At 42.7% G+C, this 72,089-nt stretch overlaps 1 protein-coding gene across 2 annotated transcripts; it reads right to left on the bottom strand.

The window, feature by feature from the left end:
- Positions 1 to 16,965: 16,965 nt before the first annotated feature.
- LOC116866164 (TBC1 domain family member 30) lies at positions 16,966 to 54,129 on the bottom strand. Of its 2 annotated transcripts, XM_032854904.1 has the most exons (13): positions 53,503 to 54,129; positions 50,041 to 50,102; positions 49,479 to 49,544; positions 47,594 to 47,719; positions 45,404 to 45,589; positions 39,551 to 39,719; positions 37,259 to 37,427; positions 33,199 to 33,304; positions 26,499 to 26,611; positions 24,851 to 24,990; positions 21,472 to 21,678; positions 21,247 to 21,306; positions 16,966 to 18,273 (listed from the first exon to the last, which is right to left on the bottom strand). In XM_032854904.1, exons 1-13 carry the CDS (start codon positions 53,669 to 53,671, stop codon positions 17,492 to 17,494), a joined length of 2,355 nt encoding a protein of 784 aa, XP_032710795.1. In that variant the 5' UTR covers positions 53,672 to 54,129; the 3' UTR covers positions 16,966 to 17,491. The 2 variants fall into 2 exon arrangements, with proteins under 2 accessions (XP_032710795.1, XP_032710796.1); XM_032854905.1 differs by lacking the exon at positions 21,247 to 21,306 and having other exon boundaries at positions 53,503 to 54,124.
- Between the last annotated feature and the right edge of the window lie 17,960 nt (positions 54,130 to 72,089).

Genomic DNA, 72,089 nt, shown 5'->3' on the forward strand with positions numbered 1-72,089 from the left:
CCAGGGTTCCTAGTGTTGGTACCAACAGAGCAGATCAAACCAGCAGACCCCAAGTCAGCCCCCTGGCAAAACTGGGAGGATTTCCGCGGACTAGCACATCAATGAAACTGGACATAAGCACACAGCTGCTGGTGAAAGGGGCAGGCAGACCCCTGACCCCAAACCTACCACAAACCCTCTGGCTCATAAACTCAGACTCGGTCCACACGGAAGGCCAGAGCCCAGCTGCTCTACTGGGTGGACCAAGCTTGGTTGTGACTAATAATATCCTTCCTGGAATCTGTCCATTTTTCTGGTTGATGGGATACAATTGTTTTCTGTTACAGTTTTTCTTGTTTTAGTTTTTGTTGTTGTTGTCGTTGTTGTGGAAAAGAGCCAATTCCAGGAAACTAAAACATTCGCCTAATGTAATTCCTTTCTCAGAAATTTTTTTGCGGGGCAGGGGGTGGGGGTGGGGGGGCTGGATGACTCAGGTGGTTAAGCGTTGGACTCTTAGTTCCCGCTTGTGTCATGATTTCAGGGTCGTGAGATCAAGCCTCATGTGTGTTCTGTGCTCAGCCTGGAGTCTGCATGACATTCTCGCCCTCTTCCTCCCTCTCAGCTTGTTCTAAGTTAAAAAATAGAATCTTAAAAAAAAAAAAAAAACTGTTTAATTCCAGTGAGTGAACATCTAGTGTAATAATAATTTCCGGAGCAGAATTTAACGATCTGTCACTTACATGTAACACCCAAGGCTCATCACAACAAGCGTCCTCCTTAATCCGCCTCCCCGTTTAACCCATCCCCCCACTGCCTCCCCTCCAGCACCCATCAGTTTGTTCTCTACATTTAAGAGTCTCTTATGGTTTGTGTCCCTGTTTTGTTTTGTTTTTTTAATTCTGGAAATCCAATAGTTGTGTGTGACTTAATCATTGTTATTTCTACATCATTACAGGTTGGATTGATTGGTGGTAATAGTTTTGGCAAGCTTTTACACAAATGTTGCTGAGTGAGACCCTCTTTTTTTTTTTAAGATATTATTTGAGAGAGAGTAAAAGAGATAGAGAGAGAGCACAAGCAAAGAGAGCAGCTTCCCTACTGAGCAAGGAGCCCGATATGGGATTCGATCACAGGGTCCTGAGCTGACCCAAAATGAAGGCAGATGCTTAACCCACTGAGCCACCCAGGTCCCCCTAAGTGAGACCCTCTTAATAGTGTTTTATTTATTCTTTATCAACCTTTCGAGCTACTTAAGTCTCATCTATGAGGTGACACCACAGTCACTATGTCCCTCTATGACACTCAAAACCACATACGAGGCAAACTTAGACAGTGGTTCATTTTTTGCAACCGGTGGAGACGGAGAGCCTCCAGAGAACATCTCAAAGACAGTTTTCAAAAGGAACATAGCATCAGGGCTCCTTGGAGCTGCTGGCTTTGGGGGAAGAGCTTGCATTTTTTTCTCTCCGCAAGGCTCTACAACACAGGGCATCCTTCCCCCACCACACTAGCTCTAGAAACTTGAAAAGTTACTGTGTCAGTCAAAACTCTAGGCTGCCGGCACCAACACCCCAACGAAAGCCGTTGTAGTAGAGCAGGCATTGGAGGGAAATGCTTGTTTCTTAGAAACACCTTGAGATGATTGCACTCAATTCAGGAGCCACGAAGATATAAACAGTATGACACATAGATTGTGGGCTAGGAATATTATAACATAGGAACCCTTTCTTACTCATTTAAACAGGATGCTGGGTGAAAGTCTTCCTACTCTTAGGTGAAGTATAATCTCCAGGCCTACCTCCATCCCTGCCTCTCTGCATGAGCTATATTGTGCCTGTCCTGTTTCTATCCTTCCCTACATCTCTACGTACACACCTGTATCCCAGTAACTGTGTGCTTGCTCCTCCCTCTGCCTAGAACATCTCTACCCAAACACCAGCAGGAAGACCTATGATGCAGTAGTGGTCCCTGACTCCCCTCTCTGGCCACATTCCTGTACCCCTCCCCCACCCTGGCAGCTCCTACACCAGGTACATTCCATGCATGCAGGGAGGAAAGGGAGACACACACACTTTACCAGAACATCGTTTTATGGCATGTAATAACTCTGAACTACAGTCGTCCTCAGTGACAGAGAGGGGGCCAGATAAGTAGTTTGCAAACTCTACTCCCCAGGACCCCAAGGCCTGCACAGAGCAGCTTGGGGGTGACCTCAGGCAACAAGAGGGGAATAAGCGGGTGCCTGGGTGGCTCAGTGGGTTAAAGCCTCTGCCTTCAGCTCGGGTCGTGATCTCAGGGTCCTGGGATTGAGTCCCGCATCAGGCTCTCTGCTCAGCGGGGAGCCTGCTTCCCCCTCTCTCTGCCTGCCTCTCTGCCTATTTGTGATCTCTCTCTGTCAAATAAATAAATAAAATCTTAAAAAAGAAGAAGAAGAAGAAGAAGAAGAAGAAGAAGAAGAAGAAGAAGAAGAAGAAGGAGAAGGAGAAGGAGAAGGAGGAGGAGGAGAAGGAGAAGAAGAAGAGGAGGAAGAAGAAGGGGAAGATCAACAAGAAATCCAGCCAGGACCAACTTCACGTACCAAGAACAGCGGAATTCCAGAGGAAGAGAAAGCAAAGCATGGAATTCATGGCTTTCTCCCCATGATTCTTTAGTCTGGCAATTAATTTAATTTTTTTTTCTTTTTTTCTTCTTCTAAATTTTTTTTAACTTTTACCCTTTCCTCTTTTAATGTTTTTTAACTAGTTTTTCTTAACAATAACTTTCATTAAAAAAATAATAATAATCTTTTTTGAACCTTCATTATTATAGTCATGTTTTTTCCTTCATTGTATCAATATTATTATTTGTATACACATAGGGTTTTTTCTTCTAAACAATTTGGGGTAAATGTCTTCTAATAGATCAAAATACACCCTAAATCTAGCTCTGGGCTTCTTCTAGTCTCCAGCCTGAGAAAATCTCTCCACTTTCTTTTTCTTTATTCTCCCAACCAACTTACTTTATCAACTCCTTTTTTAGAAATTTTTAAAAAAATTACTTTTTCATCTTTATAGGCATATTCCATCCCTTCATTGTGTTTACCCTTATATATGTTTTTCACTCTTTAAAATTTTGGAAGGTACTTTCTTCTAAGAGACCAAAATACTCCCAAAATTAAGTGGGTGACCCTGTTCTAGTCACCAGTCTAATATATATATTTTTTTCTTTTTTATTTTTTTATTTGTTTTCTTTTTTTTAATTTTTTTTTTCTGAACTTCTTTTTATCCCCTTTCTCCCCACCACCCCATGATTTGGGGTCTCTTCTGATTTGGTTAAAGCACATTTTCCTGGGGTCTTTGCCACCCTTTTAGTATTTTATTTGCTCCTTCATATATTCTTATCTGGACAAAATGACAAGGCGGAAAAACTCACCACAAAAAAAAAAAAAAAAAAAAAGAACAAGAGGCAATACTGAAGGCTAGGGACCTAATCAATACAGACATTGGTAATATGTCAGATCTAGAGTTCAGAATGATGATTCTCAAGGTTCTAGCCAGGCTCGAAAAAGGCATGGAAGATATTAGAGAAACCCTCTCTGGAGAGATAAAAGCCCTTTCTGGAGAAATAAAAGAACTAAAATCAAACCAGGCTGAAATCAAAAAAGCTATTAATGAGGTGCAATCAAAAAGGGAGGCTCTTACTGCTAGGACAAACGAGGCAGAAGAAAGAATTAGTGATATAGAAGACCAAATGACAGAGAATAAAGAAGCTGAGCAAAAGAGAGACAAATAAATACTGGACCACGAAGGGAGAATTTGAGAGATAAGTGACACCATAAGATGAAACAACATTAGAATAATTGAGATTCCAGAAGAAGAAGAAAGAGAGAGGGGAGCAGAAGGTATATTGGAGAGAATTATTGGAGAGAATTTCTCTAATATGGCAAAAGGAACAAGCATCAAAATCCAGGAGGTGCAGAGAACCCCCCTCAAAATCAATAAGAATAGGTCCACACCCCATCACCTGATAGTAAAATTTACAAGTCTTAGTGACAAAGAGAAAATCCTGAAAGCAGCCCAGGAAAAGTCTGTAACATACAATGGTAAAAATATTAGATTGGTAACGGACTTATCCACAGAGACCTGGCAGGCCAGAAAGAACTGGCAGGACATATTCAGAGCACTAAACAAGAAAAACATGCAGCCAAGAATACCATATCCAGCTAGGCTATCATTGAAAATAGAAGGAGAGATAAAAAGTTTCCAGGACAAACAAAAACTAAAAGAATTTGCAAACACCAAACCAGCTCTACAGGAAATATTGAAAGGGGTCCTCTAAGCAAAGAGAGACCCTTAAAGTAGTAGATCAGAAAGGAACAGACAGTATACAGTAACAGTCACATTACAGGCAATACAATGGCACTAAACTCATCTCTCTCAATAATTACCCTGAATGTTAATGGGCTAAATGCCCCAATCAAAAGACACAGGTGATCAGAATGGATAAAAAAACAAAACCCATCAATATGCTGCCTACAAGAAACTCATTTTAGACCTGAAGACACCTCCAGATTTAAAGTGAGGGGGTGGAAAACAATTTGCCATGCTAATGGACATCAGAAGAAGGCTGGGGTGGCAATCCTTATATCAGATCAATTAGATTTTAAGCCAAAGACTATAATAAGAGATGAGGAAGGACACTATATCATACTCAAAGGGTCTGTACAACAAGAAGATCTAACAATTTTAAATATCTTTGCCCCAAAATTTGGAAAGAACCCAAATACACGGAAGCTAAACAGCATCCTTCTAAAGAATGAATGGGTCAACCAGGAAATTAAAGAAGAATTGAAAAAATTCATGGAAACAAATGATAATGAAAACACAACGGTTCAAATTCTGTGGGACACAGCAAAGGCAGTCCTGAGAGGAAAATATAGAGCGGTACAAGCCTTTTTCTCAAGAAACAAGAAAGGTCTCAAATACACAACCTAACCCTACACCTAAAGGAGCTAGAGAAAGAACAACAAAGAAAGTCTAAACTCAGCAGGAGAAGAGAAATAATAAAGATCAGAGCAGAAATCAATGAAATAGAAGCCAAAAAAACAATAGAAAAAATCAACGAAACTAGGATCTGGTTCTTTGAAATAATTAATAAGATTGATAAATCCCTGGCCAGACTTATCAAAAAGAGAAGAGAAAGGACCCAAATAAATAAAATCATGAATGAAAGAGGAGAGATCACATCCAACACCAAAGAAATACAATTATAAGAACATATTATGAACAACTCTATGCCAACAAATTTGACAATCTGGAAGAAATGGATGCATTCCTAGAGACATATAAACTACCACAACTGAACCAGGAAGAAATAGAAAACCTGAACAGACCTATAACCAGTAAGGAGATTGAAACAGTCATCAAAAACAGAAACAAAAGCCCAGGGCCAGACGGCTTCCCAGGAGAATTCTACCAAACATTTAAAGAAGAATTCATACCTATTCTCCTGAAACTGTTCCAAGAAATAGAAATGGAAGGAAAACTTCCAAACTCATTTTATGAGGCCAGAATTACCTTGATCCCAAAACCAGACAAGGATCCCATCAAAAAAGAGAATTACAGACCAATATCCTTGATGAACACAGATGCGAAAATTCTCACCAAAATACTAGCCAATAGGATTCAATAGTACATTAAAAGGTTTACTCACCACGACAAAGTGGGATTTATTCCAGGGCTGCAAGGTTGGTTCAACATCCGCAAATCAATGTGATACAACACATTAATAAAAGAAAGAACAAGAACCATATGATACTCTCAATAGATGCTGAAAAAGCATTTGACAAAGTACAGCATACCTTCTTGATCAAAACTCTTCAAAGTGTAGGGATAGAGGGCACATACCTCAATATTATCAAAGCCATCTGTGAAAAACTCACTGCAAATATCATTCTCAATGGAGAAAAATTGAAAGCTTTTCCGCTAAGGTCAGGAACACGGCAGGGATGTCCATTATCACCACTGCTATTCAACATAGTACTAGAAGTCCTAGCCTCAGCAATCAGACAACAAAAAGAAATTAAATGCATCCAAATCGGCAAAGAAGAAGTCAAACTATCACTCTTTGCAGATGATATGTGGAAAACCCAAAAGGCTCCACTCCAAAACTGATAGAACTTGTACAGGAATTCAGTAAAGTATCAGGATATAAAATCAATGCACAGAAATCAGGTGCATTTCTCTACGCCAACAACAAGACAGAAGAAAGAGAAATTAAGGAGTCAATCCCGTTTACAGTTGCACCCAAAACCATAAGATACCTAGGAATAAACCTAACCAAAGAGGCAAAGAATCTATACTCAGAAAACTATAAAGTACTCATGAAAGAAATTGAGGAAGACATAAGGAAATGGAAAAATGTTCCATGTTCATGGATTGGAAGAATAAATATCGTGAAAATGTCTATGCTACTTAAAACAATCTATACGTTTCATGCAATCCCTATCAAAATCCCATCCTTTTTTTTTTTCAAAGAAATGGAACAAATAATCCTAAAATTTATATGGAACCAGGAAAGACTTCGAATAGCCAAAGGAATATTGAAAAAGAAAGCCAAAGTGGGTGGCATCACAAGTCCAGACTTCAAGCTCTATTATAAAGCTGTCATCATCCAGACAGTATGGTACTGGCACAAAAACAGACACATAGATCAATGGAACAGAATAGAGAGCCCAGAAATAGACCCTCAATTCTATGGTCAACTAATCTTCGACAAAGCAGGAAAGAATGTCCAATGGAAAAAAGACAGCCTCTTCAACAAATGGTGCTGGGAAAATTGGACAGCCACATGCAGAAAAATGAAATTGGACCATTTCCTTATACCGCATACGAAAATAGACTCCAAATGGATGAAGGACCTCAGTGTGAGAAAGGAATCCATCAAAATCCTTGAGGAGAACACAGGCAACAACCTCTTTGACCTCAGCCGCAGTAACTTCTTCCTGGGAACATCACCAAAGGCAAGGGAAGCAAGGGCAAAAATGAACTATTGGGATTTCATCGAGATCAAAAGCTTTTGCACAGCAAAGGAAACAGTTAACAAAACCAAAAGACAACTGACAGAATGGGAGAAGATATTTGCAAACGACATATCAGATAAAGGGCTAGTATCCAAAATCTATAAAGAGCTTAGCAAACTCAACACCCAAAAAACAAATAATCCAATCAAGAAATGGGCAGAGGACGTGAACAGACATTTCTGCAAAGAAGACATCCAGATGGCCAACAGACACATGAAAAAGTGCTCCACATCACTCGGCATCAGGGAAATACAAATCAAAACCACCATGAGATACCACCTCACACCAGTCAGAATGGCTAAAATTAACAAGTCAAGAAATGACAGATGCTGGCGAGGATGCGGAAAAAGGGGAACCCTCCTACACTGTTGGTGGGAAATGCAAGCTGGTGCAACCACTCTGGAAAACAGCATGGAGGTTCCTCAAAAAGTTGAAAATAGAGCTACCTTATGACCCAGCAATTGCATTACTGGGTATTTACCCTAAAGATACAAACATAGAGATTCAAAGGGGCATGTGCACCCAAATGTTTATAGTAGCAATGTCCACAATAGCCAAACTATGGAAAGAACCTAGATGTCCATCAACAGATGAATGGATAAAGAAGATGTGGTATATATATACAATGGAATACTATGCAGCCATCAAAAGAAATGAAATCTTGCCATTTGTGATGACGTGGATACAACTAGAGGGTATTATGCTTAGCAAAATAAGTCAATCAGAGAAAGACAACTATCATATGATCTCCCTGACATGAGGAAGTAGAGATGCAATGTGGGGGGTTTAGGGGATAGAAAAAGAATAAATGAAACAAGATGGGATTGGGAGGGAGACAAACCTTAAGTGACTCTTAATCTCACAAAACAAACTGAGGGTTGCTGGGGGGAGGGGTGTCGGGAGAGGGGAGTGGGGTTATGGACATTGGGGAGGGTATGTGCTATGGTGAGTGCTGTGAAGTGTGTAAACCTGGTGATTCACAGACCTGTACCCCTGGGGATAAAAATACATTATATGTTTATTAAAAAATAAATTTAAAAATTTTTTTAAAAAGAGGGGAATAAGCTGGAGGGATTTGACCCCTCTGCCCCAGGCTCAACTACAGCAGCTCTAGTACTGCTTGGATTTGGTTTGAAGACAGGGTTCTACTGCGGATCTGAAAGTCGAGAAATAAGCCCCAAAACACACAGGTATCAAGTAAGGGATAAATAAAAAAAGAGAAGATGGATTATTTAATAAATGATGTTTGGGCCACTGGGTAACCATTTGGGAAAATGATAAGATGGAACCTTAGTGCACGTCTTACACAAAAGTAAATTCCAGATGGATCAAAGATTTAAGCATGGAAAATGAAACCCATCAAAAGAAAAAAAGAGAATTTTCAAATAATTACAAAGATGTGGGGAAGGCCTTTCTAAATATCATATGAGACCTAGAAGCCATAAAAGACCGAATTTGAATAAATGTTTTTAAATCTATACACAGGTCAATAAATTAGCATAAAGTCAGAAGATAACCAGAAAAAAATGAGAATATTACAATATTACAAAGACATTTTTCTTAATGCATAAAGAACTTGTATCAATAAGAAAAAAAAAGACCAAATAGGAGCAAAGGCTATGAACAAAGGACATTCATATGATTTTTAAATATACGTTAACCTCATGCATATTTTTTTTAAAGATTTTATTTATTTATTTGACAGAGATCACAAGTAGGCAGAGAGGCAGACAGAGAGAGAGGAAGGGAAGCAGGCTCCCAGCTGAGCAGAGAGTCTGATGCGGGTCTCGATCCCAGGACCCTGAGATCATGACCTGAGTCAAGGCAGAGGCTTTAACCCACTGAGCCACCCAGGCGCCCCCTCATGCATATTTTTAAATGGACATTAATACCTGTCTAATCAGAAAAGATTAAAAAGTTTGATAAAATATTGAGTCATGTGAAGAATTTATAGAACATCTGTGGAGAGCAATTTAGCAAAATCTATCAAAATCTAACGTTTAGGGGTGCCTGGGTGGCTCAGTCGGTTAACCGTCTACCTTTGGCTCAGGTCATGATCCCAGGGTCCTGGGATAAAGCCCCACATGGGACTCCCTGCTCAGGGGGAGCCTACTTCTCCCTCTCCCTCTGTACTCCCACTGCTTGTGCTCTCTGTCAAATAAAATCTTTTTTAAAAATCTAAAATATACATTGTTGACAAGTAATCCCATATATAAGAATATATCCTGTAACTAAACTTGTTCATTTGTAATATAACAACATATATACAAGGACATGCAGATTCCATACACATGCAACAGGAAGCCAAAAAATTCTCTGGCAATGGACAAGAGAATGAATTCACTGTGCACAGACCTAGAGTAGGAATGGATGCAGCAGTAAAAAGAATGACATCAGTCTACCCACACTGTTAGGAAAGTCTTTCTGATACATTTAATGAAAAGAAGAGTCAGAATGATATTATGTTACTATTTATGAAAAGTTGTGTGTGTGCGAACATGTTTGAATATGCACAAAATAACTCTGGGAGGATGTGAATGAAAGTACTAACAGTGCTTTCCTGTAGGTGGAGAAACTGGATGGCTCAAGGATGAGGTACAGCAAGAGACCTAGTTTTTACTGCACCGTTTTTTGTACATTTTGAATTTTCACCATGTGCAAATGCTACCTGTTAAGAGTAAACATGCAATCATTTTGTAATTCTGTTGCTTAAAAAACATTGAAAACTACTAAGCTACATGATCTCTCCATCTGACATTTAATGATTTCATTATTCCAATACATTTTTATTAAATAATTCCATACTCATGCGATTTGTTTCCCTCTTGAAAAATGCACAACAAATTATAGTCCATAGTTCCACATGCAAAGTAGATTTTCAAGTTTTTCACTATTTGTTAGGTTCTGCTGCACAGACATTTGTGGAATTTATCATGGAACAGTTCCCTATAATCTGATTTTTCCCAGACCTCAGCACCTTTTTGGTCCAGGTGGGGTCCCTATAACAACAATGACTCAAATCACTCTTCTCACAGATATATTTTGAAACGATGTCTATGAAGTCTTCCCATCCCCTTAACACTGGGCAAGGCTTTCTTGAAATCCTCAGGGGGTGCCTCTTATGTGTTCCCAAAAAGGTATGGTCCCGGCATGTGCCCCCATGGCTCTGCCGAACACTACAGGTGCCCATGAGGACCACGCTCACGTTCAGCCCTGCAGCTTCCTAGCAGACCACACCTGAGACATGCTGGAACCTTCTCTGTGAGAGAGGTGAATAGCCACCTGATGAAGGCAGAGGGAACCTCTGTGATAGAAGTTCCACAAGGATGCAGCTTGGGCTCCCAAATTTTGTGGAACTTCATGAAAATACCTCTTTTGTGCTTTGCTTACCATCACTCTGCTCTCCACAGGACTCAGCCATGAATGCAGATGGGGCTGGAATAGTAGGCAAAATCAGCCAAAGACCGTTTCATACTCAGAATCACCTCTCCTTCTGTGACAAGGAAATACAAGACCAAAGACTCAAGAGCTTGAGGCAAGAACCCTCTTCATAAAATTGTAAGAATCATGCTCCCTGACTCTTCACCTCTTTACACTATTATTGTTTTTAAAATGGTATTTATTTATTTAACACAAAGAGAGAGAGCACACGCACACAAGCAGGGGGAGCAGCAGAGGGAGACGGAGTCCAACTTGGGGCTCGATCCCAGGACCCTGGGATCATGACCTGAGCTGAAGGCAGACACTTAACCCACTGAGCCACCCGGGTGCCCCTCTTTACACTGTTTTTATGCTAGGGAGGACAAAGCCAAAAATAACAGAGAACAGCCGAGGAGAGGCTGGCAGCACTATAAAGTAAGAAATAGTTATCATTTTTCACTGACGATAAAATGACTGGTTTGCCTATACTATCTGTAATCTTCATAACATCCCTCTTCCAAGTAAGAGATGTTTAATACGAACAGTAGAAAACCTGGCCAAACTGGGCTAAAAGCAACACTGGAATGTTTGCTGATGTAATAAAATGCCACAGAGAGACAGATTTAGTTTCAAGTATGGCCTGATCTAGGGGTGACTTGATAGAAAAATGGCCGGGTTTCTGTTTCTCACCTCTGCTTGCTCAGTGTTGCGTCTTCCCCAGCGGGCTCTGCCCTTGTGATTACAGGACTGTTTCCAGCAGCAACTCATGAGCTTTTCCCCTCTAGGTACAAATCCATTAGAAATGAGCAAGTCAGCTTCCCCAAGACTCGAAAACAAGAGCTCAGCAACTGAGTTTCTTCACCCACGTGGCTGTCCATAGGTCAGACACCACAGCCGGGAGGAAGGAGAATACTGAGGGGCTTAGCTCAGGCCCTGTGCTCCAGGGGTACCAACCTCACCAGAAGTCCTCAGACAGAAATGGAGGAGGGCCAGCTTGCCAAAAAAATCAGGGCATTACTGCCAAAGGAAGGTAGTTAATTGTAGGCAGCAGAAATAGCAGAGTCCATAACAAAACTTGTGAGGTTGAAATGATTATTCTCACTCTACAGATGGGGGACTCAAAAAGCCCAGCTGTTAGGTGATTGGCACAAAAATCACAGAATTTTGTGTGTGTCTGCACAGATTGGATTTGACCTCAATGCTGTGTGAGCGAAGACTAAAAGGATGAGTGGGTGTGTCCCAGGCGAACTAGAGCAAGGAGGGTGCTCTGGGCAGAGGTTTGTGGGTACACAGTTACGAGGATGTTGGAGGACAAGGACCTTTCAGGGAATTCCAAGTTGTTTGCAAAGTTGGCAGCACAGCAAAGAAGAGAGCACAATCTGGTGTCAGAGGGATCAGGACTCTGTTATTTACCAGTAGGTGACCGCAGGCAAGGACAGAACTACTCAGCTCACCTCATCATCTGTAATACAGGGACAATATGCTTCCTGGGGTTCTTGGGAGGAATAAGCAAGATAACATAATAATATGGAGCACCTAGCACATAGAAACTCAACAAATGGTAGATATTATTGCGCTGATGATGGGTTGTAGAAGGTGACAAATGGGAAAGATGGTAAGAAAATAGGCTCAAAAAATAACCATAGGCCAGATCACGCTAAGATGAGGATTTTAGATTTTATCCTCTAGAAAATGGGGAACAATGGAAGGATTCTGACCAGAGGGATGGCCAGATCAGTTTTTCATTTTAGAAGGATCACCGAGCAGCAACATATAATCACTGCGGTGGGGGGTGGGGTAAGTTCTAGTGAAGAGACCGTCAGAGTAGGTTAGATTGACCAGTGGTGGCCAAATCTAGCTCAGTGTCAAAATTACTTGGATTTTTGTTTGTTTTAATACAGATTTCTGGATTTCTCAGGGATGGGGAAACATCTGGGTTGAGGTACCAGTTAGTTTCCACCCAGCCCTGTTGGTCCCTTAGAGGGAATTGATTCACCTCCTTCCAAGAATCAGCACTGCCTAAAGGAAAACTTGAATTGTAGCAGGAATGCAAATATTGAGTAACACTGAACTCTCTGGTTTTCTTAACTCCAGGATTCTTGAGGCCCCTTGGGTGCAGAGTGGGGCAATCAGATAAGGATTGGCAGTGCCAGAAAAGGTGAAGAGGATGGGATGGAGCATGATTTTCAGGTCATCAGTGGGTCTCACCAGAGCTGAGCTCCAAGAAGGATGTAACTCAGGTTCGGGAGATGGCCAGCTGGGAACCTCTTGAGAGTTGATCCCACCCAACAGTCTCCCAGTCCCCACTCAGTCCCCATTTGACTGAGCACCACTGCCTGGTTCTTTCTGCCTGCTTTTCATCACCATCCAGTAAGGGCTTCCCATCCACAGCTGTATCCCACTGGCTGACTGTATCCAGACTTAGCTGACTTTAAACTTCTTCATGTGGGTAATAGAGAACAGTCATTTCAATGGGGCCACTCATGGGCCACTGCATTTCCATCTTATGGATGAGTCATAATTCACCCAACCAACCACTTCCCCCATTATCAAATGTTTACATTCTTTCCAAATTTCTACTAGTGAATTTGCTGCAATGAAAATTTGCACATAAACTTTTACTGCCATCACTTCCGGCTCTAAAATACCTAATACTCTTAGATGAAACCTGGTAATGGTTATTTTCTCAAGTTCAAGTTCAAATCTCAAACACCACTTTCTTCTCTGAGGAGGCAATTGGACATCATTTGAGAAAGTTCAATACAATTAACCATTGAAGAATGGGAGAGTTAGAGGCACAGTCAAAAATCCACATATAACTTCTGACTCCCCCAAAACTTGACTACTATTAGCCCACTGTTGACCAGCAGGTTTACCAATAACATAAAATCAATTAACACGTATTTTGTATGTTATATGCATTATATACTGTATTCTTACAATGAAGTAAACTAGAGAAAAGGTTAGGAAAATCGTTAAGAAAAAATGTATTTATGGTACTGTATTTATCAAGTAAGTCTACATATAAGTGGGCCTGAGGAGCTCAAACTCCTGTGGTTTAAGGTCAACTGTACCTACTGAGGACTTTTTGAAAAACTCTTAGCGAGCAAAGAATAAATGGTAATTTCTTTAACCTGATAAAAGATACCTACCAGAAATCTCAGCAAACATCTTACTTAATGGTTCCCTTAAAAGTCAGGAATGAGATATGAATGCCTATTATCACTGCTTCTATCAATACTGGATGTCCTAGAAAAAAAGATAAAAGAGAGACTGCTGCCTCATCCAAGGGTGGAGAGAAGCAGGCATTCTCATTCACAGCTTGTATGAGAAGGTCAGCCTTTAAGGGTAGCAATTTGACAATACAGGACTTAGAAACATTCATACTTTCTGACCCAGCACCACCACCTCAGTGCACAGACCCGGAGGAAACACTTAAGGCTGGTCACAAAGAGGTAAGTATAAGGTGCGCTGGCTCAAAGAACCACCTGTGAATGGGAACGACCTGTCTGACAAGGTACTGGTTATGTGAATTCTGGCATGAACATGGGATGGTGTACTAGTCACTGAAAATGCCACTGTGTAAGCGCATTTACTGGAAAGACAGCTTAATCTACCTATCTGCACACACACACACACACAAACAAGAACATACTGGAAAAGCCCATACCAGAATACTGATGATTCCTTATGCTCTGTTTTGCAAATTTTCTTAAAATACATACCACTTTTCTAATTAGGAAAAACACTGTATTTTAAATACTGCCTCAAATGATTGCTGTAGACAGCAAAAAAAAAAAAAAAAAAAAAAGAGGGGGGCTCAGAAAGAGTAAAGGGGAACTTCGTGAGGGGGTTAGGCTGCAGCTACACACTTGATCACAACTCTCCGTTCATCTAGAATCCATAAGACCAGGAAGCTAAATTGCATTCTTATTGTTTTGTTTTATTAAAACAAAGGAAAATGACAAATCTAAAGGTTAATTTTATACACACACGAACATTCACACACACATTCTTAAATAAACTCTCCATTTACTCATAGGAACCCGCTCTTCTGCCAAGTTCTCCAAAGGTCACAGGCCACCTTGTAACCCAGTGATCAGACTGGAGGAGATGGAGCTTACACGGCGGGTTCCCTGGAAGGTGTGACCATGGAGGGGAAAAGGCTGGAGAGGAAGGGGAATGTTAAGGGCATGACAGTATTCTACACATGCGCTCTGAGAGAAAACTGCACAACAGCTACAACAATGAGAATCTTTATGCACATATCTCTGTAATCAGTACAATTCTTCGGAACAACAGAGACCCAAAAAAGGAATACAATGTTTCAAACACTGACAGCCCAGAGGTCAACATTACAAACTAGGGTTAAATCATCTGGAGGCTTTTGTAAAAGGACTGAGATGTAGAAGCGTTGGAAAGTGTCGACTCCCTGCACAAGTGTTGACAGGGGACAGACGTAGCTAGAAATAAAGAAACTGCTACCCAGTAAGTACTTCTGGTGCTTGCATACAGCGTCTAGTCCACAGGGAAGGTAAAAGGTCCAGATTGGTCTTTGCACCTGCTGTGTGGTAGAGGCGACGCCACCGGTCTTCATTTTCAGAAGCAGGCACGGCTCCAAAATTGCCCGATTCACATCATGAGTACGTGGTACAAGGCATGCATGTTATCGGTACAGAGAGCGCTTCGACAGAAATCCCCCGGTTTTTAAAATCCTGACAAGGTCATTTTTACCTCAAAGGGCTATTACACTTTCATGTCTTTGTTCCTTCATTGGGGGTCAATACTTACTCCCAAGCCTGTGCCAGCTCATCCAACCCTTTCTTAGAAAGACCAGAGCCGGGAATACGCAGGGCACACGCTGGTAATGCCAAGATGCTTTACAGGCAGCAAGAGCGGCAGCCTAAGCAGCCTTCTCCCCAGACCCCACCCCCCGAACCCAGATCCTCAGGGGGCTGTGAGCTGCATCAAGAGAAGAAAGAACAATTCTCTACTGGAGTCAGACATCCCTCAAAGGGATGAGTCTGTTATGACTCATGCAGGTCGGGGGAGGAGATAAGAACCTAAGGTGGAATATTCTTGTCTGTAAAGTTTTAGCAGATGGAGGAAAATCATGTAATTTGCTTAACTTTGGAAAATGCAGTGGGTCTCGTCCCCCGAGGGTGGAATGCAAAGTAAGCCCAACATTCCACCTCCGCTCTTCCCAAGTCAGAGGTGGTGGGCAACGCTGCTTTTTAAGAAGCCGCATGCTAACTTCAGATGGCACGGAATTCAAGACCAGAACCACAATGACTTATTCGTCACATTTTCCATCTTTAGCTCCTTTGGGGGTAAAAATACCACAAAAGGAATAAAATGGCTTTCCTCGCTGTGTGTCCTTCTTATGTTTTGCTGTTCAAAAGAGCCCACACAACCACATTCTCTATTACAAAAATTAATACCTCTCCTAGTAAAAGCCCTCTCTAGAATTACAGCTTTGGTTTCAGAATTGGCAACCCAATTAGCTCAAATTAACATCAACTGCATCAACGATATGCCAGCCAGCACGGCCAAGGTCTTTCAAAGATGAGGGTAATGATGCCACATCTATTCTTCTAATGATAGTAAGAGGAGACCGAGGAGTGAGCCTTTGTTCAGAGGAATGACAGCTGCATGAAGCATTTTTAAAATGAACAACTTTAGGGAGTTAAAAGGTTAGTGCTGGTTTTGTGAAATGCCATCACAGGGCTCTAAAGCCTCTGGAGGGAGGTCTTCTGAGTCAGGAGGGAGCAGAATGAATGGCTTCCCGGTGGTGGTTTTCAGAACCTACATACCAATGCATCTTGTACAAGGAGCACTAAATCTGCCTCCGGAGACTTGAGGGAGTCACACCGAATACCAGGAGATTTCACCTTGCACGTCTGAACTGCTCCTTCACTCTGCTGTGGCTCAGAGTTCCCATCTGCATAGTGGAAAAACAGGTGTCGTCTCTGCCAGTGGGGACCGGCGGCCAGGTGGGGAAGAGAGAGAGCTAGAAAGCACGAGTGACTTCTCCAAAGAAAGGCAGGGTTCTAGCAGCAAAGAACTCAACAAAGCACTTCGATCAAAAAAGCACAAGATTCAAGTAACAGAACCACAGGCGCCTCGGCTGCAACCCACGAGGAGAGCTGGTAGGTGAGTGACTATGGGGCGGAAGACGCAGGACAAGCTCCGCAGAGCCCAGTACGTCCTCTCCGCACCAAGGACCTGAACTCTTCATCAGAGGACAGAAAGCTTCGTGGAGTCAGCCTGCTGTTCGGGCCGATGGCTGGATACCCATCCCATGCGTGTTCTCTGCATAAGATCTTCAAGTTGTTGGGCCAACCTCAATTTCAGCAGATACAGGTTTTCTTCATTTTGCGGGGAGAGAGAAAGAATGGCTATCTACATCCTTCTCCTGCACTTTAGCATAAGAATTTAAAAAAAAAAAATCTTGAGCCTGGCTGAAAGAAACTACTGAAGAAAAACTCTCTCTCTCTCTCACACACACACACACACACACACACACTCCCTCGGTGGGACCGGAAGAGGGAAATTGAGAAGTTTTTTTGCAACGAAGAAACTTACTTCCTTTTTACAGTTTCTATTCTAGCAAGTTAGCGTGTGCGTGCTCTGGGGTCGGAAACCCCCGGGGAACCAGAAGATTTGAGGGGAGGGTGGTCACAGGGACCCCTGCAGGTCCTCAGAACAGGAAGAAGGAAGAGGGGTTAACAGTCCAGATTCACAGTCTTGTCTAAACAAGTCACAATGAAAAATTGGGAAAACGTCACAATTTAAAACTACGATATTTATTCTGCCACAAGAATTCACTGGATCCGTGATTGGTAGGTGGGGAAGACGTACCCTTTCTAGCTCCCATTCTCAAAGTTCTAGTTCCCAGTTTCATGGCCCGGTGTTCATCTCTGAACCTATCTACTTGTTTTCACTGGGCAGTCAAAACGCTTTTGGAGCCATTCAGCTGGAATCTTTAGGCCGCCGGGAGAAGGTGAACGGAGATTCAGCTACCGAGGGCCATCACCGTTTCTTTGTACCACTGTTTCCACCCCCCGATTTGCTGAAGCTCCTGCTCATGTGAGGAAAGTGCACGGTGGGGGTTCTTTCGGTAGGACCATACAATCCCAAATTCCTGGCGGTGGCTGACTTCCGCAGCGGTTTAACGCTGGGGAAAGGGCTGAAGATGGGTGCTTTCGGGTGGCTGCCCTGGGGAGGCTTGCTGGGGGCTCTGTTTTCATCGTGGGCCTCAGACCGCTCTGGGAAGGGTGGTGGGCAGGGCTGGTGTGCCTTGGGCTCCAAGCCCGCAGCTGCATCCCTCTGGCTCAGTTCCAGGGCTTCTAACTTCACCTGGACCTCAGATACGTCGGCATCGGCCTCCCCAAACGCGGGCTCTGGGGACCGCCCTTCGATCGTCCGCCCTGTGCTGATTCCGGAGCAGCTGCCCTCCCTTCCAGCGGCTGCCCCACTGGAGGAGGCCTCAGCTGCCCCCAGGCCGCTAGTCTTGCATCCCTCATTCTGCTCCTCGATCAGTCCGACGGTGTCCCCGCAGCCCAGCTGACTCCTGGTCCTCGTCATGGTTTTTTTGTGGACTCGGATGTGAGTCCGCCACGGGGAATTGAGCTTTGTCTTCAGGTCTTCGTAAGGCACAGGAGACATCTTGCCTCCCATGTGACCGGGGATGTGGATGACGGCATTCTTGGCAGGTCTGTTTGACATTTTCATCTTCTTTCCTAAAAGAAGGTGGTTGATAACTGGAGAGTTGTTTACCTGAGACGGGAGAATGCTGGTCACTGGCCCTTTGTCTGAAAGAAATGGTGAAAGGTTGGATGAAACGTACCACAGAGAAACCAGCCATCACAGTCCAAGAATCACATAGAGCTTGTCCCCCAATCTCGCCCATGTATTTCCCAGATTTGGGCAAAGCCATGTGACTGAAGGTAACAAAAACTGAATTCAACCCTAGAGCCCTGGCATACCTATTCCCTCCTCTTCCAAGGGGAGGAGACAGGAGACTGAGAGTACACAAGAAGCAGACTCATTGGTCCCTTGTTGCTAATTCATGGGCAGATGCCCTGTTTCTTCCCAAGAGTTTTTGTTTCCGAGAAACAACCTCAGAGGTCTTGTATCTAAAAAATCTTAGAAGACTTTTTAAAAATAAGTCAAACACTATGACCATTTGGATGATCAGCTGTTAGCTTCCGAGAGGTAGGAAAAGAACACACACCACTTATTATGAAGTGAGAGACGGCAGAATGAGAGAAGCGATTAAGAAGGTGGTAAAAACACAGTGAAGTCATTGCTCCCTGACGCCTGGTCCTAAATACGAAAATCCATCCCTGTGTCCTCAGTGGACTTTGAAAGCAAACTGAAGACTGGAGAGCACCAAAAGCTGTATTCTCCTGGAGGGCACTGTCGATAGTATTATTGTCCTCCTCCTCCCGTGGCTAAGACCAAGCCTCTCTTTCAGATGATGCTCAAACACACATGGCCCCAGGGAGAAGGCCCCACCATCTTTGTGTGAACAACCTTTGTCCTGATGTCCATGTCATCTGCTGAACTCACTTCTATGCTTCTCAACTATTGTCATCTACCTCTGGTCACACTCCAGTCCTTACTGAAGATGCTGACAACTGTCTCCTCTTCACTCCATATCCTATTACCCACCCTCGGTCGCTTGACTGTTTCTCTGACTGACCCATCCACACGCTTCCTTCTACCACCCCAATTCCATCCTAAACCTCATCACTCAGATCTACCTTCCCTGAAAAATATTTAACTCTCCTATTCTTCTCTTTGACTCTTCTAGCTCTCTCTCAATATAGCCATTGATGGTACTGGGCCAAAGAGACTTTGGTTCTTTGATCTTTCAACTTCCCATAACCCCTCGTCTGTCTCTGGGTCACTCACACCCCTACCAGGCTAGATGCGTGGCTGATCACTGGGACTGGTGCCTTACCAATAACCAGACATTCCCAACATCCCCATGCCTTTATGCCTGGCAAATTCCTAACCCTGGAGCCACAAATCACATTATCTTTTCCAAAAGTGGGGTGGGAGGTGGAATCACACAGACATGTGGACTGAAAGCCCTTCAGATTCATTAACTTCCTATTTTATTAGGTCCTCAAAGACACTAAACAATCCTTTTCTTTCCTTCTTCCATTCCATCCCATGACCTTTATCCAAATCTTCCTTACTTTCTCTACTCTCCCACCTTAGTCCCCCAATTTCCTCCCAAGCAAATGACTTTTCCTCCAATTGCTCCACAAAAACAGAAGCTATCAGATCCAAAAGGCCCTAACTTCCTGTCCTCCCTAACCTGGGAGGATGGTACCTCAACCACCACTCAACCACCATGCTTACCACCTTCCTTTACATCTCAGGAGCTGAGGTCAGGTGCAGCCTCTCCTGCCCACACTGCTGATGCCACCTTATGCCATCGCCTCTAAAAGCTTGCTACTCAAAGCGGGATCCCCACCCAGCAGTACTGGCATCACCCAGGAGCTTGCTGGAAATGCATAATCTCAGCCCCACCCCAAACCTGCTGAAACAGACTCTTCTTTTTAACAGATTCCCAAGTGATTTATATGTACCCTTAAGTTTCAGAAGCAATGCTCTAGGACTTTGCCTTTGAGCAACAATCTCTCCCTAAAAAGAACCATGTAAACTGTGATCTAGAGGAGTCAGCCAACTTTTCCTGAAAAGGACCTGATTCTAGGTAATTTTAGACACTGCAGTGTATAAGCAGTCATAGACAATATGTAAATAAATGGGCATGCCTGTGTTCTAATAAAACTTTATTTACAGAAACAGGCAGCTAGCAGGATTTGGCCTGTGGAGCATAGTTTACTGACCCCTGACTAGAGCACAAGGCACTGGGCTGACCTAATAACCACCGAGAATACCAACTGTTCACCATCCCACCCAGAGATGTGTATGGTGCAGCTGAAAAAGGACAATACAAGAAATCAGAACACAGGGGTCTAGCCCTGGCCTGACCACCACCACAGCTACTAAGTCTGCGAAGCCTTCCTGAGACACCATCCCCTCATCTTTTAAAAGGACATAAGAATATCCATCCTTACCTTCCTCACAGATCTGCTTCAAGGACAAAATGAGGATACGCATGAGCCAATGCTTTGAAAATTAAAGTGCTACCTTTGTTTCCTTTGCGCCTTCTTTCTTAAGGATTCAGGCTGAAGTAAGACTCTTGGGGAAGCGGCCCACTCCTCCCGCACAAGTGTAAGTTAAGTTCAGTTTTTGTGCAAAATCAGTCACATGTTCGCACAATCCTCTTAGAAACATGGCAACTTCCTATTTTGATTAACACTGGGCAGGCATCATAATCATTAGGATTTCACTTGGAACAAGACAAACCACTTCCCAAATCAGCATGTATTAAATAATAAAGCAGACTGTTCCCTGGGATTTTTAGAATTTAAAAAAAAAAAAAGGCAGTTTGACAGTCCTTGGAAAAGAGCATTTCCAACTGTATTCCAATTACGTTCTTCTCAGCAGACCCCCAAGACACAGCTAACCCATCAGTGAGGCACAGGAATGGTTTTTTTTTTTCCTTTTTGTCTGACCATGACTATCAGTTATAGGACTACCTACATGACTGGTGAGTAGCTTCATGTACTAGCCCACAGAAGAATAGGTTCCAGAGGCAAGAGCTCCAAAATGTCTCAAGTCCAAGGACTGCTGGGCATCTGCAACATTTTCATCATTCGGCTACCCCTCTCCACAAGCACACAGAGTAAAGATGTGTTTACTACCATCAGCTGCCCGGTTCTTGGTACCTAAAATGAACCCGTGGCCTTTTTCTTTTGCAGAGCCTGATAAAATAAAAAATGAGATGCCAAATGTGCTGTCCGCTCGGGCGAGCCGTTTCTGTGGTTGCTGAGCCACCGCGAGTTGCCATGAGGAGGCCGTCCTCGGAGCACTCGTTCTTTCTTCCACAAGGTGACACAAACTTGATATCGTTCTGAGAACCACATTACCTGCCCGGATGTACACCTGGTGGACCTGCTGCTGCTGCTTCTTCTTAATCCGAGAATACTGCTGCTTCAGCGCGTTGATGTCCGTGGTCATGCGCTCCATCATCATGCTGTTGAAGGCCGCGTGGTACTCACTCCGACAGGAATTGATCGCTCCGGGACTCAGCTCCGCGATGTTGTTAGACCGCAGACTCTGCTCCTCATTCGGTTCTGCACTCCAGGGGAGAGGGATAAGGACACGGTGTCATGGGAGAGAAAGGGATTAATGAGCACAGGTGACACTATGCCCCGGGGTTCAAACCATCAATCAATCAATCAATTTGCTACAATTTGTCTGATAGGTGTTTTCCTTTGGCCCTGAAAATAGGTCTGCATTTTCTTATTAGCCTAACTGTGGATCCGAAACAAGCTGGGTGGGTTCACTGTTGGATTTTTATTACCACTTTGTTCATTACTTAGACCTAAGATTAACTGTTTCAACGTAAAAGTCACTGCCATTTCCCACAATTCCCTCAGGGAAAGGGAACTCCAGGTGTCTAAAGTCGGTTTAGAGATTTGCATGTAATTGTATGAGGACTTACAAGGAATTGATTATAGAGTTTAGTCAGTCATTAGAAGTGAGTTTTTCTTAAGTTAAAAATAGCAACACGTTCTATAAAATCATCAGAACTTCAGATCACTGCATCTCTAGCAACAAATTTTTTTTTCATGTAAAAAACATTTCCTGCTGTCTACTCTGTGTGTTTTATCCGATAGTGTTTCTCCTCCTCTGATACCTACAATTAGTAGATTCATCTGGGATTACATCTAAGAAGCAGAAATAAGCACGGTGTGAGGGAATACCCACATATTGCACAAGCTTTTCTAGCACAATATAGAAAAGTGGCCTGGGAACCAGCTTTTAAAAATTGATTAATTGGGGGGAGCGCCTGGGTGGCTCAGTGGGTTAAGCCGCTGCCTTCGACCCACGTCATGATCTCAGGGTCTTCGGATCGAGCCCCGCATCAGGCTCTCTGCTTGGCAGGGAATCTGCTTCCCCCTCTCTCTCTACCTGCCTCTCTGCCTACTTGTGATCTCTCTCTCTCTCTGTGAAATAAATAAATAAAATATTTTAAAAAAATGATTAATGGGGCACTTCAATTATGTTAACATCTACTAAAAGTGTTATCCAGATAAAGCCTAAATATCAGATAAGCTTACTTACTTTTTCACAGAAAACACTTTTTTAAGGAGAAAAAAATTAAAACGGGCCTGCTAATCTGAGCTTACTTAAAACTGACAAGAAAGGCTAATGAAAAAACTTAAGAGAAAGTGATCCTATCATCCTGAAGTACATTAGAGCTACCCAGAAAGAAAAACAGAAGGGAAAAGCCGGGGCGGGGGGGGCGGGGAGTGGTGTGGAGACATACAGCCAGACTACAGAAACGCAGATGCAAAAATTTTGGAGTTAAAATACATATTGATTTCCTGGCTACACACCAAAAGCTGAAATTCAGGTCACAGAGGGAAGGGGTGGAGGGCATAACAAAATCAATAACCCTTGCTGAGTTTAGGTGGTTTAAAAGCCATTTAAAGAGATGAGAGGAGAGGACATAGCAAAGACATACACGCAAAGTCACGCGAACCAAAACTATAAAGCAGGCTAAAACTCAAAACAAGCTAAGGCTTGAGGACCTTCAGATTACCATGAAACAACCACAGGCAAAAGAGAACAGCCAAACAAAAAGAAACCTTCTAAACACAAAGAACAAAAATGAGAAAATAGCCCCACGACTCTGAGAAGGCAGTAGGAAGCTAGCAGAGGGCAAAGAAAATGCAGAGGGCCTGCTAACTCTTGTCTCTGTCCTCTTTCGCAAGGAGTACAGTCTTCAAACTAGAAGACGTAGAACAAATGTCCTAAAGGAGGAACCGCCACCTGAGATAGGAAAGAACATATCGGGATGCACCACCCTCCACATGGCGGGAGGACCACCAACTGCTTCCTAAGAGTTCATTCCATCAATGGTGTCCAGACCACAGGAAGTCCATTCTCCACAAGGAAAACAACAAATGTAGCATAGCATCCAACTCAAAGGGAGACACCACCAAACCGCAGGGCATTAAAAGGTGAATATACAGAATATTAAAAGTTCTAGAAGTCGGGGCGCCTGGGTGGCTCAGTGGGTTAAAGCCCCTGCCTTCGGCTCAGGTCATGATCCCAGTGTCCTGGGATCGAGCCCCGCGTCGGGCTCTCTGCACGGCAGGGAGCCTGCTTCCTCCTCTCTCTCTGTCTGCCTCTCTGCCTGCTTGTGATCTCTGTCTGTCAAATAAATAAATAAAATCTTAAAAAAAAAAAAAAGGTCTAGAAGTCGTATCTTTTGAAAAACTCTGAACTTGGACGATAGGAAAGGGTTTGGGGGACACAATGGCTGTTCTCAAAGATCTGATGAAAAGTCCAACAGAAGAGGAAGTAGACTTGTTCTGTTTTGTTCAAAAGAACTATTAAAAGAACTGGTAGGTGGAGATTATCTCTTCACAACTAGAAGTCATGGGCTAAGCAGAGGATCCAGCAGAATGTCTTATGAGATAATGAGTTTTTAATCCCTCAGATTCAAGTAGAGGCTATCCTAATGTTTCAGAGGACATTTCTATAGTGGAAAAGAAGCCAGTCTGTATCAACTGAACTCAGATAGCATGTGGTACTAAGCATCTGTTCTATGCCAGGTTCTGAGCTAGGGAGCTGAGCATACCAAGTGGAATCAGATAAAGTGGGCGCAAAACCCCTCAGAAAGAAAAAGAAATATGTATGATGTATGCAACACCTCACAGAGAGATCCTACTAAGTGATAAAGTAGGGGTGCCCAGGTGGCTTAGACGGTTAAGTGACCAACTCTTAGATTCGGCTCCAGTGGTCATCTCAGGGTCATGAGATTGAGCCCTGCCTTGGGCTCCATGATCAGCACAGAGTCTGCTTGAGGATTCTGCCCCTCCCCTATGTGTGCACACTTTCTCTCTCTCCCTCTCTCAAAAATAAATAAATCTTGGGGCACATGGGTGGCTCAGTGGGTTAAGCCTCTGCCTTGGGCTCAGGTCATGATCTCAGGGTCCTGGGATCGAGCCCCATATCGGTCTCTCTGCTCTGCAGGGAGCTTGCTTCCCCCTCTCTCTCTGCCTGCCTCTCTGACTACCTGTGATCTGTCAAATAAATAAATAAAATCTTAAAAAAAAAATCTTTAAATAAATAAATAAATCTTAAATAAAAGATAAAGTAACACGGAAGACACTTTCAATAGACGGGTAATCAGGCCAGGAAACAGCAGGCATTTATCCGACACAATAATAATACATTTGCTACAGTGAACCAATACACAGAGATCGCCTACATAGACAGCCGCCTCTTTACCTTTGATCTGCTTTTGGTACTTCTGCAGTTCAGGTGCCAGGAGCCCACTGAAAGGCCCGAGACACCCCACAGCAGTAGCAATAGCATCTTCATCGTCTGGATCGTTCTCCTCATCGCTGTCTCTGACCTTCCCATGCCGTCTTGGAAAACAAAAAAGAAGAAAAATATTCAAGGAAAATAGTGGTATTTTTAAAAAATAAATGATACAGTCACATGGCTTAAATGACATATACATGAGTTTTATATAGAAGTGGACATACAACTTATCTATAAAAAGTCTCCCTCCCTTCCCTGTCCAACTTCAGCCCCTGCCCCACCTAATTCCCAAAGGTGACCCTTGTTACTAATTTCTGATGTGTTCTTCAGTTTTGTTACGCATACGTAAGCCAATATAACTATACAGTCTTATTGTTCTCTTTTTGAACAAATAGCATACTATCTACACTGTTGTGCACCTCACATCTATTTACCTAAAAATCTCTCTAGATTCACATGTAGAGCTTCCTCGCCCTGTTTTTATTGCTGCATTAGATTGAATGCATGTGGCTCATGTTACGGGACCAGGCCACACACCTGAATGGTCTACACTCACATACTGTCATTAAACAATGCCACTATAAATAACCCGATACATACTGGGTTTGGGCAGGTGTAAAAATATATTTGTGGAGTAAGTCATAAAGATAGAATTGCTGGGTCAAAGGAAATATGTACTAGTAATCTAGGGAAATACTGCCAAATTGCCTGCCACAAATCTTGTAATAATTAACCTCCAGCCAGCAATGTGCAAGAGTGTTTGCCTATAGCCTCATCAACAGGGTGCACGTCAGTCTTCTGAATTTTTATCAATCTGACAGATAAAAACAGAGTCTCAGTCTAGCTTTAAGCTATATTTCTCTTAATACCAGTGATGTCATTCCTCATGTAAACTACCTATGCCCATTCTCTCATCATTTTTCAATTGGGTGTTCATTTTCTTATTGATTTCTAGCTTTATATATGCAAGATATCAGTTACAAATATTTTTTCACAAACATTTTTTTGTGCCTGTTTATGGAGGTTTTTTTGGTTTGGTTCTGTTTTCAGTCATGCAGAAAATTATTTTTAAAAGTACTTAACTTTTTCCCTGGTGTTTTTGAATCCATGATTAAGGACTTCCCTTTCCAAAGAACTAAAGATATTTTTCCCACATTTTCTTCTGCTAATTTTATTATTTCATTTTTTCCATTTAAATAAAAAGTTTCACTATTGATTTGATATGCTAAGTTTTCAAACACTAAATTTCTATATATATATTTGTCAATGTCAGTCTTTACATTTCAAAATAGTTCATCTGTCTCTTCATGCACCTGTTCTACCCTACTTTAATTATTAAAATGTTTAATATTTGATACTGTTAAATAACTTTCTAAATATTCCTTTAGTTTATGCTTCAATCTTCTTCGGAAAGTACAGTTTTAAAAATCTCTCTCTTGAATGTCAATCAAAACCTTTGGGAAAGAGACATTCAAATTTTAAGCACCAAAATACTTTGGAAAAAAAATACATATATATATCTGGGGATTAACAAATACAAAGTTACAATAACACATTAAAGTACTAAGCCTCCCATCAAGAAAACAAGAAGGGGGGGATAAAAAGACCTTACCCAGAAACAGAGGTGGGTTTAACTGTGGCTGGGAATGGTGTAATGTTGTAAGTGTACTTTTCCCTCAACTCCGCCAACTGTGGGAAAGGGAATGGGGCCATAGAATAAACAGTCTGGAAAACAAAAGCAAAAATGCCAAGTCTGAAATGGTAGCCTTAGACAACTCTTATCAATCCTAGGAAGACATTAGAGTTTTATGATTTGGATGTGAAGAGGTCGATTCTGCACCTTACCCAGCAGGTGGAGAGATTCTATTCAATACCTGCTTTAGAGAAAGACAACAGTACTGATAAACGCAGGGGTGAGTTCTCAAATCAATCCGGCTGTGACTGGGCATTCCAAGTGGTGAACATGGGTGGCAGACGGGGGCAATCTGACCTCCTCCAGGCCCAATGACAAGTGGTTAATTCAGAAATTCACAGCTCCCTATTACTTTTTTCTTTTTAATGAGGGCCCAAAATCACGACCCCTAGATCAAGACCCAAGCTGAGTTCAAGAGTCAGATGCTTAACCAACTGAGCCACCCAGGAGCCCCCTATTACTTCTTTAATAAAGTACCCATCGATGATCTTCATACTAGTGCTTATTTTTCAAAGCTTTGTTTGATGATTTTATAGACATTTAATGTCAACCTTCTGGACAAAATTAAATCTAGTGGATGATCTTGTGATCAGCTGCCCACTTTCTCCAAAGATACCACCTTTTCAAATGCCCGTGAATGAGTTCTAGGTGAAAATTATTGGCTGTTATTTTTAAAGGAAAAAAAAAAAAAGAAATGAATAAAGTGACAGGGTGTAAAGCATAGCTGCCAAAAATCTATAAATAAAAATGGGAAAAGCACCTGTGCTTCCTCCAGGATTCCAAAATTATATATCACTCTATCAGCAGGAAGAAAGTGGTCCTGTTTGCTCTCTTAATTGTATTAAAATTTAATTGCTCCAAACATATTACTTCAACCCTTCAAGTACATATTCACCAAAAAACGTGTATTAATCACAGCTTCATTTCTCCCAGGAAGCCATTAACCGAAAACTAACAATGCTATATGTCAACCATACCTCGATAATTTAAAAAAAGAAACCCATACCATTTGGATTCAACTTTAAAAGATGACATTATTAATGCTAGGAATTTCAAAATTCCTTATAAATGAAGTAGGATGTCTCACTGAAGACAATTAATAGGGCAACCAGCTAAAGATTCACGTGTGTTTTATTTTTGCCAGTCTTTATAAAAAGTTATCAAAATATTCCCTTGTTCAGCCTCATGAAGGAAGCTTGATAAGTAAGGAATGGGAAGTCCATCCTGCCCCTACTTCATCCCATCCTACCCTAGGGTAATTGGCCCCGAGCTCCTAGAGATCTCCTTCAAGCTTCCACTCAGTTTCAGACACCTGAGCAAAAAGAAAACTGGCCCCACTGGTATTTTCATTCTCTATTTTTTATCTTTCTTTCTTTATCCTTTACTTTCAGTTAGTCCTACATAGAAGAAATCAGTGCTCCTGAGACAAACGTGTTTATACTACTTCTTCTCATATGTTCATTCACGTATTTGAAGGTCTCACATCTGAAGGCAAGTTTATGCCAAGAATGCACACAACACATCACCACAGCCCTCAGAGTACCCAAGAAGCTCTAGGTTCCCAACTTTGTAAATCAGAAATTTACAACAGATTCCAAGGAAGGTATGTTACAAGTCGCCTTACAGCCAAATATGGTACGCTAATAGGATCTTAGGGCTAGAAAGGAATGTAAACATAATTTCGCTAAACCTCCTTCTGCAACAGAGATTCCCTCTAGAACATCTCCTATAACAGATGGTCACAAAGGCACTGCTTATACACTCCCAGTTACGGGCACACATTGTTTTGCAGAGCAGACGGTTACAATTTTTGACAGCCCTCATTAATCAGACATGATCCTTCTTTTGGACATACATCCACATTCTTGTCATTTCCATGCCATCGTTGATGGCAAAAACCGAACATTCCAGGAGCAACTGGGTGGCTCAGCTGGTTGAGTGTCTGACTCTTGGTTTCAGCTCAGGTCATGAAATTGGTGTCCCAGGATCAAGCCCCATCTTGGGCTCTGTGCTCACAGGGAATTTGCTTGGGATTTTCTCTCTCCCTTTCTTTCTGCCTTACCCCCCTCTCCCCCATGTGCGTGTTCTCTCTTTCCCTCTCTCTCAAATAAATAAATCAATCTTTAAAAAAGGGGTGAACAGTCCAAGGGCAGATCCCACGAGATGGCACCGGAGCGCCCCCCAGAGGTAACAATCGTTACTGACGAGCACTTCCACGTAGGTTTTCCCTACAGACCCTTCTAACAAAAGCATGTAATTTTTCTCTCTGTTGCCCTCAAGGAAGTCATGAGAGACTTCGTCAAACGTCTTATTGAAATCCATATATACAATTTCACCGGCATCCTCCCAATCTCTTTTCCAGACACTATCCATTTTTTTAAAACCAGCCATTGCTAATAAAATTAAAAACTAAAAAAGAGCGATGTGATTTACAGAAGGAAAAAAACCAGCAGATTATTCTGTGTGTGGCACTGAGAACTGAAAGAACGGAAGAAGACCACCAGGGAGAATCCTTCCACGTCTTCAGCTCGAAAATAAAGACCTTATACACAGTCCACATTTTTCATCTGGAGCCATTTCAGGTTTGCTGGCAGATTTATGGCCCACCATAATTGGATCCCAGCCACTGAATTAGTTTTGGGTTGTTTTTTTTTTTTAAGAGTGAATACAGGAAAAAGAGTGCCTTGAAATGACATTCACCATTTCTCTCAGTAACACCCTATGATGCCAAAGAAAACCAACAAGTCAACTTATGATCCAAACTATGGACGTGCACTTAAACAGACATTTATATTTAGATACTGCTGGGAAAAAAAAATTTCTATGTCTTGTTTCATGACTGACATGCTTTGCAAAAAAAGCCTAAAAACATAAGTTGTACAAAATTAAGCTCAGTTCATCTCCACCCAGATGTTTTCCTCAGCAGAAGAAAAGCCACTAAAATGGCTTCTAATCAATCAAACCACAGCCTGCATTCTTCCCTCGAGGATTCTCTTAAAGCAGGGGAATGAGGTGGTTCTCTCTTCTCTAATTCCCAAGACTGGACATTTCTGTAGGACAAAGAGGGTGTATGTCAACATAGCTCTCCTTTGTTCTGGCAATGCTTAAGGGAAATGAAATGTGGCTTTATTTTTGTAAAGGGGAGTCCCGCTTTGAGAAAGACATAGTTTGACTAATGCGGAAGCTGTGTGCTGGGCAGTAGGGAAAAAGCACAGCCCAGGAGTGGAGGACTTGGCTCCCGACAGCCAAAGGAACTGGCCACATACTCACTCTCTGTCAAGTGAGAGGATTAGGGTAGTTGATCTTTAAGCTTCTTTTGTGTTTTTTGCAAGATTTTATTTACTTATTTGAGAGCGTGAGAGAAAGAGCGCAGGAGCAGAGAGGGCTGGGTGGGAGCTCTGTTCCCACCTTCCAGCCGTGAAGTAGTGGGAACACCTTGCATAGGTAAGGCATGGGCAGCCAGAATGGGCCTCCAACACAACCTGTCTCCAAACAAACCATTCTTCCTCCCCCCTATACTTATGCTCGCCTTCCTAAGCCAGAGACTTGTCGGTTGCCTTTGTTTCCCCATTTCTTCTTCCCTCTCTGCATATCCATCTTCTGAGGCCAAGTCCTATCAATTTCGCCTTCTAAGTATCGTCTCTGTTCCATCCTTGTTTCTACCCATCACTGCCTCTCACAAGCTCCTGCTGTCAGACTTGACCCCTCAAGTCCGCCCTTCACAATGCTGCCCCTGCCCATATCTGGCAGAAGTCACAACTCAGATCATTTTCCTTCTCTCCTTAGGACCTTTCAGGTCTTCTTTTTCCCTTTCCAAAGGCTCCACAGAAACCCTGGAATTCCAGCAAGCACAATATCACAACCACTGGCCTAAAAGGTCAAGTCCAATCCTTACCATGGGCTGTGGTCTTCCATACCCACCCCAAATGCCAAACTCCTCATCGTTTCCTTCACACACCACCAAGTTTTCCAGTGGCTATGACTTTGTGCATGCCACTCCCTCAACCATGAGTCCCCTTCCTGCTCTGCTCTGTACCACTGCCCTCAAGACACACATACACACACACATACACACACACACACTCACATATGCAGACACCCAGGTGGCAGTGTGGACAATCACTCTGGCAGCAAAATGCCAACTGTATTAGAGCTGAGGGAATCTAGAAGGAGGGCCACCATCTGTGAGTGTTGTTTAATCCAACAAACATTTATTGAAAAAGAGAAGGCAGGAAACTAATCAGACTCTTAACAGGTATTTGCTAAATGAAGTAATAAATTTATTGAGCAGCTCCAGTAAAAGGCAAAGTGCTAAGTGTTTATGAGCAAAGCACAATCCCTATCCTCAAGGAGCTTAAAAATATCACCTAGGAAAGAAGATGGTCCTCAGTCAAGGTCAAACGTGATGAATGCTCATGAGAGATGTACAAAGAAAATGCCACAGTGGTTCAAAGAAATGGGAGATGCTTTTCTTTGGGGGGGGTGGATGATTTTCATTGAGACTATCAGAGAATGTTCCACAAAGGAAATGGTATCTGAACTTTTCAGGAGGAGGCAGGCCTTGAACATGTGGAGGTAGAAGGGAAAGACTGAGCAGCGGGGGCACAGGGACAGAGGAGGCATATTCCCAGGGATTTCAGGGAGCACGGAAGACAGCTTGACTTGACTAGAGTAAGTCAAGGGTACAAAACACAAAAGCTGTGGCTGAAAAGATGCGTTAATGCCGGTCAAGAGTACTGATGCTAAAGCTGAGAAGTCCTGCTTCATTTTGTAGGCAGGACACGGAAGTAGCCACTGAAGTTTCACGAGTGAGGGAGAAGGGATGGTACCCCAACGTCCTGCCTTGGGCATATGATTCTGGCAGCTCTGTGGGACATGGAGGATCTCATACATGGAAAATGCCAAGCGTGGACCTCACACACAGAGCCGTGTTCAATAAAGGTACTTCCCTCTGAGAGAGAATGAGCAATGATGCAGCCATGGCCCCGGGATATGTGAGAAGAGTCGGGACCAGAGCATCGAGGTCAGCCTCAGACAGAGATTTTTCCTCCTCTGAGACAGGAAAAAAGGAAGAAGAGATAAGAATGCAAAGGAAAGTTGAAGTAAAAACTATAAATGTTCAGGGAAGTTCTGTTGGGTGGTCACCATTCTCAATGAGTCAGGCAGCTGTCTGCTAAACATCAGGGATTCTGAGAAGGAGCTGGAGATGCCAGGAAATGAATAAAGGAAGAGAAACTCCTCACTGCTCCAGCGCTAAGTCAGGGTCTGAGTCTTCGGTTTCCAATCTGTTGACGGGGCGCAGCACCCAAACATGACCTCATGCATGGAACCCAGCATACGAGTACAAACTGAAACCCAGAAAAAGGAGAGAGAAATCACAGAGAAAGAAGGAAATAAGGCCCAAGGACAACCTTGGATAAGACCCACGGTTGGTGGGTGGGCAGAAGGAACAACCAGAAAGAGAAGCAGCAGTCGGAAGCGTCAGAGGAAAATAAGGGTAAAATCATATTATAGAACCTAATGCAAGAGAGAATACTAACAATGTTGTTGTTATTTCTATACTATCAATTTTAATGCCTTTGTGAATATGATATTGAGATATAATAACATGCCAGAAAATAACAAAACCCTTCAAGTCTTTCATATTAAAACTTATGATTAATACATAGATCTCAGAGTCCCGGGATTAAGCCCCGCACCGGGCTTCCTGCTCCCTCTCCCTCTGCACTATAACCCCTGCCCCGCTACCACTGTGCTCTCTCTCAACTTCTCAAATAAACAAAATCTTTAAAAAAAAAACAACATAATGACATGAGTAGAAAATATGGATAAAACAAATAAACTAAAATGCTGATTAGAATAATCTCCTTTTTATCCAATAATCTCCTTTTTATCCTCAACAATTTCTTCCCCAAAATCATTATGTTGCCCCACAAGTCTCCTTTTAAAAGGTTAAAAATCAGATTCAGGGATGCCCAAGTGGCTCAGTCTGTTGAGCATCCTACTCTTGATTTCAGCCCAGGTCACGAGAGGTCATAATCTCAGGGTCCTGGGATCGAGCCCCACGGCAGGCTCTCTGTCCAATGGGGAGTCTATTTGAGGATGCCCTGCCTCTGCCCCTCCCCCTACTCACACACTCTCTTTCTCTCAAAGATAAATAAATCTTCTTTTTTTTAAAGATTTTATTTATTTATATGACAGAGAGAGAGATCACAAGTAGGCAGAGAGGCAGGCAGAGAGAGAGGGGGAAGCAGGCTCCCCGCTGAGCAGAGAGCCCGATGTGGGGCTCGATCCCAGGACCCTGAGATCATGACCTGAGCCAAAGGCAGAGGCTTAACCCACTGAGCCACACAGCCACCCAAGCACCCCTCAAAGATAAGTAAATCTAAAAAAAATCAGATTTGGAAGTTTTGGGGTTTTTTTTTTTTTTTTGGAGGTTGGACTCTTAAGCAACACAGCTTGAATGGAAGCATAACAAATACCCATTATTCATTCCTTCCTCTTGTGACAGATTTTGATCAAATTATATATAGACTCTTGGTCAAGCGAAAAACAATCTGAGGGCTAGCCAAACATATTTCCCTGGGTTCCTTGAGGTCGGGCCATGCTGCCCACTCACCTGCATGAGTTCATGGCTTTCCAGAAGGTCATTCTCTAGCATCTCCTGGGTAAGACGCCCCATGGTGCTGTAGAATTCATCTGCTGTCTCACAGCATTCTATCTGCCTAGATAAAGAAAGGAGAGCAGAAGAAAATGTTTAGGCCCCCCTGTTGTTATTTATCAGGTATATGCTGCAGGTGCAAAACAAGGTATTGCCTCTTGCCATCAAAGTTAGCAATCAACAAAAATCACAATCCTAGGCACTTGTCCATGGCTTGGACACAGTTTGCATGTCCTGGCTTGCAATTCTCTGCTATTTCCAAATTAACCCATTTGGGCTGATTTTTTTTTTTTTTTAATAAATCACAATCCTGGTAGACAGTCTACAAAAAAACAACAAAGATGGCTTAGAAGTACTTGTTACAGGATGAGCTCCTATCTCTCGTTTCTGCCCGCCAGCCTCACAGCCCCACCCACGGCATCTTGCTTATTTTCATGTGACACGTTCTACACAACACACCCACCATCCGTCAGAACTAATAATCACAAAATTGGGTCCCGAAGAACAATTACCCGCTGTAGGGAATCTGGGGCCACGATGGTGCTATCACCAATAGACTGAAACCAAACCACAGTAGAAGTGAAAGATGAAAAATACAAGAACAAGAACTTCCAACTTTTCTGCACCTTTCACCATCCCCTGGACGCTTTCACAGACAGAAATTTTTCTGTTCTTCTCTAGCTACTGTAGCCAGCTGGCCATTACACCGTGCTTCTTGCATTTGGTTCTACATGTAAATAAAGAAACCTGTCACCTGGCAACCTGTAAGGCAAGTTAGACTTTCATCCTTCTGGTGGGGGAGAAAAAAGGAAGAGTTTCAAGCAAAAAGCGCTGTGAGCAGCTCTTCCTGCCCGCGGGTCCTGGGGCCATGCTTTACTGCAACAACCTTTTTGGCACGGATAAATAAGCAAATAAATAAATATCAAAAAATAAAGCAAAAATACCATGCATGTGTTTTATCTACTACCACGTTTTCTGTACGTAGGATAATTATATTTGCCCCCCCAACCTATTAGATATACACTTTGACATACGCTAATGTCGGGGAATTTCCACGGGGCCATCCAGAAAACACCATGATGATGGAAAAACTGCAGGTGCTCAAGTGCGCTCTTCAGTCCCCTTGCTATCAAGTGAAATAGCCTGTTGAAGTGTTATTGCAAAACTCCAGAGTAGCGTGTGGGCATAATTGAAAAAGTGGTTAAGTGTACCCTGGAGGGTGAGGAAAGGAAATAATGCTTCAGAAGAGTTCTGAAAAATATACTCCAGGCTGACAAGGAAGAAAAAGCTTTCCAAAGACGTGGATGCGGGAGACGGCAGGCCCTTTCCAGGCTGTGGAAGGAGCTCCTTGCGACCAAAGGTGGCCAGGTGGCCTGCATGGCCAGAGGGTGACGGAGAGAGCGAGGGTACAGAGCTGCAGACAGCAGATGGCAATGGCGTCACGTGCCTGCTGAGGCTCTTCAGGGCAAGAGTCCCTAAAAGGCACTTCCAAGGGAGTGTGGGAACAGATGTGCCCTCGGCAAGGTCGGCTGGAGGTCACATGGCAAGTGTAGAGTATGATGGGAAGACCAGGGAGGAAACATGGCGCTAGGCCAGGATGACATGTGAGGGAGCAAGGCAACGCAGGGGGTCAGAGGAGAAAGGATACTTGAGAGACGCCAGGGAAGGTTGTGCTGAGGGTCCACAGCTTACGGATTCCCAAAGCACCCCGTGATGTAAGTGAAAAGAAGAAATGCCAAGTTGCAGGAGGAAGGGGAATGGAGAGGTCCCACGGAGCTGTAGTTCATGATTTTTCCAGCAAAAAGTTTGTGGGGAGGAATACAGGCGCTGGAGTCCGAAAGATCCAGGATTAAGTCCCAGCTCTGCGGCTGATGAGCTATGGGACCATGAGCTAGTTAATTCACCCTCTGGGTTAGCTTTTCCACTTGGAAAGGCAGGAGAAGAATCCTACCTACTTCCTGGGGTTATGCAGAGAACCAAATGAGACCAGGCGTTTAAGCTGCCTGATGTCATGACAGCACTGTGCTGGCTGCCTTCCCTTTCGTTTAATAAGTGGCATACTCAAAAAGATGTAGAAGTGCAGGGAGCAAAGACACTGAAACATTTAAAGTCCCACCAGTGTCATTCCTCTATTCCCTGAACTTCACAAACAATACCGGTTTATTGTCAGTAGACTCATGTTAGTAAAAGTACAGATTCTAGGGGCACGCGGCTGGCTCAGTTGGGGAGTAGAACATGTGACTCTGGATCTCAGGGTTGTGGGTTCGAGCCCCACATTAGTTGTAGAGATTATATAAAAATAAAATCTTAAAAAAAAAAAAAAAGTGCAGATCCTAGAGCCAGGATATCTGGGTTCAAAATCAGGCCCTACTACTTACTAAGTGACCTTGGGCAATTCACTTAACTTCTCTGTGGCTCAGTTCCCACATCTATAAGATGGGGGTGAGAATAGTACCTACCTCATAAAATAATGGTGAGCACTAAACGAGCTAGTTTCACCTCTACAGTGCTTCGAGCAACGCTGGTCCACACCATGACTCTCTGGGAAGACCAGACAAATTCTGGTCCTACACGTAATGGATGGGTGGAGGGGGGGAGTAAAACCAGAATCTCTTCTTTTCCTCCTGCCCCATAACTAAGCATGAGCACAAAGGTGACTTCAACAGACTCAGCCTCAGTAAAGTGCTACACTGTTTTAATTCCATAAACTAGTTACCCGGTAACTGGACTATCCCACCCACAGACACTGTCAAAGTTCAAGGAGCTTCGGGCATAGAGTAGGTTGGAAATGTAGGACTGCAGAAAGATCTAGATATCGAGGGAAAATGAAAAGATAAGTAATCAGCACTCCAAATCCCCAGCAGACTCATTTATTTGCCCAGCTGAGAAGCAGTATACCAAAAATCAAAAGCAAAGGAGATGGATATGTGCTGTTTCCAAACAGTTGTACAACATGATGATCTTTCTAAATCCCTGAATTGATAGTTGGTGGATCTTTCTTGCAAAAAGTGGGAAATACTGCAAGTCTCCCAGGAAACAACTTAACATAAATAAAAGACTGGTTAAAAGGTTTTTGAAACAAAACACTGGCAGTGATTTATTAGTTTTCTGACATGTTGTCTATGAGTACTCACTCAAGTCATTTAAAACTCTAGGAAACAAACATTAAAAACTTCTCTGCATCTTAACTCTAACAATTTCATCCTAATATCCCTTCCATTACCCAAAGTGTAGAATTTTAACATAATAGTCATAATATATTAGAGATGGGTGAAAATACCCTCCTTTTCACAGTCCCGCTACTGGTAACAAATACAATTAACATCTGTGTGATACTATGTTTGGTAGTAACAGATTTCATCACAGAATTAATTCCTGATGAAAAATAAGAAGTTCAATGTGTTCTACGTTTTTTTTTTTTTTTTTTTTAAGTAGGATCCACACGCAAAGTAGGGCTTGAACTCACGACCCTGCAATCAAGAGTCGCATGCTCTACTGACTGAGCCAGCCAGGTGTCCTCTGTGTGTTCTACTCTTGACTATGTACTAAGCACCAGAGAGACCCTATACATATTATTTCATTTAATTTTATTATGGCCCTGAAGGGCAGAACTAAATAAATACTAAGGACTTAAAAATCATTCAAATCGTGAATGTTAACCAACAAACACAGATACTCCTCTCCCAATCTTCCTCTTCCATCTCAGTTCCTCTCCCTCCCTCTCTTCCCAACTAGAGTCCAGGGAGAGGGTGCACAGTAAACCAGCCAGGACACTAGCACTGAAGTAGAGATCTAGAGACCTGAAAAAGCCTACCCCCTCTTCCCCAACATAGATTCTATTTGCCCCTCGATAATCAAGAATCAGCCAACTAAGATTTCAGAAGGCTAAAGCAATTCAACAAAGTTCCCAACTTTCTCTTTTGCTCCTACTTAAATATAGATGCTTTTCACATTAGAGCACAAAATTGCTTAAAGCCCCCCACACCACAGAACAAAACAGAATGGGGAAATCACTTACTCTCCTAATTTTGCCCAGATGGCCAACGACACTCTCAAGATGATTTCCGAACCTTCAAAGAAGACTGAATCCCAGATCTTTAAGACCGTATGGTTAGGGAGGCACGTAGCAAAGAGAGTCAGAAACCACTGCATCGTGAAGACATTCGTGAGTGGGGGCTCATAGCCACCTGAAATAAAACAAACATTCTGTGTTTCTTCAGAATTGATGCAAGATATAAAATTAGCCTTGTTCAATCATCCACAACCACCAAATATGTTACATTTCCTAACTGATTTCTTTAGATCTCTAAATTTTGGTTCTTTCCTCCCTTGGCTCCTTCCTTTTTTTTTGGAAGAACACAGGTGTGTTTGACAAAAAAAAACCTCAATAAGAGATTTTCACAAATTCTTTATGATACTTCAAAAATCCTTTTTCTAAAGATTTTATTTATTTAGTATATGACAGAGAAAGAGAGCACAAACGAGGGGAATGGTAGGCAGAAGAAGAGGGGGAAGCAGGCTCCCTGCTAAGCAGGGAGCCCAACGCAGGGCTCAATCTCAGGACCCTGGGATCATGACCTGAGCCAAAAGCAGATGCTTAACTGACTGAGCCACCCAGGTGCCCCGATATTTCAGAAATCTTAACCTAAAACTTAATTTGGCTCTACCTATTTTGGGGTGTTGAAAATTAAGGAGAATGCTCTCCTCACCAAAAACAGGATAAAAAGAAAGGATTTTAGCCTCTTAAAAGTATAATCCAATTTTCGAAACCTCATAAAGGCCACTTTTATTCAAGTGCTGCTGATAAAAACATGGCTCTTTATGAAATTACTTGTCTACTTCTTAAATTATGCACAGCTCTCAGACCACAGTGGAATTAAACTGGAAATCATAACAGAAAGAGAGCTGGAAAAGCTCAGAGTATTTGCAGATTAAACAACATGAAATTTTTAAAATATTGTGAATTAAACAATCACACAGCTCACACTGAAGTTTCTGAATTTACCAAAAACACAGAGCTCCCTCCTACTTCCTGTGATGGCATTAAGTATGTATTTTATGAAATGTAAAAATGTAGGTATTTAAACTGATTCTCCCTCCAAATTAGTCAGACTACACATTTACCCAAGGATAAGCCAAACAAGATCTGTTCTCCTGCACTCATTTTCTCTCTTCTTCTGCAAAAACAAAGGAGCATCATGGTTCAGAAAATTAAGAATCTGAGGGCAGCTCTTACGGGCAAGTTCAGGACATTTGGAGGCAAAGGTGGAACCCAGGAAAGCATATCTGACATCGGACAGGCAAGGCAATCTATCCGGATGTATTAGGACACCTCCAGAGGTGTGCAAGGGCACTGCACAGCCAAATTAAAGATTATTCAGGTGGCTGAGAAGGAAATGCTGAGAGACAGCCAGGCATCACTAAAATGTCCAGTGTCCTGTAATCACAGATTAGGTCCTCACATCCTTTCCTATTTTCCCAGATTTCAATGCATGGGTGTGGAACTGGCAACCATTTCCAGGAAACACAACAAACTTCATTATTCTTCCTGGGACCCCTGCACAGAGCTAGGCAAATGCAGGCAGCAGGTACGACCACAGCCTCGAGCTTGGGCTCCTCAGCAAGCGGGGCCATGCCCACCAGACAGCGGCAACTCAGGGCCTCCCACTTGCTGAGCAGAGGCTCCACCCCTCCCTCGACCCAGGGCCTCCCCCCCTGCAGGGTTCTGAAGCTTACCTGGAGGTCCGGGGAGCCCTTCTCCAGAAAGAGCGGACTCATTCATCTCTAGTAAACCTAAATACCCCTACCATGGATAGATAAAGGGAGCACTGAATATCTGAATCCAAAAGACTGTTGGTTTATCTCCTAAAACTTAAGGGGGATGCATATTTGACTCTCCACAGGTTCCATGGTTCAGGCAAAAGCACAGTCTGTGTGAAATCGTACAGTTGCTCAGCTTTAAAGAACTCCTATGGGTTGGTATGAGCTGAGAACAGCTGAACTAGATGGTAAGACAGACTCTCCACCTAGGGAGCAATGTATCCTGTGAGGTGTCCATCCAGGACTGGTAAAGTACTCGGTTCTTGACGAACTTCCTAACCAGGACCAGTCTGAGGTTCAACACGGGCCCTATGATTTTTTTTTTCAGTTGTGTTTTTGTTCTCTAACCATCTACTTCAATGCACCAAACACTCATGAACAGAAACACCTGAATACAAGTATTTCTGCTCAAGGTCTAGGCTCAGGGGGGACAGTGGAATCGGGGGAGTGAAATATTCCCACGGGTGTAACGGCGCCGAGTCATCACTACCTCCACTTTCCTTGTTCGCGGTTCTCTGAAGAGTGTCCAGGTGCTGAGATAACTCGGGGAGCTTCAGGCTCAAGAGATCCCTGAAGACAGCCATGTCCACGGACAGAGCCCGGAGGTTATTGACAAAATAGCTTTCAGGAAGTACCTTATCAATAAGGTAAATCATAATCTGAAGAAAAAGATAAAGAATAAGATCGCTTCCTAAACACTGAGATCCCAACATGTCCCAAATAAAAGGAACATATTAAAAAATGCAGTTAGCCAAAGCACACCATCATTCCAATGTGTCAATACTGAATGTTCTGGACTTCCGTGGCTCATCTCCACGCTGGGTGAGGAGCAAGAGGCGTAATTATTAAAGGAACTCAGACCCACAGTCCACTGCTGTCTGAAGTTTCTAGATGGGCGACCAGACCTGAGTTCAGCCCCCAAGGAGCTGTGCTGGTACAAGGCTCAGCCTCACTCAGTGATGGAGCCCGAGCTCCATCAGCAGCGAGCAGCAATCCCATACTGGCTCCCTGGTGGCAGCACAGTTTCACAACCTTCATATGAAAACCAAGAGCTGAACCATCATAAACCTCACCCCACCCCGCCTCAAACGAAAGCAAGTCTAGAGACGCACTTAGCATCAACCTGGTTATTGGAACTGAGAGTGGCTTTCCGTCCACTTTCCTCTCCCAGGACAATGCAACAAGGATTTTGTTTGAACATGTGGTACTTTCAAAGTCTGGATTTCTTTCATAAGATTATCTCACAAGTTCTTCAAATTACTATTTTCATTCTTACTTTTCTATTTGTATTACCTTTGCTAAGATGTCAAGAACCACCAGAATGACCCAGCAAAACACACGAGTTCTGTGTGTCAATCTCTGGTCCTTACTCTGTCAGCTCGTATCTTCTGCTGTGCTCCTCCTCCCTAGAAGACCACTCACTCCCCGGAGCACAGGAAAAACAAAATTAAGAATAAAATCATAGCTGGCCCTATATCATGGTCTCACATTTTAATTTTCAGTCTAACACAAAACTCTATTTCCCAAGAAAATTATCTCCCAGACCTGACAAGGGCCCATCTTTCCCTCATCTCTGGCTTTCAATTTCTACTTTCTAGGGTCAGTGTTTTGACTAAGCCAATAAGGACTGGGCCATTCTCTTGAGAGAGTCCCTCTGAGACCTTTATTACCGGGGGAGCTGAGCAATAAAAGGAGAACAGTAGATTCAATCTGTGTGGAGGAAGGAGGTCCTGGAGGGACTAGGGCCAGCTGATGAGGGGGTACAGATGTCCAGCAGAGAAGACTGCCCTCTCTGAGTAAGGAGAAGAGGGATGGACAGGCTCACAAAGGCAATATTTAAAGGTAATGGTCTATTATGGCACTTTTTATCTAAGGATATAATACTGAGAGAGATACTTTAGCTTTTCTGAAGAAATGATGATCTCTCAAAATTACATGAAACAAGAAAAACAAAAATTTTCAGTTATCATAGTAATTCCTGTGACACACTGAAATTCTCTGTCCAAAGGCATCTCAAAGTCTCACATAGGGCATCAGAGACAGCCGTGTGTCGTGCTAGGTGGGTCATTCCACCCACTGATACATTTTGAAGACCACACATTAGGTCTTTTTTTTTTAAAGATTTTATTTATTTATTTGACAGACAGAGATCACAAATAGGCAGAGAGGTAGGAAGAGAGAGAGGAGGAAGCAGGCTCTCTGCTGAGCATAGAGCCCGATGCGGGGCTCGATCCCAGGACCCTGAGATCATGACCTGAGCCGAAGGCAGAGGCTTTAACCCACTGAGCCACCCAGGCGTCCCCAAGCATTAGATCTTTTTAAAAAAATTCAGATAAATAATGGCAATAGAGCAAAAATAGTGTCTCCAATAAATGGTGCTGGACCAATTGGACGTCCACATGCCAAAAACTAAATCTAGATACAACCTTACACCTTTCACCAAAAAATGATTCAAGAGAGAACGCAGACCTAAATGTAAAATGCAAAATTATAAATCTCTTAGAAGATAACATAGCCTAGATGACCTTGGGTATGGTTATGACTTTTTAGATGCAAGAGCAAGGACACGATCCATGAAAGAAACCATTGGTAAGCTAGATTACTTCAAAATTAAAAACTTCGGTTTTGTGAAAGACAATGTCAAGAGAATGAAAGGACATGCCACAGATTGGGAGAAAATATTTGTCAAAGACGTATCTGATAAAAGACTGTTATCCAAAATATACAAAGAATTCTTAAAACTCCAAATAAAATAATGTGACTGAAAATGGACCAAACAGGGGCACCTGGGTGGCTCAGTGGGTTAAAGCCTCTGCCTTCGGCTCAGGTCATGATCCCAGGGTCCCGGGATCGAGCCCCACATCCGGCTCTCTGCTTGGCGGGGAGCCTAATTCCCCCCCCCCACTGGCTACCTCTCTGCCTACTTGTGATCTCTGCCTGTCAAATAAATAAATAAATCTTAAAAAAAAAAAATGGTAGAGTACAAAGTACAAACAAGTACTTTGCCAAAGATGCATTCAGATGGGATATAAGAAAAAAAAAAAAAAGATGGGATATAAGCATATGAAAGAATGATTCACATCATATATCATCAGGGAAATTCAAATTAAAACAGGACACCACGGCACACACCTATTAGAATAGCCAAAATCCAGGGGCGCCTGGGTGGCTCAATGGGTTAAGCCTCTGCCTTTGGCTCAGGTCATGATCCCAGGGTCCTAGGATCAAGCCCCACATCGGGCTCTCTGCTTGGGAGGGAGCCTGCTTCCCCCTCTCTCTCTGCCTGCCTCTCTGCCTACTTGTGATCTCTCTCTCTGTCAAATAAATAAATAAAATCTTAAAAAAAAAAAAAAAGAAAGAAAGAAAGAAAAAAGGAAAGAAAGAAAAAGAATGGCCAAAATCTGGAATGCACACAACACCCAATGTTGACAAGGATGTGGAGCAACAGAAACTCTCACACATTGCTGGTGGGAATGCAAAATTCTATAGCCACTTGGGAAGACAGTGTGGTGGTTTCTCACAAAACTAAATATACTTTCACCATCTGATCCAGCGATCACTCTCATTGGTATTTACCCAAAGGAGCTGAAAACTCATGTCCACACAAAAACTTGTGCACAGATGTTTATAGCAGTTTTATTTATATTTGCTGGAACTTGGAAGCAGCAGAGACGTCCTTCAGTAGGTGAACAGATAAACCGTGCATACCCAGACAGTGGAGTATTATTCAGCCCTAAAAATAAATGAGCCACCAAGCCATGAAAAGACAGGAAGGAACCTTACAGGCTTATTACAAAGTGAAAGAAGCCAATCTTTAAAGGCTACATACTGTATGATTCCAACTATATGACATCAGGATAGAGCAAGAGATCATAAAAAGATCAGTGGTTGCCCAGGTAGTGGGGGGTAGGGGAGAAAGGCAGGGGGATAACCAGCAGAGCACAGAGGATTGTTAGGGCAGTAAACACACTCTGGATGAATATTATAACGATAAAGATACGTCATTAAACATCCGTCTGACCCACAGAATGTACAACACCAAGGGTGAATTCTAATGTAAACTATGCAATTTAGGCGACTATGACCTGCACCAGGCAACCTGTGGATTGTAATCCATGTTACAATCATGGATTGTAACAAATGCACATTTGGTGGGGAATGTTGATAGTGGGGAAGCTGTACACTTGTGGGAGCAAGAGGTATATGGAAAATCTCTGTACCTTCCTCTCAATTTTGCTGTGAACCTGAAACTGCTCTAAAAAAATTACATATTTTTTTAAAAGTAAATAATGAAGGAGCCTAAACATTTTAACAAATAGTTAAAAACAGTTACTAAGAAAAAACAGTAAGTGCTGAAAAGCAGGCAAAATGGTTTAACTACTTCTCAAATAAACTATTTACTTGTTTAATAATTAAAACTTGCAGGGGCCAAAGTGGCAGCTAAAAAACACTGACCCCAATATTTTCCCTTGCATCTGAAGTGATTCTTCATGAATCCAATCTTCCTCTGCATATTCAATGTCTAACCACAAGATTCTGAAATGATGATGATGTCATTTCATCTCACGGAGTTCGTTTTCTTAGAGACAGAAATATAAATATTCAGTTCCTCAGCTTTATCTCATCCATCTTTTTTATGTGAATTTTTAGTTTGTCAAGGAGTTTCTTTCATGATTTGAATGGCAAGTATTTCCCCGCCCCCAGACCTCTCCACCTCACTCCTAACCTGAATTGCTTATTCCAACTTTTCAACAGTCCTTTTTATAGTCACAGAAATAACATCTGAAAAGAACAAAATCAACTAAAGCTGATAACTGAGCAAAACAAAGGCTTAATAAAAAATGTTTTGAACTCATGTATTTGATTTGTCATTGGCTCCCCTCTCCCCCACTTAATGTGACGAAGAAGGAGTTTCAGAGCTATTTCCTGAAGTACAGGAATGGAAAAAATGAAAGGGTGAATACAGACTTAGACTAGGTCAGGCTGGGTTTATAATTAATTCCACCATGACGCATATAAAACCTGGAGGAACATTTGTTTATTTTTCCATATGACATTAGTCAGTGCCCGGGAATATCACTAAGGTATTTATCGCAGTCAAACACAAGGCTGGGGCCGGGGGAGACTCCTGAAAACAAAGACTGAGTATCCATCCCATCCATCACAAAGCATTTACAACCCATAGCAGTTTGATGGTTCAATTATGAATTAGCAATCCCATACTGCCCCAGGCTAATAAGCAAGCAGCCATCCTGTGCATGTGAAATGCTTCATTTCTCATAAAGATTATTTCTGGTGACTCACGGACTCCATTCCAATTTATTAGCTTAAATTGTTTGTAACCCATCTCAAAGTGTTTCCAAAATGTTTTACTGAAAAAGGTTCCAGGCATTGAAGATTAAAAGATAACAAAATATAATTCACTTCCATAACCTTTTTCCATGCAAATACCTTCCATCGTATACATGTACTCTCAGCTTACCTCCTCCATACCACTCCCCATCTATGAGATAGTAAAGCAATAAAAAGATCCAACCGGAATTAAACATAACTTGTGGAGCAGGCAGCTTCTAACATGACGACCTTATGACCTCCACCTCTTGATAGTCACATTCTTATTGAGCCCTTCCCCTTGAGTAAGAGCTGGACCCAATGACTGGCTTCTAATGAACAGAATAAGGCAAAAAAGATGGAATGCAGCTTCTGGCATTAGGGTACAAATCTGCAGTTTAATCTCTCCTGCCTTGCTCATTCTCTTTTACTCTCCTACTCACTCTGAGGGATGCCAGCCACCTTGTTGTAAGATGGAGACATGGCAAAGAACTAAAAAAGGTCTCCAGCCAATAGCCAACCAGGAACCTAGGCCCTGGGCCAGCCACCTGTGAGAAATTAAAACTTGCCAACAACCACATGAACCTGGAAGTGAATGCTGTCCCCAACTGAGCCTTCGGATGAGGCTGCAGACCCAGCCAACAGTTTGACACAACAATATGACTTAGAGCCAGCTACAGTGCACCCAGGTTCCTGACTCAAAGAAACTGTGAGGTAAATCATGTTTGCTATTTTAAGCAGCTAATTTGTTACAAATCACGAAAAATTAATACAATTCATATTCAGCTTGCTTTAAAAATGTGATGTTTTATCTATGGGATCAAAAACAATCATTCTCCTCACATCTGGCAGATATGTGAGTCCATCACTTGACCTGGCTTTAACATGGGGGAAGTGGTGATTATGGGTCATTACAAGGTATAGCAAATGGCCATCAGGGAAGAGGAATGACAGTTCCAGTATATCACTCTCAGAAGAATTTCAACTGCCCTCTTCAGAGCCCCATACTCACCTTCAGTGCATCCCCTTCATTGCCTTCCACTACTTCCAGAATTAAAGCAGCCAGGATGTTAAAGCCTTGGCAGTACCCAACATTCTTGTTCCATCGGGCATAGGCCAACAGGACCCGTTTTAACACAACCCTGTCCTGCTCAGCCTCCTGGCCACAGTAGGAACTGCAGCCTGTGCGGTGAAGATCCTGAAGAAGGCAAACAATATTTTTTTAAAAATGTCTCCTTATAGTCTCTCCAAAAAATGCCTTTAACTTTGTCTCAGCATTAAATAGAATCAGATTATCAGCATGGATTTTTAGCTTTTAAAAATGTTTATGTACCCTATACACATGGGCCAAAACAATTTTTAAAATTTTCTTTTTCCTAAATTTTTCTAATATGCTAAGATACATTTTTTTCCCAGTTTTATTGAGATGTAGTTGACTTAGAACACTGTCAAGAGCAATTTCAGTCAGGCAAATTTTCTAACCTTCTTCAGAATTTTCTGTCAAAATTTAAAGTATTTCCAGAATTAATACAAAAGTGACTCAATTAACAGAAATTACATTCTATTTCTATATAAACTGAAAGTTTCTTTTAATACTATGTCTCGGATAAAATAAGAGTCATTTCAATGTATGCATGATCAGTGCTAGTATTATTCCTTTCTCTGAAATGAGATGTAATATTCAACTATCAAAACTCCAAATAATGTTAAGGAGCAATATCAAAATAGCAAAAAATGCAATACTGTAGAGAGACAGGAAAATCACTCTGTCCAAGACAGAAAAATCTATCCAAATTATTTTATAAATTTGTATAAAAAATAAACATCTATCGTGCTTTAGTATTTAATGAAGGCAATATATATAATTTAATAACTAAGCAGAGATTATGATTTTCAGGAGCTAATGTCATTTTACTGACACAGCATTCACGTCAATGAGAAAAATTAAAGATCCTCTAAATAACATGATTGTTATAAAATGTATACTGCCTTAACTCACAATTTAAACAGAAAGAAAACATTTCAAACATGGAATACTTCATCTCTGAGAAACATTCTGAAATTCCAAATAAACAGTTAAAATATGGACAGTGCCCAGGCTTTATAAACATACAAAATAGAATTTCATCATTCTTTTTAACATTTGTCTGAAACGGACTGAGTTAGATCATAAAGCAGCTCCTTTCATAGTTAGGACTTCTTCATGAAAAAAGTATCTTCAAATCTGTCAAAACCTTAGCCAAATTCTGGTGGCCAAAATTAATGAGAGACAATTTCCCTTTTAAAACTCCAGCTTAGGGGTGCCTGGGTGGCTCAGTTGTTAAGTGTCTGCCTTTGGCTCAGGTCATGATCCCAGGGTCCTGGAATCAGAATCAAGCCCCTCGAGCTCCCCAACACCCCCCATCCCCACTTCCTAACCCCCCACCCCATCCAGGCTCCCTGATATGCTCCCTGCCCAGCGGGAAGCCTGCTTCTCCCTCTCCCACTCCCCCTGCCTGTGTTCCCTTGCTTGCTGTCTATATGTCAAATAAATAAATAAAATCTTTTAAAAAAATAAAAATAAAAAAAACCCGAGCTTAGCATTATACTGTAATGAACTCATATAAAACCAAAAGCCATGTGTTAGAGGCTTATATAAGAGAACAAGAGTGGGATCAAATTGAATCAGCAACCTTGGCTTTTGGCAACAGACCCCAATCAATTGTAATAATCCCAGTAGGCAAACCACAGCTGTCTCCACAGCGGGCTTGAACCCTTGACCATCTGGTTTTAAGTAGACCCATCAGTCAATCTGACTATCTTCATAAATTGGCAGTTAAGAAATTATCAAAGATCCTAGTAAGAACCCACTCTAACATGAAATATACTTAACTTTAAATTTCACAACCTGTAATTTTCATGTAAAAATCCAGCTAACAGCACTGACCCATGCTAAAGAAAGAAAAAGAAATTTCAATCTCCTATCAAGTGAGCAAGTAAACAGAATATGAATAGGAACATTTTCTTCTTACCGCCAACATGCAAATTTATGAAAACAAGACAGAGTGAAAGTTCCCATTAAAAGGCTGTTAACTAACGGAATAAGAAAGCAGAAAATATACGGACATTCAGACCATTAGGTTTGATCCTCTGTCCAGGGAACATCTGGCTCTTAGAAACCTCCTTCCAGGTCAAAACAACAGGTGAAATTCAGGGGCCTTACCTTGACTATCTGAATTCCCATCGAGTCATCATCAGGATTACTCCTTTCATTGAAAGTGAAACGCATGGTTTTGTCCCAATCAATAGCTATACTGTGCAAATACTGATCTGCCAAAGTCAACCAAACCTAAAATATTAAGAGATAAAGAAGAATCCTAAAGTAAAATAAATAATTTCACCTTTCTTTATTAAAAAAAAAAAAAGTGATTGCAGCTAACAAGAAAATGGGAACAGATCCACATGTAGAAATCAACTTTTCATTGAAATGTTTGCTATACTGAATTGCACCAATTAGGGTCTTTCATTTATTATTTCCATTAATATTCGTTGACCTTCTATTATGCACTAAGCAATGATTCAGCCATTAGGAAGGGATACTGTTAAGGAAACAAAAAATTTTTTCAACTCTTATCTCAGTTCACTGGATTAGCTATACTATCTTCTGAGCTTGTTATACTTGGCTTGGAATCACTCTCTGTACTTGGACATTCGTGGAGAATGGGTCTTTTTTCACCGTGGAGCAGCCTCTGCCTTTAAATCATCCCTCAATCTCTCTCACACACACAAAACTGACAGATGGGGTCCCATAATGAATAACTTTTTTTTAAAAGAGTCACTGGATATTTTTATTCCTTTGATGACTTTATTCCAAAAAGCTGTTTCTGTAAGAAACAGGGGAACCCCCAATGTTCAAATTCTAAAGGTATTAAGACTAGGTTTATACTGAGGGTTGCTGGAGGGGAGGAGGGTGGGAGGGATGGGGTGGCTGGGCAATGGACATTGGGGATGGTATGTGCTCTGGTGAGTGCTGTGAATTGTGTAAGACTGATGAATCACAGACCTGTACCCCTGAAACAAATAATACATTATATGTTACTAAAAAAAAAGACTAGATTTGTAAATTAATATATTAAGAAAGCACTTCAAGTTTTGGTATTTGAACATAATTTAGCAGGAGGTACACTGATCAATATCCCCAGCCAGATTTTTCTCCCAAGCATCAGAACAACATACCTTATATTCAATCTAAGGAATCCATGTCCACTTAGCCTTCAAAATACATCTAGACTCTGACCCCTTTTCTCCATCTCCACTATGGCAACCCTGATCCACCTCTTGCCTGAATTACCCCAAGTCTTCCACGATCTCCCTGCTTCCGCCCTTGTCCTTCATATTATCAAGCCAGGGAGGTCCTTTTAAAATATAAGTTTTATCATGTTACTCCCCACCTCAAAACTTCCCAATGCTTCCCGTCTGAGACTGGGCAAAGCTCCTACTGCAGTTTCAAATGTCTACATGACCTGCCATCTCCTGACCCCCATCACATTTACCTCTATAACCCTCTCTCCAAATGCTTTCCCCTTGGTTCACTGTGCTCAGCACCCCCAGTGCCTTCCTTGTGCTTGCATACTCTGGAGACGATCTTGTGGGAGGGTGCTTCCTGTTTGGAGTGCTGGTCCCCCAGGTAGCTCCCCTCACCCCTGCTCACCACCATCAGGGCCCTATTCAAATTTTACCTTGCTATTTAAAATGCCACCTCCTTATCTCCATTCCCCCACCCCCACAGCTCTCCTTTCGTTCTCTGCTTTATTTTTATGCATGGCACTTATCACCATCTGACATACATTATATTGTATGCATTGTAAACTCCGTGAGGAGGAAAATTTGGGTCTGTTTTATTTATCCTCCCACTCCTGTATCCTCAGGACCTGGAACAGTACTTGGCATAGAATCGATAATCAATAAATATTACTAGATGAATAAATCATGAAGAGAGACAGCCTTCAAATTACTAAATCTAGAATGTTCTTTTGGACATTTCAGACATTTTAAAGAGGAACAGAGTGCCGATCCTTTTGTATTTTAGCCCTTTGTATCCCCCTTACCTTTCTCCTCCATTCCTTTGGTATACCTGTTGACAGCCTGGCAACTGCCTTCAGAGCATCATACCACTAGGAACAGAGAAAAAAACATTGGCAAAGTGATAATATTGACCTGGATAAGCACTTTTCAACCTTTTTCCTATATTGACATCCAGAAAGTATGAGAAAATTTGTACAGCACACTGAGGTAAACAGAGCTTCTTTCAGCCAGGCTCCACCCCCCACCTGAGGTCCTCTTAAGACACCTGAGACCTGCGTCCACACACAATGGCTGGGAAGCTCTAGTTCAGAAACAAAAATATGTATTATGGATTCAAAATAATAGATATTCCGTTTTTTAAATTTTTTTTCACACTGCACCATTAATAGCAAGTACAAAATTTTTCGTTGCAGGTATAAACACAGGCCATTTATAAACTCATAAGTTAATTTATCTATAATTTTAAAAACTGACGTGCCTTATGTGTAGTAAAGTATATGTTAGTTTTCCTACTTCGAAAATATACCCTGTGTGCCTTGTAGATTCCCCCAAATAAGAGTATTTTCAATAACCAAAAATAGTTACCTGCTGAAAACCATTTTGACCTAAAGATGGCTCAAGAGTGAACTTCAACTTTGTATCAACTCCTAAAAGAAAAATATATAACTGTTATTTTGGAAGAAAATACCAAGTTAGACCAAAAATAAAAGTAAAAATTAACCTGATTCTACTGAATCATCATAAATTTTTAGAATATATATTTTTTGCTAAATTTTAGTCAATTTTGTTAAAATAAAAGGTAACAATATTGATTTTTAAAATAGAAAAATATCCTGTGGCCATTAGAATGAAGCTTATCACATAGAATGGTGGCTTCCACAGCTGTCTGGAGTAGTAAAAAAAAAAAAAAAAAATGACACCACACACTTGGAGGGAGAGGGAGAGAATCTTATGCAGGCTCCATGCCCACAGCAGAGCCCAGGCAGGGCTGGATCTCAGGACCGTGAGATCATGACTTAGGCCAAAACCAAGAGTCCATGGCTTAACCCACTGGGCTACCCAGGAGCCCCTCAATTCTTTATCTTTAAAATGAGGGTAATAATATCTATCTCAGTAGACTGAGTATTGTGATGATTAACTATAAATCACCTAGCACAGTATAATTTATATTTATGAAATTTAGGAAGATAATTCTCTACTTACAGAATTTGTTTTCTAAGACATGCATGAACTAAGTCGACGTAGGAAACCTCAGTGAAATATTAAAAGTTATGAAAATAATGTCACTGCCTTCTCACTTGTGGAATAATCCACGTTAACAATCTTATTTAGAGATTTTCATGTATCTTAAAATTCTGTCATGATACACTTGCTCATTGAAGATAAAACAGTTGGTATGTTTAATCATAGACTACAAGCTAAAAATATAACTGAGCTCTAATTCCAAGTTGTCTACAACTTTAAATAAACTTCTTTGATTCCAGTCCCAAATCTAAGGAAGAGGAGAAAATAAATAGGAAAATATATCTAGACAATGTGCTTATAATATACAAAGACTATATGCAATATTCACATTGGGCTCTTATGAATCCCATGTTAGATGTGTGTGCTGTTGTTCCTGAAGGAAATAATATCAAGGATGTCTGTGGCTCAGTTTTTAAACGTCTGCCTTCGGCTCAGGTCATGAACCTAAGGTCCTGGGATCAAACCCAGTGTGAGGCCCCCTGCTCTATGGGGAGTCTGCTTCTCCCTCTCCCTCTGCCCCTCCCCCACTGCTGGAGCTTGCACATGCACTCTCTCTCTCTGTTGGTGCTTACTCTCTCTCTCATTTGCTCTCAAATAAATAAAACAAAATCTTTAAAAAATAATAAAATCAAATCTGAAAATGTTATTTTTTTCTACAATTTCAAGATCAATTAAATCATATTTCAAGTCATTTTTTAAAGATTATTAAAAGTTCAAGGATCAAGATATATCAAACATTATTAACAGCATTTCAGTTTTAAAATTTATGATTCTCATTTATGACAGTATGTTTGCTTCTAAGATGTTGACTGCAGATTAGGCATACGGAAAACCTCCTGACACCTTCCACTGCTTAGGAGTTGGTATGTAGATAGAAACTATCTTCAGAATTTAGAATTATAATAAATAAAGTAGACTTGTGGACTCAAGCAATATACAATTTGCCCACGCCCATGACAGTGTGCAGATGCCCTTCTTGGAAGTCCTAGAAGAGTACTGTGAATACAAGACTTGGGTCCTAGATTTCTAAAGTCAAGCTGTGTTACAGAATCCCAGGCATCCAGTCAATGCCCTGATAGGTCTTTTCAAAGCTTCAAGACCACAAGCATATTCTGCCTGAAAAGATTTCCTTCCCCAAGGGAAGTACCCCCTCAAATTCTAATCGCTCTGAGATGATTTAAATGAAGTCCTGCTTTCGTACAGAGCAATGACACAATGGCCACATGATTGCCTCCAGCTGGGGCGAATGATTTAAGGCACTATGAGAAACACACTTTGTTGTAAGGTTGCTGTCCAGATGCGGAGTGCTGAACGGAGGAGCATGTCGTCATGACTTTTGCTTTATTGTAACAAAGGCAAGAAAATTCTGTCCGCGCGGAGTTGTTATTTCAACCGACCTAAAATCTCTGGATTCCCTGACCGTATGACCGAATATGCTCCCTTTGCTTTTTCAGAGCACCTGCTGGGCATCAGGTGCTGAAAACCGGCTGGGGTTAGTCTAAACCACAACTATTTTCTCACGATCTAAAATGAGTCACAGGATTTAACTGGAATTGATCATTCACCACCTGCATGCGATAGCTGAAATCAGGTCATTTTCCCTCTTTTCTTCTGAGTAAGGGAGGGGAGAAGGTTTATGTTTCATCTGATAGTCACGGCTGTTCCGGATTCAGAAATACAAAACACTTTTAACGTGGGAAGAAGCTTTTTTTAAGGGTAAAGGAAGATGGTGAATAAATACTACAGTCTCTGCAATTAGACACTTCCTTGGGGAGAAAAACAAAGAAACCACAAGGTTCGTAAAGGCAGTCAAGCGTCCCACCCTTTGGGGTTCCGCGCCTCGTCAAATTCTCTCCTGCAGCCTCAGGATAGCAGGTTCCCGATGGCGCTGGGAGGCAGGGGCTCGGGGAGGACAAAGTCGTCTGGAACCCCGCTGGGGCGACGCTGGGGACAAGCGAGCAGCGCTAAGCACCGATGAGAGTGCAGCCGGCTCCCTCTGCGGCCACCCCTTGCCAGAAAGCTCTCTGTCCCAGGCGCCCGCGCCAGGGCCGGGCCCATAAAACCCCAGGGAGGGATACTGGGCGGTGGATCAGACGCGGAGTTATGCAGCCTAGAGAAGCAGGGATGTGTAAACACAAGCTAGCAGCATAAGGGGCCTAGCCTAGCAAGCAAGGCGAGCTCCCGGACTTTGGCTCTAAGAAAGAATCTCTACTTGCAAGAGTGTTTCCTACCCGTTCCGCACACGGACACACAAATTAAAGGCTCCAGGCGAGCTGACCCTGGCACTCACACCGCACAGAACCTCAGGAAAATGCCCCCAATTTTTCCTTCGCAGCCGCTGCCTTCCCGTCCGTCCCCAAGTATCATATCTGTGCCTTTCTCCACCTCACGCACCTCTTTCAAGATCTGGCTTCCTGTGAACCGAGAGCACAATTGGTTGCGCGGCCTCTGGTGGCCCGGGTAGCCGCGGACACTTCCCCACCACGCGCACAGGGCTGAGCGCGCCGCTCGCCCGAAGCTCCCGGCACAAATAGGGCTAGACCGCGCACAGGCCGCGGGATCGGGACCCGCCGGCGGTATCGGGTCCTCCCAGCCTTGGGAGGCCGCTGCCCGCTCCCAGGCCTTCGCCCGCCCTCTTCCCTCCCAGACCAACCCAGCCCCGCCTGCGCCAAGCCGCGGTACCCTGCACCCCGCGGCCCGCAAGCGCTCCCCGGCCTAGGCTGAGTCCAACTGAGGCAAAGGCACCAGTTCCGGGGCGCCACGCTACTTTCCAGTGCCCCATCTGCAGCCCCGGGTCCTCACCCGGCTCCAGGGTGCAGAGCAGCCGGGGCGCGGTCCGAGAAATGCAGCTGCGCTTTTTGAGCACATTGCTCAGGATGGTGCCCACGCCGCCGCCGCCGCCGCCGCCACCCTGCCGCTTCAGGCATCTCCCTCCGCGCCTCAGGGAGCCGGTCAGCTTGTCCTGCCGCATTCGAGAGCGCTCCGGGCTCCGGCGCGGCCGCGGTCCGCCTGGGTCCCCGCTACCCCGCCCGCGTAGCGGCTTCGCGCGCGGGACTTGGCGAGTCCGCTTAGCCGAGGGACCCTCCGGGGCAGCGAGAGTGCGGCCGGCGCCCGACGGTCGAAGGGACCTGCGGGGTACCGCAGAAGCCGCCGAGCGCGGAGCGGTCGGCAGGCATCTGCAGTGCGGCGCCTGCACGGCTGAGGCAGGAGACGGCTTGGGGCGGGGAAGAGGGCGGGAGCGAGGGAGCGCGCGGGAGACGAAGGCGGTGCTCCCGCCCCCAATCCCGGCATCACTGTGCGCAGGCGGGGCGGCCCTAGCTCCCCAGCGCCCCGCGGGCTCCCGACATCTGCGCCCGGGAGCCGGGAGCCGCAGAGCTGCGGAGCCTGGAAACCCCGGAGCCCGGGAGCCTGGGAACTGGAGAGCTGCCGGGGGAACAACTGCGCCCAGGGACCCGAAGCAGCGGGAGATTGCTGTGCTCTTCCCAAGATCTGGGAGGAGCTGGAAGGGGCCACCAAAGAGGGCAAGTCTCAGGTGCAGAATATCCGAGAGATGCGAGAGTCCACCTAACCAAACAGCGTCAGAAGAGACAGCGGCCGGAAGGATGAATCTGGCAGTGTGGCAGAGAAGCTGGCAGATGGTGAAGCACAAGCTTCATCCCAAATTGTGTTAAACTCCTAGCAGCTTAGACAGGCAAGGGAAGCACGTAAAAAATAATAATAATGGTTCTTTCTCTTGGAAGAATAGCCTTTAAGAAAAAAGTGTTCACATTTAAAAGCAGTTTTTTTTTTTTTAAGTGCTTCCTCCTCTCTCCATCCGGAGATTGAGTAGTTTAGAACTATTAACTATCACCACTGTTTTTTTTTTAAAGTCATTCTTAAACCATGACAATAACCAATCGAATATTAATCATAAAAATGAATGAGGAATAAGGAAGGAAATGATGTGGAAGGAAATAGAGACATTTGTATTTGCTAATATTTAGAAAAGGAACACTACATGGATAAACCAAAACTAAAAGATATTTATATGGGAGGGAACAGTGTGGAATAAAGAGGAATGGAAAACTGAGAGGTCTTCTGGATGCACCTTACATAGTTTGACTCTGGAATAACATATTAATAAAAAGAAAAAATGAAAATGAATGGAAACAAGTGAACCTAACTGAATATCCTGTTGATGGCACAAGAATACAGGGAAAAAATTAGTAAGTTGTTTTAGAATACAGTATTATGACTGTACATCGATGGTTCTATATATTCCAACAGCAAATTGAGCTGCAAGGAAATCTTAAATGTCAACAAGTAGCATTATTGTTATTTGATATTGATTTCTTTTAATTCTCATGTATGCTATGGGATAAAGCAAATAATTGTTACTGTCAAAAGGAACCAAGATCTTTTCAGTGTGAGAGGAAATACAAGTACACAGAGAAATTAAGGGTTTTTAAATCCTGCAATATTATATTTAAATTGGAAATACTAGTATGAACTTTTTTTTAATGTCTCGAGACATTTGTCAAATGTCTTTAATTTTTTTTTTTAAGATTTTATTTGAGAGGAGAGAGAGAGGGAGAGAGCTAGCGAGCCTAAGTAGGGGTAGCGGCAAAGGAGAGGGAGAAGCAGACTCTCCACTGAGCGGGGAGCCCTAGGACAAGGGGGAAGGAGGCTCCATCCCAGAACCCGGGATCATGACCTGAGCTGAATGCAGCTGCTTAATGGACTGAGCCACCCAGCGTGCCCTCTTTTTTTTTTTCCCCCAAAAATACATACACAGTTGAACTTGAACAAGGAACAAAGGGGAGTTAGGGGGGTCAACCTTCCTCCCTCCCCTCCCACAGTGGAAAATTTACAAATAAGTTTTGACCTAATAGCCTACTATTCACCAGAACCCTTACCAATAACATAAATAGTCAATTAACTCATATTTGGATGGGGCACCTGGCTGGCTCAGTTGGTAGAGCATGCAACACTTGGTCTCGGGGTCCTGAGTTCCATGTTGAATATAGAGCTTATTTTAAAAAAAAAGTTAATTCCTGAAGTGCCTGAGTGGCTCAGTCAGTTGAGCGGGGACCCTTGATTTTGGCTCAGGTGATGACCTCAAGGTCCTGGGATCTGCCAGACAGTGTTGGGAGTCTGCGCTGAGTCTAGAGTCTCCTTCATATTCTCCCTCCTTCTCCCTCTCCCTCCACCTCTGTCCCTTCCCCAGCCAACAAGCTCTGTAAAATAAATAAATAAAATCTTTTTAAAAATTAATTCCTATGCAAACTTTTGGGGCACCTGTCTGGCTCAGTCAGTAAAGCATGTGACTCTTGATCTCTGGGTTGTGAGTTCGAGCCCCACATTGGGTGTAGACAGTTACTTAAAAATAAAAAAATTTAAAAAACACTTCGGTGTGTTTTATGTATTAAATATGTATTCTTACAATAAAGCTAGAGAAAAAATCTTAATCATTCAGGAAATGTATTTACAGTACTTCTTGAAAAAAATCCACTTATAAATGAACACAGTTCAAACCCATGTTGTTCAAGGTCAACTCTATATCCCGAGTACGGTTAGAACTAATGAACACCTACGGCACCCAGGTTGTGGTCTCTAAAAACTATTCGCCACTAAAAAGAATCAGGGCTTCTTTGAAGTCTGACTGATTCTAGGACTGAGCCTGAAAAAAGTACAAGATGAGCCTAAACCATTTTTGATTAGCTAAGGAAGTAAGCAAGTGCTCCAAGACTAATGAGGTCATGTCAAAAGGACATAAGAGCCACATGAATAGGCTACTATTAGCCAAAGATGGACAATTTTGAGCCTCAAAAACAATGGCTGCTATTGATTGAAAAGTATTGAGTATTTTTTAAATGTATTCCTAGTGAGACTCTACAAGAGCTGGAAAAGAAGTCATTCTTAATGACTCCGGCAGACTTATTTGGTAAGCAGTACATTCTGGGCTTTGTGAAGTAGCCCCAGAATTTGAAGACAATGTCAGAAGTGACACAACTCTAAGCTTGAAATGAACATTTCGTATGTAAGAATCTGTTAAAATGAGATTGTTAACCTGCAAAAGTAAACCAGGCTCAGACAGGGTTTGAGCTACTCAGTTACATGTGCCCCACCAGAGGAAAAGTCCTTTGAAAAGGCAATACTCTGCCTCATCACTTGAGAAGATGAAGTCATTGTTTAACCTGGTCATGATTAACTGTTTGGCTTAGATTTCCCAACATTTTACACCAAGCTCGGGTATAAAAATCTATCCTTCATCAGCCTGATGATTTCATAATTTCAGTCCATGTTCACTTCTTTAGCTTTCTCTTAATTTTAATAAAATTAAATTGATATCCATTGACTATTCCAGCCTATCTCAGCTGTGCTGAGAACAATAACAGAAAGAGAATGATGTTTGGCTTTGGCCAATTTTTTAGAGGGCACCCCAGGCCCCTGGGGGTGAAGATGGTGATTAACGGCCAGAATCAAAGGAAGGGAACTGGAAGGAGAGGGAAAATCCAAGAAAATAAGCAGGTGTCTGCATGCACCGTCTCGTCTTCCAGAGTTCTCATCTGCTCAAACCTTAGAGGGTTTTGTGTTCTCTTTTAACAAGGGAAGCTATTCACACTCCGATTCCAGCACTGGGCCAGCAGGAAAGACAGCCTCAGCAGCCAAGAGGAGGAACAATGGGCGCTGCTCTACAACACTGCCTCTGGAGTGGAAAGGACATCCAGCTCCCACAGCTGGCTGACATACACCGCGCAGATCATCCCCCTTCCTTTGGCCCAGACTCCATGCTCACCAAGCAAACACCGAATGTCATCTGACTTCCCCTAGATTTTGCTGCTAAGAAGAGAATGTACGGATCTATTAACAGCACAGTCAATACCCCTGAATCTGCTCATCTCTCAGGGAGCTGAGGAAATCAAATTTGTGGACTGCCAAAGCTGAATCTGGACCCCAGATTGCCAAGCCACCTAGATGTGTCATAGCTGACAAAAAAAAACCTCTCCTTGAAACTCTTCCTCAGTAACAATAGTTTTTTTGCCATTGGTAACGGGGGCTTGTTGATAAAAATTCTATTTTTACCTCAGATTCATCACAAGGAAAAACTGACTCTTTAAAAAGAAAGTCTGGGGACGCCTGGGTGGCTCAGTTGGTTGGACGACTGCCTTCGGCTCAGGTCATGATCCCGGAATCCCGGGATCGAGTCCCACATCGGGCTCCCAGCTCCATGGGGAGTCTGCTTCTCCCTCTGACCTTCTCCTCACTCATGTTCTCTCTCACTGTCTCTCTCTCAAATAAATAAATAAAATCTTTAAAAAGAAAGTCTGTGGGGGGGCGGGGGGCGGCGCCTGGGTGGCTCAGTGGGTTAAAGCCTTTGCCTTCAGCTCAGGTCATGATCTCAGGGTCCTGGGATCGAGTCCCGCATCGGGCTCTCTGCTCAGCGGGGAGCCTGCTTCCTCCTCTCTCTCTGTCTGCCTCTCTGCCTGCTTGTGATCTCTGTCAAATAAATAAGTAAAATCTTAAAAAAAAAAAAAAACTTAAAAAAAAAAAAGAAAGAAAATCTCTGGGGTGCCTAGATGGCTCAGTCAGTTAAACATCTGACTCTTGACCTCAGCTTGGGTCTTGATCTCAGGGTTCGGAGCTCAAACCCTGTACTGGGCTCCATGCTGGATGCAGAGCCTACTTAAAAAAAGTTTCCTTGAAAAGTTCCCATTCCCATTCTAAACTACACAGAAATGGAAAACAGAAAAAAAAAAAATGGAAAGTTCCTATTATACCAATAAGTAGTGAAGGAATTAAGAAATATTATTTTGTTTACATTGGAGAGGAAAGCCAAGATTGCCAACTTTTATAGCAAACAGATAATTAAGCACTAAAATACAATGGTCTAAAAGCAGTCATGGCACAAGCCTAGTATTAGGCTTATTTTGTGACTCATAGTTTCTTATTCATGTCTGGAATATTGTTTTCTAGAAGCAAAAGATGTCACCTGAAGTCAGCTTGCAGCGGAAACAATGCCAGCATGGACTTTGCTTAAAGCTCTCGTGTGGTTAGATTTCCAGCCAAGGCCAACTTCACATCCCTCTTTACTAATCAAGTGATCTTTACTAATCAAATAACAGTGAATTCACACTTGGGCAAATCGCATCTTGGCCCAGTCCAGAGCACTTACAATTGAAGCTGAATTACAACTGAGGCTCAGTGAACGCTTCACAAGGATTTTCCTTGCATTGCTGAAGGAACACCCTGCATGTCCCAGGCAGTCCAGTCCCCGTGGGCCATCCCCAGAGAGGGAAGTTCCCGGGTGCACCCAAGAAGTAGGGACCGTTGGGCTACCCCGGCATCTTCAGGCCTATGAGCTAGGAATGAGGCTTCCTTGAGAGTAAACTCTCGCTTTAATGGGAGAAGGGGGAAGAAGTCAAAAGGAACGGAAAGCCCAACTTAAGGAAGAAAAGCTCTGTCCCCGGGGGCTTCCAGATGGAAATCAGGTCTGGGACTCCTGGATTTCCTAATGCTGCTATTTTTATTTCACAGTAAAATCTTAAAATAAAAAGGGCCTACGTGCTTATCTTCAGGGACTGCACAGAACAAGCGGTGACAAGTACCAAGAGAAAAGGCCCTGGAAGCCTGCTTTGAGGAGAGAGAAAAACCCGCAGGGAGCTGGCTTGCTTGGGGGAGATGGGCCTAGAGCTCATCCTCCCGGCGGCAGAGTCCCCGGGCAGTTGTTCGTGACCGCACAGGTCTCTGGGGGTCAGAAGAGGCCTCAGCAGCTCTATTGTGTCTCCCAGTGGGTAGAAAGTGGGCACGACGTCTTTGCACTCCTGCTCATAAAAAGGTAAGGGGTCTGGTGGCATAAAGCCACTAGTCTCCTCTCTGCTCTCCCCACAGCTTTGGAAGGTCTGTGAGCAACTTCTGAATAGCAAAAATAACATCTCCCCTAAAGGGACGGTAACTGTGGCCAGAACTGTACAAAGGTGACCCTCTCCTCAGACCTCCCTAAAAGGAAGGCCATAATAAGTAGATCCCTCATCCTTATCCAGGATGAAGCCCACACGCTATGAGCTCGTGGTGACGAGCTTCATAACCATTTTCCCCTCATGCAAGAGGCAGGGGAAGAAGCAGGAAGAAACTGAGGGGGAAGAAAAACCTTACAGTTATCTACCCATCACCTTACATACATGGGAACATTTCCTTTTCTTTTTGTATGATTTTCTCCCCTCAGTCATAAAAACTGATTTCTCTATTTAAATACAAGCATCCTTGGGGCACTTGGATGGCTCAGTAATTAAGCATCTGCCCTCGGCTCAGGTCATGATCCTAGGGGCCTGGGATCGAGCCCCACATAAATCAGGCTCCTTGCTCCGCAGGAGGCCTGCTTCTTCCTCTCCCACTCCCCCTGCTTGTGTTCCCTCTCTCGCTCTCAGTCAAATAAATACATAAAATCTTTTTTATAAATAAATAAATACAAGCATCCTTGAAGACCATCAGGTGTGGCTTTTGTATTTGGTTTACTTCAGAGAAAGGATTCTATCAAGCATGAAACAGAGAAGCTTTTAAATTCCAATACCAAATCAACTCAGCACCTCCTTCTGTCTCGTAAGAGTCCCTGTTGATGCTTTCCCAAGGCCATTCCCTTTAATCAGATATTTTCAAGAACAAAACCACTCCTCACATTCCCCCCACACTGAAATATTTTGGATTAAGTATTTTAAGAATAATCCATTTTATCTACAGACCAGAAATTTTTAAATCACAAACTGATATAATAATTTAATTCACAAGGTGAGTAGAAGCCCATTTCAGGGTACCGTACTGGAAGTGTACTTAAAATCCTGCAGCCACGTAGGTCCATGTAACCTCAGATACACAGCCAACCCAAAATTTTAGAAACCATCATATTATTCCTCTTGTTCTGTTATTTTCTGTGAAGTATTTTCTTGCCTCCAAATAACTGAAACTGATGTAATACTACTTCAGGTAGGTTTATGTGGCCCATATAAAAACATCTTTCTATTTCTTTTGTTTATTTTGTCATTCATGAAATAAACATTTATTTGTCAATTGCTATTGGAAAGGCGTTATGCTATGGTCTGTGGGAAATAAAAATATGAATTTAGTACATTTTCTACCCACAAGAAACTTATAGTTTACTGAAGGAGAGACAAAGTGGATATTGATAAGACAGTGTGACAGGTTTCAAATACTACTATGAGAAGGCGCCTGGGTGGCTCAGTCGGTTAAGCCTCTGACTCTTGATGTCAGCTCAGGTCATGATCTCAGGGTCTTGAGATTGAGCCCGAGTTGGGCTCCTTGCTAGGCGTAGAGTCTGCTTGGGATTCTCTCTCTCTCTCTTCCTCTCCCTCTGCCCCTCCCCTGCACTTGCTTGCTCTCTCCCTCTATCTCACAAAATTAAAAATAAAATAAAATACTCTGTGGGTATTTAAAATACTACATGAATACTTAGAGGTGTAGCATTTACCTTTACCTCCTCCTAAGGATTATATATTTACCTCGTCCTAAGGATTATATATTCTTTACCTCCTCCTAAGGATTATATATTCCAGTGTTTTCCTAGGCTTTGTTTCACTGAGCTATAATATTTCCACTGAAAATAAGCCAAGGACAAAGCTCATCTCTGCTCTTACAGTTATGGTATTTGGCTCTTTGCTTCCACACCAAGAGCAGAACTGAAGACTTGCACCATTGCTTTAGAAGATGAAATCATGGTTCAAGTTAGTCGTGATTAACATTTTGCTCCAAACCATCCTAAGATTCCTCTGATCCAGTCCAGGGATATGAAAGGAGAGGGTTTCTGATACCTATAGTTGTAAGTTAGTATGGCTTAGAAATATATGTTCAGAGAGAGGAGAAGGGTCATGCCTTGGAAAAGAACTTGCTTAATTTTGATGGTGAGGAGAGAGGAGTATGGGAAGGAGGGATCAGAATGGACATTAATGTTGGCCCGGCTGGCCTGGGAGGCCCAGATGACTCAGAGAGAAGATGCAGAATGTATGGATGAATGAGGGAATGTGTGAAAGCAGTCTCCGCACCTCCTACAGCTCTCCAGGAGGCAGTGTGGTGGGTCACAAAAGCACCACCACTGAAGGCAGGCAGATAAGGTTAGAATTCTAGTGCCCACGCTCACTGGCTCAATGTCTCTGGGCGAGATCATTAATTCCTGGGTTTCTGTTTCCTCACCTTTAGAATCAATGATACCAATCTGCATTCTTGTGAAAATGCAATGGCGTGACAAGTCAAGAGTCTAGCACACAGTGATGCAGAGCCGGCATTCGACACATTTACTTTTGGTGTCCTTTTTCTCAGTATTTGTTGTTAGTGTTATTACAGGATAAAGGTTAGAACGGCTAGAGGGTGGTCCATCCAGATGTCTGCCCAGCAAAGGACCCAGGACCGGATCCACAGGAGAGTCTGACTGGCCAGAGCACCTCACTCAGGTCCTCCCAAGACGTTCCTCTTTTGCCTTCTTATCCTAGTGCCCTCACCCACCCGCTAAGAATACTGAGATTAGCCTCATGTGTACTCCAAAGGACCAAATCAGAGTCACAGGGAGGCAGATAGCAAAATTAAAGAACGCTCTAACTGTACTAAAACATTGAGCCTCAGGAGGTCTTAAATGTCCTGTCCTTTACAGCTCCCAGGCTGCACACCCAGCACTTAGGAACACCCTGGAAGGACACGGAAAATGAGGTAAGGTTCCACAATCAATACCAGTATAATAGCTTCAACTTAACTGATATTCAGATGCTATTACGCTGTAAGAAGTCCTCGATCCAATATGATTACCACCCGTGATACATAGAAATACAATCTGGGTTGTTATATTTTCAGGTAAACTGAAATTTAAGCAAAAAACAAAAAAAAATCCTTTTGGATTCAGTCCTCATTAAGAATATCTTTTTTTTTTTTTTTTAATTTGACAAAGAGCAAAAGCAGGGGGAGCAACAGGAGAGGGAGAAGGAGAAGCAGCCTCCTCACTAAGCAGGGAACTTGATGCCGGGATCATGACCTGAGCTGAAGGCAGATGCTTAACCAACTGAGCCACCCAGCTGCCTCAAGAATACCTTAAAATGTATTATTATACTTTCTTGACTTAAAAAGAATGTTCTGAGCAAACTGAATTTTTATGTATTTATTAAGAATCTTACATTATCTTTAGATCATTATTTTTATCATATAAGAGTCCAAGACAGGTATTAGAAAGGAATTCCAAATCTTGTTAGGAAGTACATTAAAAGGAAATTGATTATCCCCTGAATTACATGGGTGACAGATACTTGGGAGTAAGAGGAATTTTATAGTATATCAAACAACCCAGTCCTCAGCGCAGCCTATCTGGTGATTTACATTCACTTTTAGCTCTACCTTTATAAAAGATTTAGGGGGGCACCTGAGTGGCTCAGTGGGTTAAAGCCTCTGCCTTCGGCTCAGGTCATGATCCCAGAGTCCTGGGATCGAGCCCCGCGTCGGGCTCTCTGCTCGGCGGGGAGCCTGCTTCCTCCTCTCTCTGCCTGCCTCTCTGCCTACTTGTGATCTCTGTCTGTTAAATAAATAAAATATTTTAAAAAATAAAATAAAATAAAAGATTTAGGGATCCAAGTGTATCCTTGGGAATGGTCATATATGTGTTCTAGCTTTTGAAAGTCAACCTAAAGTTTTGGTAATAGAGAGAAACTCTTAAAGAAGCAGACAGCTCTTAATAAATACACTTTCTCTGTGCTCCTTCTGCTCTTGAAGTAATACAAATGTGGCCTATTATACTCTTGCACTTGATACAGCAGTGCTGACACCTTTAATTACCATTGTCTTTAGTCCCAGCTTACACAGAGAGTCACTTGGCAATATGTCATTCTGGCCTAATGCCAGAATCAATCAGATATGCCAGTTCCTAGTGAGGGAATAGATTGTCCTAAAACAAGGAAAGTTTCCTCTGGTTTCTCTAAATTTTAAACCTTCCTGATCCTTGAAAACTAAGTACTACCATGTATTTTAGAAAAAGTCTAAGTAATTTTCTAGCACAGGGCCTGATACAACATAGACACTCAGTAAACACTGTGGGTTTTTTTAATTGCCTCTATGACACGCAAAGAATATCAGACCACGGTCCTGGATTGAACTTTTAAAAATGATACCTGCATGAGGACCCGAATGGACATTTTTCCAAAGAAGACATCCAGATGGCCAACAGACACATGAAAAGATGTTCAACATCACTCATCATCAAGGAAACGCAAATCAAAACCACAATGAGATATCATCTCACACCTGGCAGAACGGCTAAAATCAAACCGACAAGAAATAATGAGTGTTGGCAATGATGTGGAGAAAAAGGAACCCTCGTGCCCTGTTGGTGGGAATGCAAATTGATACTGTCACTGTGGAAAAGAGTATGGAGGCTCCTTTAAAAATCAAAAATAGAAATCCATACAATCCAGTAATTCCACTACTGGGTATTTACTCAAAGAAAACAAAAACACTAATTCAAAAAGCTATAGGCACCTCTATGTTTATTGCACCATTATTTACAATAGCCAAGATACGGAAGCCATCTAAGTGCCCACTGATATTCAAATGAATAAGGAAGATGTTGTATAAATATACACTGATCCATTACACAGCTGTGAGAAATGCGATCTTGCCATCTGTGACAACATGGATGGACCCAGAGGGTGTTATGCTAAGTGAAATAAGTCAGGCAGAGAAAGACAAATACTGTATAATTGGGGACGCCTGGGTAGCTCAGTGGGTTAAGCCTCTGCCTTCAGCTCAGGTTGTGATCGCGGGGTCCTGGGATTGAGCCCCACATCGGGCTCTCTGCTCAGCAAGGAGCCTGCTTCCCCTTCTCTCTCTGCCTGCCTCTCTGCCTGCTTGTGATCTCTGTCTGTCAAATAAATAAACAAAATCTTTAAAAAAATAAAAAATAAAAATATTGTATGATTTCACTCATTTGTAGAATCTAAAAAACAAAATGCACAAACAAACAAAAAGCAAAATCAAAACTATAGAGAACGGATGGCTGCCAGAAGGAAGGGAGTGGGGGGAGATGGGCAAAATGGACAAAGGAGAGTGAAGGATGGATGCAGGTTTCCAGTTATAGAGTGAATAAGTCATGGGAATGAAAGGTTCAGCACAGGGCATATGGTCAACGGTACTGTGATAGCATTATACGGTGACAAATGGTAGCTCTATTTGTGGTGAGCACAGCATAATAGACAAGAAGCTGAATCACCATGTTGTACACCTGGAACGGATGTGACATCATGCACCAACCATCCTCAAATAAAAATTTAAACGATAAAATAAAAAAATAAAAATGTTACCTGCATATCGTGGCAATGACTTCACAATATATACGTATATCAAATCATTATGTTGTACACCTAAAACTAATACAGTGTTATAGGTAAATTATTTCTCAATAAAAATAAGTCATTTTTTAGAAGTGGTACCTGCTTTAACACCTATATTCCATATGACACACTTCTCCCAACCCCACAGCTGACTCATCTATGTGTTTGAATTATTTATAGGCAGATCTTTTCCTCTCGATAGATCATTAAGTCCTTTAGTGTAGGGATGAAGTCTTACTTATTGTTGTATCTCTCCCCTCCCCAGCCTGCAGCGAGCCTGGGACTCTGTACACATTTGGTACTCAGTACATGAATGTTAAAAATAAACATCATAAATTCGTCATGCCAAAAAGAGAGCCATACCTTCCCACTCATTGAAAAAGAGCTTTTTATTCAACTACAAGAGAAACAAGCAGCAGATGTGTTTATAAACAGTTATTTTGACTGACATTTGTACAATGTACCAAAAAATCCAAAAACACTATTCTTAGTCTCCCTGACAAGTTTCCAAAATAGATGATCCTCAAATGTCACATACTTGCTCTACATATCATGTGAAAGATGCTCTTGAAATGCTAGATATAGGGGCACCTAGGTAGCTCAGTCAGTTGAGCGTCTGCCTTTGGCATAGGTCACAATCTCAGGATCCTGGGATCAAGTGCCATGTCAGGCTCCCTGCTCAGCGGGGAGTCTGCTTCTCCCTCTCCCGATGCCCCTGCCCCCCCGCCACTCCTTCTTTCTCAAATAAATAAATACAATCTTTAAAAAAAATAAAAGTGAGAAAAGCAATGCTCTAAAAATAAGGGGAAAAAAACTTAAAAAAAAAAAAAAAGAAATGCTATATATAATGGCAGTCAGCACAATATAGTAGCTAAAAAGCACAGACTCCAGAACCAGCTGCCTGGATTTGAAACCTGGCTCTACCACTCCGTTGCTACATAACTGGGGTAAACTCATTGTCTCAATTTCCTCATCCACAAATGGGACCATTAAAGTACCTACTTCATAGGAGTTATTCTAATGATCCAATGATACAGGCAAAGCACTTACTACATTGTCTGGTCCACAGTAAGTTCTATATGAATATGATCAATTATATTGGGGTTTTTAAAAGATTTTACTTATTTGTTTGAAAGAGAGAGACAACTTGAGAGAGACCATGAGAGAAGGAACACAAACAGGGGTAGTGGGAGAGGGAGAAGCAGGCTTCCCGCTGAGCAGGCAGCCCAATGCGCGGCTGGATCCCAGGACCCTGGGACCATGACCTGAGCCGAAGGCAGACGATTAACAACTGAGCCACTCAGGCTCCCCCTATTATATATTTAATATATAGTACAATGGGGGTACCCAGGTGGCTTAGTTGGTTGAACATAAGACTCTTGATTTCAGTTCAGGTCATTATCACAGGGTGGTAAGATCAAGCTCTGCAATGGGCTCCCCACTCAGAGAGGAGCCTGCCTCTCTCTCCTTCTCCCTTTCCCTCTGTTCCTCTCTCTGTTTGCAGGAAGTGTGCACTCACACGCACGCTCTCTCTCTCCCTCTCTCTAAAATAAACAAATAAATAAAATACATCTTAGAGAGATATATAGTACAAAAGGCACTTCGACTATCTTTTTTTTAAGATTTTATATTTCTCTATTTGAGAGAGAGCAGAGGGAGGAACAGAGGCAGAGGGACAAGCAGACTCTGCGCTGAGCCTGAAGCCCAAAGCAGGGCTTGATCCCACAACCTGAGCCAAAATCAGGAGTCAGCCACTCAACTGACAGCCACCCAGGTGCCCCAAGACTGCCTTTTCAAAGAAAGATATTTTAAACTAATTCATCAATATTGCTATCGATTACAAGCAATGCAACCAGCACACTCCAGCATCTTTGCTCTTTTATTATGTCACTACCCATTTTGGAATACAGGTTTTAGTGCAAAACTAGTCTAGGAAGCCCATAAAAAAAAAAGACATCATTTAAATTGACAAGTTGCCCACATTCTTCATCATCCTGATTTTTTTTAACATGTTGAGGAGAATTCACTTCAATGGAGACAAGCTAATCCTTCCCTGCTCTTTGTGAATTAATAAAGTCCTAGCATTAATTACCCAACAGCCACTTGCTCTGCAAGATTGCTACAAGCAGGAAATCAATCATTCACAGCATAATTTAAGTAAGCAATTTTCTTCTCAATCTTTCCATTCCACCAATATTATAACTTTTTAAATAATGTATGCAAGTCTCCAAAAATTGGTTCAATCATTTCATTTTAAAGGGTTTCCCAAATGTAGACCACCACTTATTAGAATGTTCTGGACTTTCAGTAAATTTTGATTTGCAATATAAATAAGTTTTATGGTGTATTCCACATTCTTACATGTATTAACACTAATTCCTTGCGTTGAGGGTAGCAAAGACATCCCAGAAGGAAAAATAGCTAGTCCAAAAAAAATCATTTTTACAAGTCTGTCAATTTCCCAGGACTATATTTTCTAAGGGAGATGCACAAAGAAAGAAGTAAGGATAAAAGGAGATGAACAACTAATAACAACAACCATCACATACCAATTGTCTACTCTGAGTCTCTACTAAGCTGGGTGCTTTAATGATCTCATTTTAACCCAGAAAGGCAGGTATTATCTTCCAAGAAATGGGAGTAAAAGGAAGTACATGCATACATTACCAGAATAATTTTTTGCTAAGCATTGGAAACAAATGCCTAAAAGAAAAATATAATCCAATACCGTTAATTCTGGGTAGTGAGAATATAGGAGCTTCCTGTGTTTTTCCTTGTACTTTCCTGACTTTTTTTATTCCCTAAGAAGGAACCAAGGAAGGAAAGAAAGAAGGAACAAACAAAAAACAAACCAAGAGATGAAATAACTTTCCAAAGGTCACACAAATAATAAGTGGTGGGGCTAGGATTTGAACCCAGGTGTGTCTCACTCCAAAGCCACACTCTATCTGCTATGCCAATAAAAAAGAACCAGACATTTTTTTAAAAGATTTTATTTATTTATTTGACACACAGAGAGATCACAAGTAGGCAGAGAGGCAGGCAGAGGGAGAGGGGAAGCAGGCTCCCTGCCGAGCAGAGAGCCTGATGTGGGGCTCGATCCCAGGACCCTGAGATCATGACCTGAGCCAAAGGCAGAGACTTAACCCACTGAGCCACCCAAGTGCCCCAGAACCAGACATTTTTTTATCTGAGCAGGATCAAAAACATTTTGGAAGTTCTGAAAGACTTGTTCACAGCCCCATTTATGTTACCCAAAAGTGAATAAAATACCTATCATTTCCTCAAATTCCCCCCGTTCTATTTACCTACTAAAACAAAGTGTGGTTGGCGGTAACAAAGGAGCTGCTTCAGCAAGGTCAGCTTAGCCCAGCCGTGAACAACAACAGCAACAAAAATCCCATGATGCCAGAGCAAACGAGGGAAGTTCTTAGGCTAGGATTACAGAAAACCAGCTGTATGTTCTATGACAACATGATGGGGCATGCAGGAGTTAATTAGTGCCCTCAGAGAGGGAGGCTGGGTGGAGACCCCATGGGGCATGTCTTTCTGCATCAGCTCACCCCAGAACTCATCCAAGAAAAATCTGGGCCACCTTGAAGTCCCCCCAAGAAACTGCAGATATGATTTATCTCTAAAAAGAATTTGCCAAATGTGAAACAGGAAACAGGAAGCTGGTTTAATTAGCTGAGAAAGCAACAACCGAAGACCCTCTCCATAGAGAGCCAGTGGTAAATGACGCGGACTCAGGGTATAATCAGTCTTGAATGATGCTCGTGCCGTTGTTGCATTCCCTCATGTGCAAGAGCAGCTGTTGTAATTACTACATCTCGGAGTCAGGATAACATTTGAGATGATTCAAACCAAATTGCCCAGACTTTTGAAAACGTGTTTGAAAACTTGCGCAATATCACACACGGTAGCAAAATCTCATGGATGCTGAAGATTGGATGCAGTGAGTCAAGACTTCAGATGCTCCCCTGCCATACGTTCAACATTTGCATTACAAAATTTGATGTACAACTTGACTCAAGATGAACTTTAGTCAAAGAGAAGTGTTTAGGGTGCTTTCCACCCTCCCACCTGACCTCATAGAGGCAGCAAATTCCTCTATGACTGACTCTTCCGGGAGGAGAAGTTAGATTAGGCCAGTGATGTGAGTTTACCTTCCACCTCCTAAGTCTTCTGGCTTCCTAACAGTAAGGACAGTTGAGCGCTAAAATAGATTACTTGGGGGGCGCCTGGGTGGCTCAGTTGGTGAAGCGCCTGCCTTCGGCTCAGGTCATGATTCTAGGGTCCTGGGATGGGGCCCTGTATCCAGAGTCCGGCTTCTTCCTCTTCCTCTGTCCCTCCCCTTCCACTTGTGCTCTGTTGCTCAAGCTCTCTCGAATAAATAAATGAAATCTTTAAAATAAAATAAAATAAAATAGATTACTAGGGCCTAACAGAAATGACTGTCAAAGAGCAGAACACTTGAGAACAATATCGTTTCAGACTTAATTCAGCCAGCCATTTCTTGTGTCCTTCCATGCATGGTGTAGCTTTCTTCCGTGTTACGCTGGAACCTTCAACTCACAACCAGCCTCATGCCAGGGGCACTTTGGAGAATGACAGAGGAGGAACAGGTTGAGAGTGAAGCGGAGGAATGAGGAGGAAAGATGCACCACGGGGGCGGAGAGCACATAGCAGTGGAGAAGTCAGATGGCTGCATTGGAATAGATCCGAAACACTGCTGCCCCCGCCCAGATCCCCTAACAAGGGCTGCGGGGAGCAGGGACTATATTTTGCTATTGGTTGTCCCTAGTATAGGAGGTCACTTTTCATTTCTCCCAGGCTTTGCAGTCGTGGGAGATGAGGAGAGAGGGAGCGGCAGGAATGTAGGGTAAGGAAGGGGGCTTTGTGCGGAGCAGAGCATGGGAGAGCTACTGCCAGAGAATCCTCCTTTCTCTGATGAGAGCAGCTGGGAAAAGCAGAAGGGAAAGCCGTGGAGGGAAGGAGAAAGTACAGGAGGAAGAGGGAGGGGAACACCTTCCATCACGAGATCCCATACCCCACAAGGTATAGTAGCAAGTCTTCAGACTATACCTGCAGCATGACTGACCTGAAACCACAGACAAGTGGGCGGGTATGAATCACAGGAGCGGACGAAAGCCATAGAGGCAATTTCAAGTGAAGAAAAAACAGTCCTAAGATCAAAGCTGGGGAGACTGGAACAGGACAGAAAGAAGATGGATGGAGAAAAATGGTTCAGGATGAAGGCTACAAAGAATTCAGAGTAGGAGCGTCTGGGTGGCTCAGTCAATTAAGTGTCAGACTCTTGACTTCAGCTCTGGCCATGGTCTTGGGGTCGTGAGATTGAGCCCAGTTGGGCTCCACACTCAAGAGCAGAGTCTACTTGGGATTCCCTCTCCCATTCCCTCTCTCCCTGTGCTCGCTCACACACTCTCTCTCTAAAATAAATAAATAAAATCTTTTTTTAATTAAAAAGAACTCAGGGTATGAAAGTGTGTTTTTGAGGTCGTACTGTATGAATGGCCCAAGGACAGGTTCCCCATGTTTATAAAGTCAGAGCTACTCTGTGGCAGCATTATTCCCAATAGCCAAGGGGTGGGAGCAACCCTAGTGTCTGTCGCCAGATGAATGAATACACAACATAGGGCATATACATAGAGTGGAACATTATTCAGCTTTCGAAAGGAAGGCAGTTCTGCCCTATGCTACAACATGGTTGAACCTTGACAACGTTATGTTAAGTGAAACAAGTAGGCTGATGAAAAGATAAATACTGAATGCTGGTTGACAGGGGCTGGGGAGAGGGAGAAATGGGAAGTTCTTGTTTAGTGGGCATGGTTTTGCAGGATCAAAAGAGATCTGGAGGCAGGTGATGGTGATGGTTGTATAATATAAATGTATTTAATGCCACTGAACTGTACACCCTTTAAAATCATTAAGATGGTAAAGCTTCTGTTATGTGCGTTTTATCATAATAAAAAAATGAGAGGGCACCTGGGTAGTTCAGATGGTTAAGCATCTGCCCTCGGCTCAGGTCATGATCCCAGGGTCCTGGGATCGAGCCCCATGTCAGGCTCCTTGCTCAGCGGGAAGCCTGCTTCTCCCTCTCCCTCTGCCTGCTGCTCCCCCTGCTTGTGGTCTCTCTCTCTCTCTCTCTCTCCCCCTCTGTCAAATAAATAAACAAAATCTCTAAAAACAAAATGAGAGATGTCCTTAAAGGAAAAAAGCCAGAGAGTTGCAGACTGGCATTTGGTGTCAGGTAAATTTGAATATGTGTCCCTTATAGCAAGGTATTCCAAGGTATGGTTCACCTTTGGCAAACATTTTCCAGTACCTACCCTATATAAGCAGTGCGCTAGACACTGGAAACATCAAATCCAGTGTGAGATACAGACCAGGAAACAAAGTATGGCAATTCCATGTGGCCAGGATGACCCTGAAAAGAATGAGCATCTAATTCAGACTATGTGGACAAAAGTACTTTGCGGGAGAGCCGATGGTTCAGCTGGACCCTAAAAACAGAAATTACCATATAGGGGCACCTGGGTGGCTCAGTCAGTTAAGTGTCTGCCTTCAGCTCGGGTCACGATCCCAGGGTCCTGGGATCGAGCCCTGCATCTGGCTCCCTGCTCAGCGAGGAGTCTGCTTCTCCCTCTCTCTGCTATTTCCCCTGCTTAGCTCTCTGTCGAGTGACTAGATAAAATCAGGAAGGAAGGGAGGAAGGAAGGAAGGAAAAAAGGAAGGAGAAGGAAGAAAGGAAGAGGAAATTACCGTATAGAGGTGGAGAAAAGAGTAGCAGGCAGGTGAACGCTCTGTGGTGGAGAAAATAGGGTGAGTTTTCGGCACTGCATTGTAACTCCTGCTGCCTGGAGCACAGAGTGGGAAGTGATGTGAGGGAGATGGGGGTGGAGAGTCAAACAGCATCCACACATCAACAATGAAAATTATTTTTCCGGATGGTAATAAACCCATTGAAGGAAGGATGCTTTATCTTCTGATCCATTAGTAATTTTGTGGGGAAAGAAA

The sequence above is a fragment of the Lontra canadensis genome, unplaced genomic scaffold, assembly GCF_010015895.1.
Source record: "Lontra canadensis isolate GAN:19392208 unplaced genomic scaffold, GSC_riverotter_1.0 scaffold9, whole genome shotgun sequence".
NCBI classification, from domain to species: domain Eukaryota; kingdom Metazoa; phylum Chordata; class Mammalia; order Carnivora; family Mustelidae; genus Lontra; species Lontra canadensis.

Bases quoted from the DNA above. Each gene is read 5' to 3' on its own strand.
- LOC116866164 (XM_032854904.1), bottom strand. From the start codon at position 53,671: ATGCGGCAGGACAAGCTGACCGGCTCCCTGAGGCGCGGAGGGAGATGC. The intron at 37,428-39,550 runs GTAGTGATGACT...GTTTTATTTCAG, and splicing joins CGCGAACAAGGAAAGTGGAG to GTGGCTATGAGCCCCCACTC. The intron at 33,305-37,258 runs GTAAGTGATTTC...TTCTTTATCTAG, and splicing joins ATCTGGGCAAAATTAGGAGA to GCAGATAGAATGCTGTGAGA.